Source organism: Cololabis saira, chromosome 21 (genome assembly GCF_033807715.1).
Source record: "Cololabis saira isolate AMF1-May2022 chromosome 21, fColSai1.1, whole genome shotgun sequence".
Classification (NCBI taxonomy): domain Eukaryota; kingdom Metazoa; phylum Chordata; class Actinopteri; order Beloniformes; family Belonidae; genus Cololabis; species Cololabis saira.
In genome coordinates, this window is record NC_084607.1 from 37173226 (window position 1) to 37224288 (window position 51063).

The 51063-nt window shown below is 41.7% G+C and overlaps 1 protein-coding gene across 3 annotated transcripts; it reads right to left on the minus strand.

Annotated features, from left to right (window-relative positions):
* Positions 1-389: 389 nt before the first annotated feature.
* LOC133421977 (uncharacterized) lies at positions 390-50734 on the minus strand. 3 transcript variants are annotated; one of them, XM_061711806.1, is made up of 12 exons: positions 50671-50734; positions 50117-50218; positions 45968-46069; positions 33945-34046; positions 31963-32064; positions 25783-25884; positions 18489-18590; positions 8759-8860; positions 2221-2264; positions 1996-2104; positions 1580-1806; positions 390-1015 (listed from the first exon to the last, which is right to left on the minus strand). In XM_061711806.1, the coding sequence occupies exons 1-12, from the start codon at positions 50675-50677 to the stop codon at positions 770-772; spliced, it is 1347 nt and encodes a 448-aa protein (XP_061567790.1). In that variant the 5' UTR covers positions 50678-50734; the 3' UTR covers positions 390-769. The 3 variants fall into 3 exon arrangements, with proteins under 3 accessions (XP_061567790.1, XP_061567791.1, XP_061567792.1); XM_061711807.1 differs by lacking the exon at positions 45968-46069; XM_061711808.1 differs by lacking the exons at positions 390-1015; positions 1580-1806; positions 1996-2104; positions 2221-2264; positions 8759-8860 and adding exons at positions 16244-16941; positions 17499-17725; positions 17915-18023; positions 18140-18183.
* Positions 50735-51063: the final 329 nt, after the last annotated feature.

A 51063-nucleotide genomic window follows, 5' to 3' on the forward strand; every position in this document is an offset into this window, starting at 1 on the left:
CGAACACCTGCGGATCCCTGTCTCAGAACTGTACCGAGCCGCCTGATAACATCAAGGACATTTGGTTGAGAGCAGCTCTGGGCGGAGGTTCACGGACGGACTCATCACACACACCACCGCACACACACTCACTGATAACCCCCCGCCCCTCCCCCCATTCTTCTTCAACGCCTTCCCTGGCTCCCCTCTTATCAGCCCCCCTGACATGGACGTCGGGTTTGAGCGCCACGCTGCCCTCACTTGGATGAACTGTGCCGGGATCCCCCCCTGACTTGTGCACCCCCCATACCCACAAGCTATGATGTTGTTTTGTTGTGTGCATGTTGCTTTTCTGTGCTGAGGTGTTTTTTTGCACCTTGACACTAGGTATTAATACACAGTGTGAACAGCACAACAAACTACAGGATCAATGGAGACCAATGATCTTGAATCTTCAGATTCAGGAATCAGAGTTAATCAGGACTGAAATACATGGAAACATATTTAATGTCATGATAAAGAAATCCAGCATCAATGAACATCTAAAGGTCTGTAAACACTAAGTTGAAGTACTTTCATGAAACAAAACAAAAAAACAAACGATTCCTTTTTAAATGTATGAATGTTATTATTGATTCATATGATCAGCCTCAATCATATTTGTGTTTACATCATATGAAATATTTGATTTCTTTGACATAAACATCATGCTCCTCAGTTGAAGAGAAAAACATTATTGATTAACTTGTCTGAACTGGCACCTTCATTTCTGAAGTTAGGTCATGTGGATTCAGCGATAGTTTATCATCTTTTGATGTGCAAGTAACTCTTTCTTATTTTTAGATTTCCTACTGTGCTTAATTGCTGCCTTCGTGACTAATACTGCTCCTACTGCTGCTGCTACTGGTCCTCCTACTACTACTGCTGCTTCTGCTGCTTCTGGTCCTCCTCCTGCTAGTACTGCTCCTGCTACTTTTACTAATCCTATTCCTACTAATTTTAGTACTCCGTTTCCTCTTGCTCCTGCGGCGTTCACCTGCAGGAGGAACAAGAACATGTTTTACACAAAATAAGATGATTCATGTCCTTCAGAAACAATCCACAACTCTGAACATTTATGTGCAACACATTTTCTCTTCATGTGAAGATGAGAGGCAGCAGACCAGAGTGGTGCTGGAACCACGTCTGCTGATCTAAATCTCTGGATCTTTATGAGTGTGACACCGTCATGGAGGAGCGACGGCTGAGAGGACGAGGAGGAGCTCAGTCCTGTTAAAGGTCCAGGGTTTCACCCGGACCCTCACTAACACAAACCACCAGGAGAAACATGTTTTAACGCAGTGGTCTCCAACCCCTGGGCCGCGGCCCGGTACCGGGCCGTGGGGCATTTGGTACCGGGCCGCACAGAGAGGAAAAAATTATTTCTGTAGTCCCGACTGATGATGGTTGACTCTAAAAACTGATGGTTCACAATGTTTTTATTCCTTGGATGTAAATACACTGCAAACACACCGTAAGAGCTATTAAGGAATAAAATATAATAGAGTTAGTCTTTCGGTCCGTGGTACAGAAAAGGTTGGAGATCAGTGTTTTAACGTACCTGCCGTTTCCCAGACCAGCCGTAGCGCATGTCATGGGCGAAGTGTTCAGAGTTGTATGTCACCTTGCTGTACTTTAGTTCTGTATCCACCATGGAACAGGCGTGCTCCACGATAACATAAACTGGACGAGGTGTGTATTTATCATCCAGGGGATTTTTGACTTTCCACTTGTTCCACTTCAGCAGCAGTTTCTCTTTCAACACTTTGCCCTTACTGGCCCACGTCCCTAAAAGGATGAACCATGGAGAAAAGTGTTTGAGCTGCAGTTCACTGAGATGACGCTGACACCTAAAGATGCTGACATGGTTCTACGTCTGCTCTGTTGCTGATTCACACCGTTGAGCAGCTGAGAACAACCTGAAATGTTGTTTAGTTTTGTTTCAGTCTGACATGTCGGAGGAACGAGGAAACTCACCGGCTTTTTGGAGGTGAACGACGTCTCCATCACCAACATAAACAGCCCAGTGGTGAGAACCATCACGGGAGATCCGGATCAGGTCTCCAGCTTGGACCTCCCTTTGATTCTTCAATTAGGATCAAAACAATCAATCAATCATTAAAGTGATTTTGTGACTACAACTGAAAGAATGATAAAAACAAACCAGGAAACCAGGAAAAAAGAAAAATTTAATTTACAAACCTTGTCCGTGATTGGAGCGGCTGGGCTGCTGCGAACTGGAAGATCTAAAAAAGACACCAAAAGTGAGTTCAGAACATCAAAAAATATCTTTTAAGTTTGTGATCTCCAAAAATGGGCAGCATGGTGGCTTTGTGGTTAGCATTGTTGCTTCACAGCAAGAAGCTCAATTCAATTCAATTCAATTCAATTTTTATTTATATAGCGTCTAATACAACAGAGTTGTCTCTAGACGCTTTACAGAGACCCATACCCAGAACATGAACAAGCTCCCCGGTTCGCCTCCCAGGCCCAGCAGGGTCTTTCTGTATGGAGTTTGCATATCAGACATGACACCAAAAGTTATAGCAGAAAATAGGGCCAACCAATCAGAAGAAGGGTCGGGACTAATTCAGGCCAAAGAAGGTCAAGGACTCAATACAGCGTCCGATGACACCACCCACAAATCTGTATGTCAAACCATTCAAAAGTTATAGCAGAAAATAGGGACAACCAATCAGAAGAAGGGGCGGGGCTAATTCAGTCCAATTATGGTCAAGGACTCAATACCGAGTCCGATAACACCACCCACGACTCTTTATGTCAAACCATTCAAAAGTTATGGCAGAAAATAGGGAGAACCAATCAGAATAAGGGGCGGGGCTAATTTTCACTAATTATGGTCAAGGACTCAATACCGAGTCCGATGACACCACCCACGACTCTTTATGTCAAACCATTCAAAAGTTATGGCAGAGAAAAGTTTTCCGGGGGGCGCTGTTGAGCCATTTTGCCACGCCCATTAATGCAAACCAAGAAATATCAAATTTATCACCAGGCCTGGCTTGCATGCAAAATTTGGTGACTTTTGGGTAACTATCAAATATGGACCAATCAGATGAAGGGGGGGCGGACTTTTTGGCGTCTAGCGTTGCCACGGTAACGCTTTTGAAAGAGAAAAGTAATGCACGTAGTCGCAGTATGGAGACGCATATTTTGATGTATAACACACCTGGGTGCACGTTACGGTTCGGGCCGTATTAACTGTCGAAGGAATGGCATAAATTGCTCCAAAATTACGCGATTAATTCAGAATGTTAAAAATGGCCGACTTCCAGTTCGGTTTCGGCCATGGCGCCAAGAGACTTTTCTTTAAGTTTCGACATGATACAGGTGTGTACCGATTTTCGTTCATGTACGTCAAACCGTATTATGGGGCTTGAGGCACAAAGTTTTTTCTGTCTGAACCAATCAGATGAAGGGTGGTCGCGCTTTTTGGAGTCTAGCGTTACCACGGTAACGCTTTTGAAAGAGAAAAGTAATGCGTGTTGTCGCAGGATGGAGCCGCACATTTTGATGTATAACACACCTGGGTGCACGTTACGGTTCGGGCCGTATTAACTGCCGAAGGAATGGCATACATTTCGGCAAAATTACAAGATTAATTCAAAATGGCCGACTTCCTGTTCATATTTGACAGCGCCCCTATTTGGTTCCCAATGGTGACCAAACCCACATGACAGCTGAGGTCAAGAGCTTTCTATAACAGCTGGTCCTATAGTCCCTTCTGTTGCTGAATGAAAAAGTTTTCAAACGTGCCCCAGGTTCAACATTCAGAGGTCAATATTTCCAAGCATGAGCCATGTATCATCTTCAGACTGGCATGATGTTGTTCTCCTGATCAAGGCCTTTGCAACGATGTAGCATATTTGGTTCTTTGATATGACAAAGTTTAAATTTTCACATGGACACAGCTGGTATAGCTTCACGACTTATAAACCTAACCCTAATCCACTCAGAAAACATTTACACATAATTTAATGAACACAGATTATATTAAAAGTACATTTACTTAAGTATACTTACTTATGTACAGTTTGAGGTATTTGCACTTCTTTTAACAGGAACCCGCAAGCATGATCACATCACCCCCGTTCTGGCCTCCCTTCACTGGCTCCCTGTCTCTTTTAGAATTAATTTAAAAATACTATTGTTTGTTTTTAAGTCACTAAATGGGTTGGCACCAAAGTACATCTCAGACCTCCTACAGGTTTACACTCCCTTGAGGTCTTTGAGGTATTCTACTCAGTCGCGTCTTGTCGTTCCTAAAACCAGGCAAAAAACCAGGGGCGACCGTGCTTCTTCAGCAATAGCCCCTAAACTTTGGAACGAGCTTCCTCCCCACATCAAAATGGCCCCCACACTAGAAATTTTTAAATCTCGTCTTAAAACTCATTTTTATTCTTTGGCTTTTAATCCAGCATGAGAGTTGTGTGGTCTCTGTCCTGTCTTTTATGTTTATGAATCACTGGTTGTTTCTGTTTGGTGTGTTTTTATTTCGTGCTTTTATGTGCTCTTATCTATTTTACTCTGTTTTTATTTTTTACTATTTTGTTATGTCTTGCTTTACTCATTGTGCAGCACTTTGGTAACCTTGTTGTTTTTAAAATGTGCTATATAAATAAAGTGGATGGGATTGGATACTTCGCTTCATTAATCAGTATTTTGTTAAAGTTTATACTTCACTATATTCATTAACCTGTTAATCACTAAAGCTCCCTGTTGGGGAAAGTTTAGGGTTAGGGTTACTATAAATCCTTCATTTATGCAATATTATGATATCAAGATTATACATATAGACCTTGTAGTGGCATGTCATTTAGGGCTATCCAGAAGCCTAGGGATTAAGAGGTTAAAGAGCTGTAGTTACTTTGCACTTTAATCCCAAACCTTCTCTTACCCACAGTATAAAGTATAGAAGGTATAGAAAAAGGAGCTCTGATTCAAGCATTTACAAAATGAAAATGCTGCTTATACATTAGTGGATCTGAAATCTCAATGAAATTATATAATTTCAATTACAGTTTTTCACAATTGTTTAAACACATTTCCTGATAGACTACCTCACTTTCTCAAAACTCTAAACAAAAATTACAAAACTCACACACAAAATGCAAAATCCTACACTTCTCTTGCAAAAGCACACTCTACCCTCAAAACAGTGTTAACTCTTCACTGAATGGTATTTCCTTCTCGAATGCCAAACACATACATCATTTGAGTAGACATTTCTAAGCACCCACTGAACACTGATGTGCAGAATGGAAGACACTATAGTATGAATGGAAATCACGATATGAATGCCTCAGTGTTACACCTTCAGCTGTTGGTTGTAACATATCACCATATAGTATTCTTATGTATAGGCTACTCAAATAGAAAACAACATACAATTCTTTACTGTAACAACAAATAATATTTTACAGTATTTGGACTCAAAATGTGCAGTCCACTGGACATCACAGCAAGCTGTGGATGAAAACTTGACAGAAAATAGAAACAGAACAAAAGTATTAGGCTGCATCCTGCCTTTCATCCCTGGCTGGCCACTGGACCTCATCCACGTCGCAGGCGATGTTCTCCCTGGCCAAGCAGCGGGGGAACAATCTCCTACAATGCCGCATGAAGCCTTGACAGGCCTCAGCAGTGACATCGCCACATGTGTCCTCCGTGGCCTGCAGCAGTGGGATCCGTGTCTGAGGATTTCTCTCGTGTACCTTCCATCTCCAGGCAGAGAAAAACTCCTCAATTGGGTCGAGGAAGGGAGAGTATGGAGGGAGATATAGGACATCAACTTCTGGATCGACCCTGAACCAGTCACGGACCAGAGCAGGCCGGTGGAAACGGACATTGTCCCAGATAACAAGGAACCTGACCAGCTCTGTGTCCTCCATCTGGTCTGGCTGGACAATGATGTTGTAGAGCTGGTCCAGGAATGCTAGAAGAAGTGCAGAGTTGTAGGGGCCAAGGGTGGCATGGTGATGGAGGACGCCGTGGTGATTGATGGCAGCACACATTGTTATGTTCCCTCCACGTTGGCCGGGGACCTCTGTGACGGCACGCTGGCCGATGATATTCCTCCCTCGGCGCCTTCTTTTTACAAGGTTGAACCCGCTTCATCAATGAATAAGAATTCAATGGCAAATTACTGATTGCATATTGCACAACAGCCTTTGGAGTTTAGAAATGTGATTGACTGTGATTTCTGTGTGAACAGCAAGAGAGGGAATTCAGGAAGAGTGTGCAGGGTATTGGGAATTGTGTGTAGTGTTGTGAGAAATGTGTGGTATGGAATGGGAATTTGAGACTAGAGCAGTAAATGTGCTTGGAGTTCAGCAGGATTGGTTCAGCCACCCGAAACATGAGTTTCAGGTTGTGCACATTGTGTCTGATGTTCCAATAAATGTGTTTAAACAATTGTGAAAAACTGTAACATTGTTATTTAATAACATAACAATTAGAGTTGGGCTGTTTTTCCAATATGTTCATTTGTTTAAATAAATCATCTGAGTACTCCATCAATCAATGTCAATGTGTCTGGTTGCTAAGTGCTGTGCAGATACGTATACGTATAAGTATGATATTAAGTATAATAATAGTATTATATAATATTAATATTATAATATTCGTATTTAATAATATTATATAATGTCATCTTGTTTCGGCCAGAATAAACGGGAAAGAGCGGAGCGGAGCGCTGCTGTGACACGTTACCATGGTAACAACCCCCCACTAGCCTATACTTATGGGACTAAATAACGCTCATTCAATGGGCTGATAACAGTCAACGGCAAACGATCGGGGCATCTGTCACGTGTCCAGGATCCCCCTCGTCACTATGACGTAGAGGGGGTTCCCAGGGGAATCCCCGATTCAAACGTTCCCCATAAATAATAATAATAATGTAATAATCCTAGCTGCTCCCGGTTGTCAGGCCAGCGCCGTTGTTCTAGCAGCTACAGTCTACAGTGTAAAGCGTTTGCGGCTGTAGGAGTACAGCTGGAAAGCGCTATATAAGTGTGAGCCATTTACCATAATAATGTAATAATCCATTTTTATATATCACGACCACGTATCCTAGCACCAAAATGTTGCAATTTCACATTATTGAAACGTTGCGATTTCACATTATTCTGGTGATATCTGAAACAACTTCCCAACGAGGAAGCGTGTGATTTGTTTTTTGGTGTGACGGCCAGAATCTTGAAAGTCAGTGACTTGGTCGCAAAAGGAATAGTGAGAAAAATGTAACAGTTATACAATTCAAGGCTATTATTGTAACCCCTCTACGTTTTTGCACTTTGGAACAACGTAGGCAGGGTATGTTTTTATGTGAGAGGAGTCGGGAGTGAAAACTGTGTTGCAAGAGAATGACGCTCGTGGCTTAGTCTTTGGTTGTCATGGTGATGCCTTGCCCTGGGCGTCAAGTAATGCCGCAGAGGGGATTATGTCGGAAGAAAACGCGAAGGGGGCTTTGAGCGTCAGTCATGAACGCAAATGGGTCCTGCCAAAGCGTCTTTGGTAGACGCATCGGGGTAGCGGAAAGGTGGTGGGGGGGGGGCGGTTGTCACAGAATATATGGGAATTATAATTTCAATTCAATTCAATTTTATTTATATAGCGTCTAATACAACAGAGTTGTCTCTAGACGCTTTCCAGAGACCATACCCAGAACATGACCCCCGAGCAGTTATTACATAAACAATGGCAGGTAAAACTCCATAGTGGGAGAAAAGCCTTAAGCCAAACAGTGGCAAGGAAAAACTCCCTTTAGGAGGGAAGAAACCTTGAGCAGGACCAGGCTCGTAAGGGGGGACCCTCATGCCGAGGGCCAGACTGGTGGGTCAGGGACGGCAACAGCACAGCAGGCAGGTGGAAGCAGCAACGGGATGACCAGGGGTGGGGACTGCAGGCCAGCACGCAGCTCCCGAAGCTCCGGCCCAATCATCAAGTCCCAGGTTGGGGTGCAGGGTCGGGGAAGGGTTGAAAAGGGGCAGGGCAGGGAGAGGAGTCTTGAGGGACGAACCTTCTCCCCCGCCCAAAAGGGGCCGTTACCCTGCCCCCTCACTCCACACTGCAGGTTCCGGTGTCGGCAAAGGATGCTGCAACATGGACAAAAGAGAGAAAAGGGAGGAGAAGGGGGGGCCAGCACAAGAAACTACAGGAGCGCATGCATGCATAAACGCATGCATGCAATGCATTAAACTAAAACTATATTTTTCAAAAAGGCTGCTGTCGTTTGTTGGTGCCCAATTCCATCCCATTTCACTCTGGCCAAATCCGAAGTGGAAAAATGCTTGCATGATACTCACTGAACAGAGATTGTGGGAAAAAAATGCATATTTCTATATATCATATATCAACCACACTTTTAAATTGAAGTACTGCTCTGAGCGTCACATATAGCCGCAGACGGGATTACATTGGAGATGTCATACAATTTGGTGTCTAATTCTATTTCTCGCTAGAAATGTCATCAAACCACACTTTTAAATTGAAGTATATGCATTTAAAAAGAGGAATGAGGAAATCGCTGGCGGGCTCTGAGCGTCAAATATAGCCGCAGACAGAATTACATTGGAGTCAATAGGAGCCTATTGCGTCTGAAAGAGACGCAGAAGGGTACCTTTTGCGTCAGTAGGTGTCGCCAAAGATTTGTGACCATTTGGACGCATTCGGAGTGAGACTGTGTTGGAGTGTGAGTGTGTCTGGTTGTCTGTACCGGTATATGGGTCCCTGTGATGGTCTGGTGACCTGTCCAGGGGGTAATCGAAGCCTCTCGCCTGAGGGTAGCTGGGATAGGCTCCAGCAGACCCCCGTGACCCTGCAAAGGATAAAGCGGGTATAGATAATGGATGGATGGGATCTCCAAAAACTTCTTCTTTGCTATTAAAATATCAGATATATTTTTTTGAGTTTGTAAAGTTAATTAAAGCAAATAAATAAATTACGGAAACTGTTAAAAATTTAGTTTTTCCTAAATATAGTTTTATAAATCCTAATATAGTAAAGCATGAATATTGACTTTGATCACCATTATTGTTGGTGTACATATATGTATACGTACACAAATATAGGTGTCTGTCTGTCTGTCTGTCTGTCTGTCTGTCTGTCTGTCTATCTATCTAGACAGCAGAAGTGACTTCAGAACATCAAACAAATCTTTTAAGTTTGTGACCTCCAAAAACGGTCAGCATCGGTGGCTTAGTGGTTAGCATTGTTGCTTCACAGCAAGAAGCTCCCCGGTTCAACTCCCAGGCCCAGCAGGGTCTTTCTGTGTGGAGTTTGCATGTTCTCCCCGTGCTTGCGTGGGTTTCCTCCGGGTACTCCGCTTTCCTCCACAGTCCAAAAACATGCATACTAGGTAATTGGTGATTTTAAATTCCCATAGGTGTGAGTGTGAGTGTGTCTGGTTGTCTGTACCAGATATCTATCTATCTATCTATCTATCTATCTATCCATCTATCTAACGACTGTGTCATTAACAGACTTGTTCACACCTTGTTTACTGGCTAATGATGAATGAATTAGAATCAGGTGTTTGAGTCTAAAACATGCAGGACAGCAGCCGAGGACCAGGTTGGGACCGCTGGTCTGGATCACTCAGGGAACATTTATTCCCAAATAAAAACAGAACGCAGTCCCTTTTAACAAATGATCAACAAAACCCTAAAAAATAACGATACAGAATGAGTAAAGAATAAATATTTGTTAGACTTACAAGCCATGATGAAGCGGAGGATTCAGGACGGCTGCAGCTGCTGGACTGACTGACCTCGAAGTAAGATTGTGCTCTTTATGACTCAACTATGATAACAACATTCTTCCTTTTCATTACGGAAAATCATAAAAACCCCTCAATGCTCAGCCACATCCACACCCACGTGTAACGTGTAACGTGTGTGTGTGGTGTGTGTGTGTGGGGGGGGGGGGGGGGGGGGCATTAATAAGTTTTATGTTTTTTAACGTTTTATGTAAAGCACTTTGTGTTGCATTTTATACATGAATGAAATGCGCTATATAAATAAAGATTGATTTGATTTGATTTGATTAAAACTAAGAGACAACTCATCCTGTAGGTTTCATAATGATCATAATGATCATAATGATCATAACTACATCCTTATTGAGCTGGTGTGAAATTAAACTGACATGGTAATGTCTTATAAACCACAATTTAAATTAGAATCCAATAAAGCTGACTTTATTGTCTCTGTCATGATATTTTTCATGGACTATATTTACAAAAAAACTTATCAACTCAGAGAAGATAAGAATGACTAAACATAAAAATACAACATTAGATTAAATTAAATTCAATTCAATTCAATTCAATTTTATTATATAGCGTCTAATACAACAAAGTTGTCTCTAGCAGCTTTCCAGAGACCCAGAACATAAACCCCGAGCAATTATTACATAAACAAGATTAGATTCAACTTTATTGTCATTGCACTTGTCAAACGTACAAGGAAACGAAATGCAGTTAGTGGTCTTCCCAGAAGTGTATATGTATGTACACAGTGCAGATTAATAACTATTTTTACAAGGTGCAGGTCAGATATGGCATTAATGACATATATATCACGAACAGATAGAAATAGAAAAATAGAAAGCCTTTATTAGGGCCCGAGCACTTGCAGTGCGAAGGCCCTATTGTATCTGTAGGAATTTTTCTTTTTTCTTTCTTTATTTCTTCTGACGAAAGGAGGGCCTTTTTGCCCCCCTAAACGTCCCCAAAAAGTCACCAAATTTTGCATGCAAGTCAGGCCTGGCGAAAAATTTGATATTTAATGTTTGCATTAATGGGCGTGGCAAAATGGCTCAACAGCGCCCCCTTGAAAACTTTGTGCCTCAAGCCCCACAATACGGTTTGTCGTACATGCACGAAAATCGGTACACACCTGTATCATGGCGCAACTTAAAGAAAAGTCTCTGGGCGTCATGTCGAGAAACCGAACAGGAAGTCGGCCATTTTGAATTAATCGTGTCATTTTGGTGAAATTTATGCCTTCCTTCGGCAGTTAATTCAGCCCGAACCGTAACGTTCCCCCAAGTGTGTTATACATCAAAATGTGCGTCTCCATCCTCCGACCCCACGCATTACTTTTCTCTTTCGAAAGCGTTACCGTGGCGACGCTAGACGCCAAAAAGCGTGCCCACCCTTCATCTGATTGGTTCAGACAGAAAAAACTTTGCGCCTCAAGCCCCATAATACGCTTTGACGTACATGAACGAAAATCGGTACACACCTGTATCATGTCGCAACTAAAAGAAAAGTCTCTTGGCGCCATGGCCGAAACCGAACAGGAAGTCGGCCATTTTGAACATTCTGCATTAATCGCGTAATTTTGGAGCAATATATGCCATTCCTTCGAGAATTAATTCAGCCCGAACCGTATCGTGAACCCAGATGTGTTATACATCAAAATGTGCGTCTCCATCCTGCGACTACTCGCATTACTTTTCTCTTTCCAAAGTGTTACCGTGGCGATGCTAGACGCCAACAAGCGCACCCCCCCTTCATGTGATTGGTCCATATTTGATAGTTCCCCAAAAGGCACCAAATTTTGCACCCAAGCCAGGCCTGGCGAAAAATTTGGTATTTAATGGTTTGCATTAATGGCCGTGGCAAAATGGCTCAACAGCGCCCCCTTGAAAACTTTGTGCCTCAAGCCCCACAATACTGTTAGACGTACATGCACGGAAATCGGTACACACCTGTATCATGGCGCAACTTAAACAAAAGTCTCTTGGGGTCATGCCCGAAACCGAACAGGATGTCGGCCATTTTGAATTAATCGTGTCATTTTGGCGAAATTTATGCCATTCATTCGGCAGTTAATTCAGCCCGAACCGTAACGTGTCCCCAAGTGTGTTATACATTAAAATGTGCGTCTCCATCCTGCGACTACGCGCATTACTTTTCTCTTTCAAAAGTGTTACCATGGCGACGCTAGACGCCAAAAGGCGCGCCCCCCCTTCATCTGATTGGTCCACATTTGATAGTTCTCCAAAAGTCACCAAATTTTGCATGCAAGCCAGGCTTGGCCCAAATTTTGCATGCAAGCCAGGCTTGGCGATAAATTTGATATTTCATGGTTTGCATTAATGGGCGTGGCCTAACGGCTCAACAGCGCCCCCTAGAATACTTTTCTCTGCCATAACTTTTGAATGGTTTGACATAGGAAGTCGTGGGTGGTGTCATTTCTGATATGCTTATGGTGGGCGGTGGCCGTGAGTGCGAGGGCCCGTTCATCGCTGCTTGCAGCTTTAATTATCATTATACTTGTACAATGAAATTAGGCAGCAGCTCCGTCAAAGTGCACACATGCAAAGACTATATAAACAAGTACTGTAAACAACAAAATGAAAAAAAGGAAACATAAATATATATATATATATATATATATAATATATATATATATTATATATATATATATATATATATATATATATATATATACACTATAAAAAAGAGTGAATGGGAGGATAAAAATGTACATGAATGGGTGGAGGAATATTGCATGAGATGAGATGTGATTATATGATTTACACAGATTTGAATGACAGTATATACATGGGTTATTGCAGCATTCACATGAGTGTGGAAGTATTTACAGCAGCAAACTAATAAAGTAGTATTGGATATGTTTTTATCTTTTGAACTCCTTTTAAGGGATTTTCGATGCCGTAATACATTATAACTATCACAGCTTAACAAGACTTGGAGTATAATAATAATATAATAACTAATGTAATAATGATGAAACCTTTCATCTTTACGTAAAGTCTGCCGTTCTTTTGACTTCAAGGTCATGTAAAGTTCACGTCTTAACACCATGAATATTCAAGATAATAAACGTGGCTCCGAGACGCGTTCAAGCAATGCTGGTTTCAAGATTAATCAATTAATAAGCGACACCATAAACTTCTGCAGGGACTTTATTTAACTTTGAACTTGATTTAGTAAATGTTTAACTGTAAATAAATCCTGCAGCAGCGAGGAGCTGCAGAAGTTGTTTACATTATTTACAACCATTTTAAAGTTTATGTATTCCAGTTACACATCACACGTCCATCCGTCTGGAAAACACACATTTATCATAAACAGACCAATGAACTTATTTTGCAGCCTTTTTGTCAGATGTAAATGAAAGAATTAAGAATGGGATTTAAGGAATAATACCAAACATATTTTTAATGTATAAACACAGATTTATGTTTATTCTGACTAAACTGAATTTGTTTAAGAAAAGTTGCTGTTAACTTTGACTCGGCCAGTTTTTGAGTTGGATCGTAGTAAAACAACTTTGTGGTGCTTCATGAATCTGATTTGGGATCAGAATTGAATAATTTGGGAGCTTTGACGTATTCTTTAAAGGCAGTAATGAGTGAAGCTTCAGTGAAGCCGGTCCTCCCATCCTGACTCCTCATCCACACACATCTGGGCTGACTGACTCCTCATCCACACACATCTGGGCTGACTGTGACTCCTCATCCACACACATCTGGGCTGACTGATTCCTCATCCACTCACATCTGGGCTGACTGTGATTCCTCATCCACACACATCTGGGCTGACTGTGACTCCTCATCCACACACATCTGGGCTGACTGTGACTCCTCATCCACACACATCTGGGCTGACTGTGACTCCTCATCCACACACATCTGGGCTGACTGTGACTCATCCACTCACATCTGGGCTGAGCACCCTCACAGACTACAGAGGGAGAGCCAGAGGGGTATTTATTCCAGGAAGCGGGTTTTGTGAAAACTCTGAGTTTGTTAAGCCTGAGATGAGGGAAACCCGGAGTTTTCAGTTCCAGTAAGCGACGTAACTCAAACTCTGAGTCAGTTACTATGGCAACTGAGCCTGTGAACCTAACCTGCTCGCTAGCAGGTTTACTTCAATAAACCCTGAGTTTCTCTCTGTCTCCTCCCTCAGTGGCGTCAATTCAGCCACTGGGCCCTTAATACACATCCGTTTTCTGCACCACGGACAGCAAGCAGCAGAGTTAGAGAGCAGAAAAGGCGTATCTGACAAACGCAACGTATTTTATTCATTATGTCAGTGCAACAATATCACAGGGACATCCCAGTTTAACTTCAAACAGTTAAAGTCAATTCAATTCTCAATTCAATTTTATTTATATAGCGTCTAATACAACAGATGTTGTCTCTAGACGCTTTCCAGAGACCCGGAACATAAACATAAACATAAACATAAACATAAACATAAACCCCCGAGCAATTATTATATAAACAATGGCAGGTAAAAACTCCCATAGTGGGAGAAAAGCCTTAAGCCAAACAGTGGCAAGAAAAACTCCCCTTTAGGAGGGAAGAAACCTTGAGCAGGACCAGGCTCGTAAGGGGGGACCCTCCTGCCGAAGGCCAGACTGGGGGAGTCGGGGACGTCAGCAGCACACAGCAGGCAGGTGGAAGCAGCAGCGGGATGACCAGAGGTGGGTGGGGGGGTGCAGGCAGGCGGAAGCAGCAACAGCAGACATCCACGTGGGCAGGTGGAAGCAGCAACGGGATGACCGGGGAGGGGGGCCGGAAACACAGGCCAGAACGCAGCTCCCGAGGCTCCAGCCTGCAAACATGCACAAAAGAGAAAAAAGGGGGGCCGGCACAAGAAACTACAGGTACGATGGACAAAAATGATAGCTATGAGATATTTATAATAGATAAAAATGGTAATGGAGAAGAGAGGCAGGGAAAAGGAGAGGAGAAGAAGGGTGAGAGGCACCGCCCAGTGGATCATGTCGGTCCCCCCTGCAGCATAAGCCTATAGCAGCATATCTACCGCGAAGCTATATTTGAGACTAACTATTATAGTCTTGTTCTATAGCTGCAACTATGACTACTGACTCTAACACACTAGAGTTTACACTACCTAGAGATTTACCAACACCAGCTAGAGGTTTACTAAACACTAACTATAGGCTTTACTAAACAGAAAGGTTTTAAGTTTAGTTTTAAAGGTGGAGGTGGTGTCAGCCTCCTTAACCCAGATTGGAAGTTGGTTCCATAGTAATGGTGCCTGATAGCAGAACGCCCGCCCTCCAAATCTACATTTAGATACTCTAGGAACTACGAGTAAACCTGCACCCTGGGAGCGGAGAGCTCTGCCAGGAACATAAGGCACTATCAAATCTTGTAAATACTGCAGAGCTAAGCCGTTTTGGGCTTTATATGCAAGTAATAAAATTTTAAATTGAATTCTGAATTTTACAGGTAGCCAATGGAGCGACGCTAACACTGGAGAGACGTGGTCTCTCCTGCTGATTCCTGTCAGCACTCGTGCTGCTGCATTCTGGATCAGCTGGAGCCTATTCAGCAAATTACTTGGACATCCTGCTAACAACACATTACAGTAATCTAGTCTAGAAGATACAAACGCATGAACTAGTTTTTCTGCATCCCTCTGCGAGAGGATTTTCCTAATTTTTGCAATATTACGGACATGGAAAAACGCTATTTTACAAACCTGATTGACATATGGTTTAAACGACAAATCCTGATCGAAAACAACACCAAGGTTTCTCACAGTTGCACTGGAAGCCATCGCAACACCATCTAATCCCTTCCTAAGATGCTCTGGACCAAGAATGATAACCTCTGTTTTATCTGAATTTAGAAGCAAGAAATTTCTGGACATCCAGTCCTTGATGTCCCTAAGACATGCCTGAAGTTTAACTAACGGTTCTGTTTCATCCGGCTTCATAGACAAGTAGAGCTGCGTATCATCAGCATAACAATGAAAGTGTATGCCGTGATTCTGGATTATACTTCCCAACGGCTGCATGTATAAACTGAACAAGATTGGCCCTAGCACTGAACCCTGCGGAACACCATAACAGACCCTCGACTGTTCTGAAGAAACCTCATGTACATGAACAAACTGGAACCTGTCAGATAGATATGATTTAAACCAACGTAGAGCTGTCCCTTTAATCCCAACAACATGCTCTAACCTGTGCAGTAAAATGCCATGATCAACAGTGTCAAAAGCAGCACTGAGGTCCAGTAGAACCAGTATGGACACTAATCCCTTATCTGAGGTCCAGTAGAACCAGTGTGGACACTAGTCCCTTATCTGAGGTCCAGTAGAACCAGTATGGAAACTAATCCCTTATCTGAGGTCCAGTAGAACCAGTATGAGGTCCAGTAGAACCAGTATGGACACTAATCCCTTATCTAAGGTCCAGTAGAACCAGTATGTACACTAATCCCTTATCTGAGGTCCAGTAGAACCAGTATGGACACTAATCCCTTATCTGAGGTCCAGTAGAACCAGTATGGAAACTAATCAGATTCAGGAATCAGAGGTAATCAGGACTGAAATACATAGAAACATATTTAATGTCATGATAAAGAAATCCAGCATCAATGAACATCTAAAGGTCTGTAAACACTAAGTTGAAGTACTTTCATGAAACAAAACATAAAAACAAACGATTCCTTTTTAAATGTATGAATGTTATTATTGATTCATATGATCAGCCTCAATCATATTTGTGTTTACATCATATGAAATATTTGATTTCTTTGACATAAACATCATGCTCCTCCTCAGTTGAAGAGAAAAACATTATTGATTAACTTGTCTGAACTGGCACCTTCATTTCTGAAGTTAGGTCATGTGGATTCAGCGATAGTTTATCATTTTTGATGTGCAAGTAACTCTTTCTTATTTTTAGATTTCCTACATTGCTTAAATGCTGCCTTCACGCCTAATACTGCTCCTCCTACTACTAATGCTATTGGTCCTCCTACTGCTACTACTGCTGCTGCTGCTCCTGGTCCTCCTACTGCTGCTGCTACTTTTACTATTCCTAATCCTTTTCCTGCAAATTTTTGTACTGCGTTTCCTCTTGCTCCTGCGGCTTTCACCTGCAGGAGGAACAAGAACATGTTTTACACAAAATAAGATGATTCATGTCCTTCAGAAACAATCCACAACATTTATGTGCAACACATTTTCTCTTCATGTGAAGATGAGAGGCAGCAGACCAGAGTGGTGCTGGAACCACGTCTGCTGATCTAAATCTCTGGATCTTTATGAGTGTGACACCGTCATGGAGGAGCGACGGCTGAGAGGACGAGGAGGAGCTCAGTCCTGTTAAAGGTCCAGGGTTTCACCCGGACCCTCACTAACACAAACCACCAGGAGAAACATGTTTTAACGCAGTGGTCTCCAACCCCTGGGCCGCGGCCCGGTACCGGGCCGTGGGGCATTTGGTACCGGGCCGCACAGAGAGGAAAAAATTATTTCTGTAGTCCCGACTGATGATGGTTGACTCTAAAAACTGATGGTTCACAATGTTTTTATTCCTTGGATGTAAATACACTGCAAACACACCGTAAGAGCTATTAAGGAATAAAATATAATAGAGTTAGTCTTTCGGTCCGTGGTACAGAAAAGGTTGGAGATCAGTGTTTTAACGTACCTGCCGTTTCCCAGACCAGCCGTAGCGCATGTCATGGGCGAAGTGTTCAGAGTTGTATGTCACCTTGCTGTACTTTAGTTCTGTATCCACCATGGAACAGGCGTGCTCCACGATAACATAAACTGGACGAGGTGTGTATTTATCATCCAGGGGATTTTTGACTTTCCACTTGTTCCACTTCAGCAGCAGTTTCTCTTTCAACACTTTGCCCTTACTGGCCCACGTCCCTAAAAGGATGAACCATGGAGAAAAGTGTTTCAGCTGCAGTTCACTGAGATGACGCTGACACCTAAAGATGCTGACATGGTTCTACGTCTGCTCTGTTGATGATTCACACCGTTGAGCAGCTGAGAACAACCTGAAACGTTGTTTGGTTTTGTTTCAGTCTGACATGTCGGAGGAACGAGGAAACTCACCGGCTTTTTGGAGGTGAACGACGTCTCCATCACCAACATAAACAGCCCAGTGGCGAGAACCATCACGGGAGATCCGGATCAGGTCTCCAGCTTGGACCTCCCTTTGATTCTTCAATTAGGATCAAAACAATCAATCAATCATTAAAGACATTGTGTGACTACAACTGAAAGAATGATAAAAACAAACCAGGAAACCAGGAAAAAAGAAAAATGTAATTTACAAACCTTGTCCGTGATTGGAGCGGCCGGGCTGCTGCGAACTGGAAGATCTAAAAAAGACACCAAAAGTGAGTTCAGAACATCAAACAAATCTTTTAAGTTTGTGACCTCCAAAAACGGGCAGCACGGTGGCTTAGTGGTTAGCATTGTTGCTTCACAGCAAGAAGGTCCCCGGTTCGACTCCCAGGCCCAGCAGGGTCTTTCTGTGTGGAGTTTGCATGTTCTCCCCGTGCTTAAGTGGGTTTCCTCCGGGTACTCCGGCTTCCTCCCACAGTCCAAAAACACGCATACTAGGTTAATTGGTGATTCTAAATTGCCCGTAGGTGTGAGTGTGAGTGTGTCTGGTTGTCTGTACCGGTATATGGGTCCCTGTGATGGTCTGGTGACCTGTCCAGGGGGTAATCGAAGCCTCTCGCCTGAGGGTAGCTGGGATAGGCTCCAGCAGACCCCCGTGACCCTGCAAAGGATAAAGCGGGTATAGATAATGGATGGATGGGATCTCCAAAAACTCCAAAATCCAAAATATAGTTTTATAAATCCTAATAAAGCATGAATATTCACTTTGATCAACCAAGGCATTATTGTTGGTGTACATATATGTAAACGTACACAAATATAGGTGGGTGTGTGTCTGTCTGTCTGTCTGTCTGTCTGTCTGTCTGTCTGTCTGTCTGTCTGTCTGTCTGTCTGTCTATCTATCTATCTAGACAGCAGAAGTGAGTTCAGAACATCAAACACATTTTTTAAGTTTGTGATCTCCAAAAACGGGCAGCACGGTGGCGTTGTGGTTAGCATTGTTGCTTCACAGCAAGAAGGTCCCCGGTTCAACTCCCAGGCCTAGCATGGTCTTTCTGTGTGGAGTTTGCATGTTCTCCCCCAACCCAGTCTCATATAAAAACGTACCCTGGCTACGTTGGTCCAAAGTGCAAAAACGTAGAGGGGTTACAATATTAGCCCTTGAAATGTATAACTGTTACATTTTTCTAGCGCTTGAAATGTATAACTGTTACATTTTTCTGCCTATTCGTTTTGCGTCCAAGTCACATGACTTTAAAGATTCTGGCCGTGATACCAACAAACACGGTGGACATTTTTCATTTTTGAGTGAAAAAAATCTATATTTTGAGTTAACAAACACGGTGGACATTTTTCATTTTTGAGTGAAAAAAATCTATATTTTGAGTTAGTTTCTGCATAGAAATGCGTTTTGATTACATTTCTAGCAATATATAAATGTAGATAATCTCTTGCTTGCTCGTGGTTGCAAAGTTTTTTTCAGATCTCATCAGAATAATGTAAAACTGGAACGTTTTAATAACGTGAAAAGGTTACATTTTTGGTTGCTGGACAGTGCTGTGGAAAAAAAAATCAATATCTTGAGTTAGTTTCTGCATATTAATGCGTTTTGATTACATTTCTAGCAATACATATTTCAATTTCATAATATTCACTCAATAAATGTACATAATCGCTTGCTTGCTCTGGTTGCAAGGTTTTTTCAGATTTCGTCAGAATACCCTGGCTACGGTGGTCCAAAGTGCAAAAACGTAGAGGGGTTACAATATTCAACCCAGTCTCACAGGAAAACGTGGTACAGGCTACATTTGTCCACATTGCAAAACGTGGCCAATGTTACGATTTGCCCTCCTAAAACGTGAGATGTGAACGCGTTCCGTGGCTCATTCATTTTAATAGGTTTCGTTAGGTTTCGTTTCTGTCACGTGACTTTCAAGTTTTCGGCTGTGGAGGAAAAATAAAATTGCTGCCATTTCTTTGATTCTCGGTCTAAATTGCAATATTTTAAGATAGTTTCGCCATGAAAAGCAGATTTTATCATATTCATAGCAAGAAATATATTTTGGTTATTTTACCCTCATTTAATGGATCTTATTGACGGAAATGTATGAACCATGTGCTTGTTTTACTTCCTTTGAGTAATAAAACCACCAATTCTCTTGCATGGCCCCGTTATTAAAATATATGCCAGGCCCAGTGCTTAATTTCTTAAGTGGGAGGTCCCGGAGTGCAGACGATGAGTGGCTCCGGTGCGAGAGAAAAAAAACACACACACACACACACACTGTTGAACTGTCCGTTTTGACGTTAACGGCGATTTTCACAATGATATCTGCAACATTTCTTAAGGCAGAAACACCACTGTATCATTGTTAATTACACAACATTAGTGGGTTAATTTCCTGCACATCAATTTTCATGTTTTTCCCTTCGATTGTGAGAAAAAAAAGAGTTGTTTCACGCTGAGAGCATCATGCCAGCCAATCAGAATCCTGGAAAAAACATCAACAAATGACACGTGTAACTTCCAGGCTGATTTATGGTTCCGCGTTACACCAACGCAGAGCCTACGGCGCAGGGTACGCGGCGACGCACACCGTAAAGGCGCACATCGCCGCGTACCCTACCCCGTAGGCTCTGCGTCGATTTAACGCGGGACCATAATTCAGGCTTTACTTCCAAAACGGGACGAGAGTTTTTCATTTGGAGTGACAGGGAAGTGGAGTTACTTTTAAGTGTGACTTTAGAATATTAAACAGGTAAAATACAAGAAAATATTGACGGTGGCCAAACTAATTGTAAACACAGGTCGCACACATGACGCTGGTGAAGTTTCTGTTGCATAATGTGACGTCTGAAGCCTAAAGAGCATCATGCCAGCCAATCAGAATCCTGGAAAAAACATCAACAAATGACACGTGTAACTTCCAGGCTGATTTATGGTTCCGCGTTACACCAACGCAGAGCCTACGGCGGAAGTGATACTAGTAGCTGATTGGCCGATATGTGATCATCATCATAATCATCATCACCACCACCATCATCACCATCTTTATCATCATCTTTATCACCACCACCACCACCACCACCACCACCACCATCATCATCACCTTGATCACCTTCATCACCTTCATCACATCATCATCATCATCATCATCATCATCATCATCACCACCTCCATCACCACCTTCATCATCATCACCACCATCACCTTCATCATCATCATCTTCATCATCATCTTCATCATCACCTTCATCATCATCATCATCCTCATCATCATCACCATCATCATCATCAACCCCATCATCATCATCATCGCCACCACCACCATCATCATCATCATCACCATCATCATCTTCAAAGTCAAATTGCACGCGCGAGGTCCCGTTCATCGCTGCTTGCAGCTTTAATTAGGACCCGAGCACTTGCAGTGCGAAGGCCCTATGTATGTATCTGTAGGAATTTTTTTTTTCTTTTTCTTTCTTCTGACGAAAGGAGGGCCTTTTTGCCCCCCTAAACGTCCCCAAAAAGTCACCAAATTTTGCATGCAAGTCAGGCCTGGCGAAAAATTTGATATTTAATGGTTCGCATTAATGGGCGTGGCAAAATGGCTCAACAGCGCCCCCTTGAAAACTTTGTGCCTCAAGCCCCACGTTACGGTTTGACGTACATGCACGAAAATCGGTACACACCTGTATCATGGGACAACTTAAAGAAAAGTCTCTTGGCGTCATGCCCGAAACCGAACAGGAAGTCGGCCATTTTGAATTAGTCGCGTCATTTTGGCGAAATTTATGCCATTCCTTCGAAAGTTAATTCAGCCGAACCGTAACGTGCACCCAGGTGTGTTATACATCAAAATGTGCGTCTCCCTCCTACGACCACCCGCATTACTTTTCTCTTTCAAAAGCGTTACCGTGGCGACGCTAGACGCCAAAAAGCGCGCCCACCCTTGATCTGGTTGGTTCAGACAGAAAAAACTTTGCGTCTCAAGCCCCATAATACGGTTTGACGTACATGAACGAAAGTTGGCACACCCATGTATCATGTCGCAACTAAAAGAAAAGTCTCTTGGCGCAATGGCCGAAACCGAACAGGAAGTCGGCCATTATGAACATTCTGAATTAATTGTGTAATTTTGGAGCAATATATGCCATTCCTTCGAGAGTTAATTCAGCTCGAACCGTATCGTGAACCCAGATGTGTTATACATCAAAATGTGCGTCTCCACCCTGCGACTACACGCATTACTTTTCTCTTTCAAAAGTGTTACCGTGGCGACGCTAGACGCCAACAAGTACACCCCCCCCCTTCATCTGATTGGTCCATATTTGATAGTTCCCCAAAAGGCACCAAATTTGGCATGCAAGTCAGGCCTGGCGATAAATTTGATATTTCATGGTTTGCATTAATGGGCGTGGCAAAATGGCTCAACAGCGCCCCCCGGAAAACTTTGTGCCTCAAGCCCCACAATACGGTTTGACGTACATGCACGAAAATCGCTACACACCTGTATCATGGCGCAACTTAAAGAAAAGTCTCTTGGAGCCATGGCCGAAACCGAACAGGATGTCGGCCATTTTGAATAAATTGTGTCATTTTGGCGAAATTTATGCTATTCCTTCGGCAGTTAATTCAGCCCGAACCGTAACGTGCATCCAGGTGGGTTATACATCTAAATGTGCGTCTCCATCATGCAACTACACGCATTACTTTTCTCTTTCAAAAGTGTTACCGTGGCGACGCTAGACGCCAAAAGGCGCGCCTCCCCTTCATGTGATTGGTCCATATTTGATAGTTCTCCAAAAGTCACCAAATTTTGCATGGAAGCCAGACTTGGCGATAAATTTAATATTTCATGGTTTGCATTAATGGGCGTGGCCTAACGGCTCAACAGCGCCCCCTAGAATACTTTTATCTGCCATAACTTTTGAATGGTTTGACATAGGAAGTCATGGGTGGTGTCATGGGACTCTGTAATGAGTCCTTAAGCTTCGTTGGCCTTAATTAGCCCCGCCCCTTCTTCTGATTGGTTGTCCCGATTTTCTGCTATAACATTGGAATGGTTTGACATAGAGAGTCGTGGGTGGTGTCATCAGATTCTTTATGGAGTCCTTGATCTTCATTGGCCAGAATTAGCCCCGCCTCTTCTTCTGATTGGTTGTCCCTTTTTTCTGCTATAACTTTTTAATGGTTTGACATAGGAAGTCGTGGGTGGTGTCATGGGACTTTGTACTGAGTTCTTAAGCTTCGTTGGCCTTAATTAGCCCCGCTCCTTCTTCTGATTGGTTGTCCCGATTTTCTGCTATAACTTTGGAATGGTTTAACATAGAGAGTCGTGGGTGGTGTCATCAGATTCTGTATGGAGTCCTTGACCTTCATTGGCCTGAATTAGCCCCGCCCCTTCTTCTGATTGGTTGTCCCTTTTTTCGGCTATCACTTTTGAATGGTTTGACATAGGAAGTCGTGGGTGGTGTCATCTGATTCTGTATGGAGTCCTTGACCTTCCTTGGCCTGAATTAGCCCCGCCCCTTCTCCTGATTGGTTGTCCCTTTTTTCTGCTATAACTTTTGAATGGTTTGACATAGGAAGTCGTGGGTGGTGTCTTTTCTGATATGCTTATGGGGGGCGGTGGCTGTGAGTGCGAGGGCCCGTTCATCGCTGCTTGCAGCTTTAATTTATATTTATATTTATATATAACTATTTTAACATTTCTAAACATAAAAACACGAAAGTGTCCTTGATAATTCAATAATACAATAGGTTCATGTTAAGGACATCCGTTTTAATTAGTTCTCCTTCGATTATGAGATGTTATTAATGCTCAGTAGGCACAGGAAGTTTGTTATGTATTGTTATGAGGCCTATTTCGTGTCTATTTTTGAACAGTTCACTTTGAGCTAGGAAGCTGAAATTCTAGACTCTGTATCAGGAGGTGACTTTCATCCACTGTGCGGATTTTCAGATCTGTGTGACCTTCGGAAGTGTCAAAGGTCAGCGCGTCTGTTGCTTTTCGGCCTGCTAAGACTATTTCGTGTCTTTTTTTGCATAGTTCACTAACGCTTTGAGCTAGGAAGCTGAAATTCTAGACTCTGTATCAGGAGGTGACTTTCATCCACTGTGCCCAGGTCCAGACCCATGCGACCTTCGTAAGTGCCAAAGGTCACCGTGTGTGGTGCCTTTTTCGTGCCTTTTTTGTGTGTTTTTTGAATAATTCACTAACGCTTTGAGCTGGGAGACTGATTTTTGACTATGTTGCAATGCAGAAGGCCCTTTGCTAGGATCTTTTGGTCTTGTCGCTGTACGACTTCCACAGAGCTAGTTGGCATTGCAGAGGGTTTACAGAGTTGAGACTTGGCAAGCCCAATTTAAGCCCCATATGGAGGCCACAGGTCGAGTTTTACTTGGTTTGGTCAAATATTGTGGCAACGGTGTCCGTTCGAATGTTGGAAAAGGTGACGTTTCAAAGCACCGCCCATCGAAAAGTACAGGTCTGATCTGCACCAAACTAATGTCTGTCTGATCAGGGGATGCCCCCAAACAACATATATGATGATGGTGATGATGATGAGGATGATGATGATGATGATGATGAAGATGAGGATGATGAAGGTGATGGTGGTGATGATGATGAAGGTGGTGATGGAGGTGGTGATGATGATGATGATGATGATGATGATGGTGATGAAAGTGATCAAGGTGATGATGATGATGATGATGATGATGATGATGATGATGATGATGATGATGATGGTGGTGATGGTGATGATGATGATGGTGGTGATGGTGATGATGATGATGATGATGATGATGATGGTGGTGATGATGATGATCACATATCGGCCAATCAGCTACTAGTATCACTTCCGCCGTAGGCTCTGCGTTGGTGTAACGCGGAACCATAAATCAGCCTGGAAGTTACACGTGTCATTTGTTGATGTTTTTTCCAGGATTCTGATTGGCTGGCATGATGCTCTCAGCGTGAAACAACTCTTTTTTTTCTCACAATCGAAGGGAAAAACATGAAAATTGGTGCACTTTGGACCACCGTAGCCAGGGTATTCTGACGAGATCTGAAAAAACCTTGCAACCAGAGCAAGCAAGAGATTATGTACATTTATTGAGTGAATATTATGAAATTTAAATATGTATTGCTAGAAATGTAATCAAAACGCATTTCTATGCAGAAACTAACTCACAATATTGATTTTATTCCCAGCGTGTCCAGCAACCAAAAATGTAACCATTACACGTTATTAAAACGTTCCAGTTTTACATTATTCTGACGAGATCTGAAAAAACCTTGCAACCACGAGCAAGCAAGAGATTATATACATTTACTGAGTGAATATTATGAAAGTGAAATATGTATTGCTAGAAATGTAATCAAAACGCATTTCTATGCAGAAACTAACTCAAAATATTGATTTTTTTCACTCAAAAATGAAAAATGTCCACCGTGTTTGTTAACTCAAAATATAGATTTTTTTCACTCAAAAATGAAAAATGTCCACCGTGTTTGTTGGTATCACGGCCAGAATCTTAAAAGTCACGTGACTTGGACGCAAAACGAATAGGCAGAAATATGTAACAGTTATACATTTCAAGCGCTAGAAAAATGTAACAGTTATACATTTCAAGGGCTAATATTGTAACCTCTCTACGTTTTTGCACTTTGGACCAACGTAGCCAGGGTACGTTTTTATATGAGACTGGGTTGTATCCCCGTGCTTAAGTGGGTTTCCTCCGGGTACTCTGGTTTCCTCCCACAGTCCAAAAACATGCATACTAGGTTAATTGGTGATTCTAAATTGCCCGTAGGTGTGAGTGTGAGTGTGTCTGGTTGTCTGTACCGGTATATGGGTCCCTGTGATGGTCTGGTGACCTGTCCAGGGGGTAATCGAAGCCTCTCGCCTGAGGGTAGCTGGGATAGGCTCCAGCAGACCCCCGTGACCCTGCAAAGGATAAATCGGGTATAGATAATGGATGGATGGGATCTCCAAAAACTTCTTCTTTGCTATTAAAATATCAGATATCTTTTTTTGAGTTTGTAAAGTTAATTAAAGCAAATAAATAAATTAATCGAAGCCTCTCGCCTGAGGGTAGCTGGGATAGGCTCCAGCCAAGGGCGAAACTTTAGTCTCAGAGGTCGGGGGGACACAGGTAGGAATGGCAAATTTGCACGTGTAGCTGTAGCGTGGATGTGCAGTGTGGCTTTGTAAGACTATGTGTGTGTGAATGCCAACAATCAAACAATTTTAGTATGCATTTACTTTTTTAGACACTTTTTAACTTTTTTTTTTTGCCCGTTTTGGGAAAATGCTGGATCTGCATTCTTGGCCAGGCTTGATTTTTCATTTTCAAAAGCTTGGGCACTGAAAAAACATAGGATTCCATTGACTGCTTGTTTATAATGGAGCCAAGGAAATTCACAGTACCACTTCTCTTGATCTTAAGGTTTTGTTGCTGAGATGCTGTTCTACAATTCAATTCAATTCAATTCAATTTTATTTATATAGCGTCTAATACAACAGAGTTGTCTCTAGACGCTTTCCAGAGACCCATACCCAGAACATGACCCCCGAGCAGTTATTACATAAACAATGGCAGGTAAAAACTCCCCTAGTCACAATCACTTTTGGGCTAACATGGTTGGGTTCCTGCCTGCACTTCTTCACTTGGACCTGTCTCCACATATTTCTCCTATGAAATATGAAAATAAATCATGTTCATTCCTTCCTTTCCTTATAAACAAACCAAAATCACCTAACCATTTACAACATATTAACCTACCTGCCTGAGGTGTAAGTCCAACATTACAGTTAGTGAAGTAACAGCAGAGGGAAAATGTGCTTTCCATACTCTATACAACACACATAACCAGAGGTGGGTAGTACTCTCTTACATTTGCTTGAGTGAGGTTTTGGATAAATTGTGCTTTTAATAGTAGTTTTAATGCAAAGTTATTTTTACTTTTACTGGAGTAATATTGTTCTAAAGTAACAATACTCATCTCTGCACAGCCTACCTGCAACACAGCAGTGCTGCTGCTTTTTTGTCCCGCTGCAAAACTGGATTTTAAACTGAGCAGCCGGCTCCTCTTCATTTTTGCTGCTGCCGCGTCCTGGCTGTCTGTCTGGCTGATTTATGGTTCTGCGTTAAATCGACGAAGAACCTACGGCGTAGGGTTACGGCGTAGGGCAGGGGTTCTTAACCTTTCTGACCTTGGGGCCCAATTTTTTCAGTACAGAGTGGCCCGGGGCCCGTTAAATATTAACACTGTATAGCAGGGGTATTGAACTTTAAGAGGTCCATTTAGAGAAAATTTACTCAAGCGAAGGTCCAGAACATCATAATAAATAAATAAATATATATATATATATATATATATATATATATATATATATATATATATATATATTCAAGTAGCCTCATAGTTGTATCAACATCTGCATCTTACTGTTATATTAAAAAAGTACATATTTGCCCATAACATGTGTAACTTCAATTACACATATTTTTTTCTTTTAAAAATAAAATAGATTTTATTTTATTTTTCAAATGCTATCTTATTTTATTTCTTTACCAGCAGTTTGCATTTCCCCTTTTCTTTGTTAATTGTCTCAACACATTTTTATAATAAATTAATATAAACACATCTTAACAATTGAACAGTTTTGCAGTTTTTCTTTCTTCCCCTTAATCTTAGGCCCCCACTTTCTGTCGTTCAGTGAGAGAACTGAGCTGTAATTTCTCCTGCCAAGACTTTAAATCTGGGCTGGATGGTGTCAGAATCTCATGCACATGTGAAGGTGCTCATTGGTGAGCCCGAGCGGCACCGACCTCCCCGCCCGCGGGGACCCGCCGGGATAAATGAGCACGCCGCGCTCGCTCGCTCTGGGCGCAGACCCAAGTAATCGATCCCTGATCCTGGCGGATCTAAACGTACTCTGTGCAAAATGAAGGATTTTCTCTATAAATACACACCATTTCTCTTACTATTACACGTACAGCTAGCTGAGTGTCTTCTTCTCCTCATTTGGTTGGGAGTTGCTATGCAGTCCCGCGGCCTTCGCGGCCCACACGTACAAAACTGATTTTCTTTCACGGCCCACTAGATGGCGCTCGCGGCCCAAGTGTGGGCCGCGGGCCTATGGTTAAGAATCACTGGCGTAGGGTATGCGGCGACGCGCGCTGTGCGTTGCGCTCTCCGCGCACCCCTACGCCGTATGCTCTGCGTCAATTTAACGCGGAAGCATAAATCAGCCTTGAGCCGCACTGAGGGGAGGGGAGGAGGAAGGAGGGGGAGCGGGGCTGTCGTGCCGTCAGTACCTTCGCACAGGGTGTCTTGATGATTCGCAATTACAGGCTGAGCCTACGGTTAGTTTTTAAACTATAAAAAGTAGGGGGGACAAAAACGTGATTTTGAAAAGTGGGGGGGACATGTCCCCAGTGGAAATTGCGCCCATGGCTCGAGCAGACCCCCGTGACGCTGCAAAGGATAAATCGGGTATAGATAATGGATGGATGGGATCTCCAAAAACTTCTTCTTTGCTATTAAAATATCAGATATATTTTTTTGAGTTTGTAAAGTTGATTAAAGCAAATAAATAAATAAAATCTGCAAGCAGCGATGAACGGGCCCTCGCACTCATGGCCACCGTCCTCCATAGGCATATCAGACATGACACCAAAAGTTATAGCATAAAATAGGGCCAACCAATCAGAAGAAGGGGCGGGACTAATTCAGGCCAACGAAGGTCAAGGACTCAATACAGCGTCCGATGACACCACCCACAAATCTCTATGTCAAACCATTCAAAAGTTATAGCAGAAAATAGGGACAACCAATCAGAAGAAGGGGCGGGGCTAATTCAGTCCAATTATGGTCAAGGACTCAATACCGAGTCCGATAACACCACCCACGACTCTTTATGTCAAACCATTCAAAAGTTATGGCAGAAAATAGGGAAAACCAATCAGAAGAAGGGTCGGGGCTAATTTTCACTAATTATGGTCAAGGACTCAATACCGAGTCCGATGACACCACCCACGACTCAAACCATTCAAAAGTTATGGAAGAGAAAAGTTTTCTAGGGGGCGCTGTTGAGCCGTTAGGTCACGCCCATTAATGCAAACCATGAAATATCAAATTTATCGCCAGGCCTGGCTTGCATGCAAAATTTGGTGACTTTTGGGGAACTATCAAATATGGACCAATCAGATGAAGGGGGGGCGCACTTTTTGGCGTCTAGCGTTGCCACGGTAACGCTTTTGAAAGAGAAAAGTAATGCGCGTAGTCGCAGTATGGAGACGCATATTTTGATGTATAATACACCTGGGTGCACGTTACGGTTCGGGCCGTATTAACTGTCGAAGGAATGGCATAAATTGCTCCAAAATTACGCGATTAATTCAGAATGTTCAAAATGGCCGACTTCCAGTTCGGTTTCGGCCATGGCGCCAAGAGACTTTTCTTTAAGTTTCGACATGATACAGGTGTGTACCGATTTTCGTTCATGTACGTCACACCGTATTATGGGGCTTGAGGCACAAAGTTTTTTCTGTCTGAACCAATCAGATGAAGGGCGGTCGCGCTTTTTGGCGTCTAGCGTTACCATGGTAACGCTTTTGAAAGAGAAAAGTAATGCGTGTTGTCGCAGGATGGAGCCGCACATTTTGATGTTTAACACACCTGGGTGCACGTTACGGTTCGGGCCGTATTAACTGCCGAAGGAATGGCATAAATTTCGGCAAAATGACAAGATTAATTCAAAATGGCCGACTTCCTGTTCAGTTTCGGCCATGGCGCCAAGAGACTTTTCTTTAAAGAGCATATTGCAGGTTAGAATTTTTTCAAAAATGATGCCTGACCTTATGTGAAAATGACTATGTGAGAAGTTAATGTAGGATTTAATATGTTTTACAAGACGTAAGGGCACTTATTCAGAGGAAAAAGTGGCTGATTTTAGCCAAGCTCCTACAAAGGCTTTTTTTTTCGAACACCGCGTCATATGACGCAGCAGGAGGGAGACGTCTCCACAGCTCTGCCCCATCTGACTGTGCAGACCCCGTACACACGTAGCCGGTATCTGCAAAACCCAACATATTTTCCTACGTTTGGACCTGTCATCCACATGAAAACGCAAATAAACGAATGTTTAAAAAAACTCCAGGCAAAGGGAAGATTTTTGAAAACTCTGTTTATGTAGATGCGTGTAGACAGAGACAGAGAGCAGTTTTGCGTTTTCGAACGTCACATTATGCTCCAAAACAACAACAAATCTGCTCTGAGTCTGACGTCTAACGTGCGACCCAGAACTACAGATGATCCACCATCTGTCCTCCAAGCTATTTATTAAATAAATGGTCTCTGCTCTTGACACCGTTACACCGACGCAGAGCCTACGCCGTAGGGTACGCAGCGACACGCAGCCCGGCTGCAGCAGGGCTGCGTCGATTAACACGGCGGACACGGGGAAACTCCAGCTCGTTACCCGAGGAGGAGGCGCGGATCCCGGGGAAGCGGCGCAGCAGAGGCGGCCCGGAGGCTGGAAGACCAGATGATCTACAGGTTTGCTTATGAATGTGGTCGAAAACGCAGATCTTCGGTTCTGTGTGGAAGGTTTTTTTTTTTTTAACAACGATGTAATGTGGATAAACGAAGGGGGGGAAGTATTCGGTTTTAAAAATACCCGGCTATTTCGGATGCTTTTAATCAGAAAAAAGAGAAGATAATAAGCCTGTTTTCTGTTTAGAAAGTACAAACGTAGACAGATTACAAGTACTCACCCATTTTTAAGGAGTTTCGGAGTTTCGGAGTTTCTTTCAGGAGCACGGGGTGCTGCAGTGAATAAAGGCGGATTTATGGTTCCGCGTAAAATCGACGGCGTAGCCTACGGTGTAGGGTACGCGGCGCACGCAGCGTTCTGTGCGTCGCCGCGTACCCTACGCCGTAGGGTCTGCGTTGGTGCAACGCGGACCCATAAATCAGCCTTTTAAAAAGCGAGTTTTAGCTGTCAATCAAAAGAACGTGGGGGACTAACGGGTTGGTAATTATAAGGCTGTGGCCCGTCATATTGGTGTGAATACACATTCACAACCTCTTCAGTGTCACAACTAACATTAAGATCCATTATTTTTCCTATTGTTGAATTCACTGCGCTCCCTCCCGACACGTCACTTCCGGTTCAACTTTTTCAGATGCGGAAGTAAAATACTCTCACAAAAACAACTCCGGAGGTCACTGTAGTATATATTTATGCGTATTTCAATGAAAATTCAGTTCCTACATTATTTTCCTACACATTGATTCACAGGGGTCTCCAGCCTGCAATATGCTCTTTAAGTTGCGCCATGATACAGGTGTGTACCGATTTTCGTGCATGTACGTCAAATCGTATTGTGGGGCTTGAGGCACAAAGTTTTCTAGGGGGTGCTGTGGAGCCATTTTGCCACGCTCATTAATGCAAACCATTAAATATCAAATTTTTCACCAGACCTGGCTTGCGTGCAAAATTTGGTGACTTTTCGGGCAGGTTTAGGGGGGCAAAAAGGCCCTCCTTTCATCAGAAGAAAGAATAAAGAATAAAGAATAAAAAATTCCTACAGATACAATAGGGCCTTCGCACTGTAAGTGCTCGGGCCCTAATTATGGAAACTGTTAAAAAATTTTGTTTTTCCTAAATATAGTTTTATAAATCCTAATATAGTAAAGCATGAATATAGGTGTCTGTCTGTCTGTCTGTCTGTCTGTCTGTCTGTCTGTCTGTCTATCTAGACAGCAGAAACAAATCTTTTAAGTTTGTGATCTCCAAAAACGGGCAGCACGGTGGCTTTGTGGTTAGCATTGTTGCTTCACGGCAAGAAGGTCCCCGGTTTCTGTGTGGAGTTTGCATGTTCTCCCCGTGCTTGCGTGGGTTTCCTCCGGGTACTCCGGCTTCCTCCCACAGTCCAAAAACACGCATACTAGGTTAATTGGTGATTCTAAATTGCCCGTAGGTGTGAGTGTGAGTGTGTCTGGTTGTCTGTACCGGTATATGGGTCCCTGTGATGGTCTGGTGACCTGTCCAGGGGGTAATCGAAGCCTCTCGCCTGAGGGTAGCTGGGATAGGCTCCAGCAGACCCCCGTGACCCTGCAAAGGATAAAGCGGGTATAGATAATGGATGGATGGGATCTCCAAAAACTTCTTCTTTGCTATTAAAATATCAGATATATTTTTTTGAGTTTGTAAAGTAATTAAAGCAAATAAATAAATTATGGAAACTGTTCAAAAATTTAGTTTTTCCTAAATATAGTTTTATAATCCTAAAATAGTAAAGCATGAATATTGACTTTGATCAACCAAGTCATTATTGTTGGTGTACATATGTACACAAATATAGGTGTGTATCTGTCTGTCTGTCTGTCTGTCTGTCTGTCTGTCTGTCTGTCTGTCTGTCTGTCTTAGGGTTGCCACCCGTCCCGGAAAAAAATTGAATTGTCCTTTATTTGAGAAAAAAATGTTGCGTCCCGTATTGAACTAATACGGGACGCGATTTGTCCCGTATTTTCATTAACGCCCCATACACACGTCTGTCACACAAACATCAACACTAAATTTATCAATAATGAACAAAATAAAACACAGGAAACATTAAGGCCAGCTAAATCTTTGTGGCGGGACAACAGCACCTGCTGCGTCTGTGCCCAGATCTTTCTATGTGCCAGACAGCGGGGAGGACTCGGGCTTCACCTCCAGGTAGGAGTTGGGAATTGGGAATTAAAAGTTCCGTATTGAACCAATACGGACATATATTATGCCAGGTCCGGTTCTACGATGGTGCATAAGCAAGCATTGCACCCTCAGTTTGTGTTTTGCGTTGAAAAGACGAAAAGAAAACTGACAATGCGCCCGCGTTAAGCCTGATTTATGGTTCCGCGTTAAATCGACGGCATGGCTACGGCGATAGGTACGCGTGCGACGCGCACCGTACGTTCGCGTCCCCACGTATCCTACCCCGTAAACTCTGCGTTGGTGCAACGCGGAACCATAAATCAGCCAGTGTCCGTCACTCATATCCGTGCAGCAGTTTCCTGCACCAGCAAGACGCTGCTCTCTGATTATGGCTAACAGTTTGAAAACCCCAAATAAAAAATAAATTAGAGAATATTTAATGAAATCAATAAACAATTCCATCATCAAAATTATAACAAATAAAGGTTCAAAATATCATGCTTTGCATGTAATAAGACTAGGTAATATATTAGTTTCACCTTTTAAGTTGAATTATTGAAATTGATTAACTTTTACACCAAATTCTAGTTGAATTATTGAAATAAGTTAACTTTTACACCATATTCTAGTTGAATTATTGAAATAAGTTAACTTTTACACCATATTCTTCACCTGAAGCAATATTCTACACCTTGGCTGATGTGGACATACAGAGCATAGGAGGCTATTTCAGCTGCTACATGGTTGGCTGTCTGTACAGTCATGCAAGTTCAATGCTATTAGAGAACAGGTTTTTTCATATAAAATAAACACATTTTTATGCAGTTTAGAAGTTTTGGGGCTTTTTTTTGGCTCCTGCGCTGCTGAAATTGGGGCGTCCTTTATTTCTATTTCTGAAAGGTGGCAACCCTAGTCTGTCTGTCTGTCTGTCTGTCTGTCTGTCTGTCTGTCTGTCTGTCTGTCTGTCTGTCTGTCTGTCTATCTATCTATCTATCTATCTAGACAGCAGAAATGAGTTCAGAACATCAAACACATTTTTTAAGTTTGTGACCTCCAAAAACGGGCAGCACGGTGGCTTAATGGTTAGCATTGTTGCTTCACAGCAAGAAGGTCCCCGGTTCAACTCCCAGGCCCAGCAGGGTCTTTCTGTGTGGAGTTTGCATGTTCTCCCCGTGCTTAAGTGGATTTCCTCTTGGTACTCCGCTTTCCTCCCACAGTCCAAAAACATGCATACTAGGTTAATTGGTGATTCTAAATTGCCCGTAGGTGTGAGTGTGAGTGTGTCTGGTTGTCTGTACCGGTATATGGGTCCCTGTGATGGTCTGGTGACCTGTCCAGGGGGTAATCGAAGCCTCTCGCCTGAGGGTAGCTGGGATAGGCTCCAGCAGACCCCCGTGACCCTGCAAAGGATAAATCGGGTATAGATAATGGATGGATGGGATCTCCAAAAACTTCTTCTTTGCTATTAAAATATCAGATATCTTTTTTTGAGTTTGTAAAGTTAATTAAAGCAAATAAATAAATTATGGAAACTGTTAAAAAATTTAGTTTTTCCTAAATATAGTTTTATAAATCCTAATATAGTAAAGCATGAATATTCACTTTGATCAACCAAGGCATTATTGTTGGTGTACATATATGTATACGTACACAAATATAGGTGTCTGTCTGTCTGTCTGTCTGTCTGTCTGTCTGTCTGTCTGTCTGTCTGTCTGTCTGTCGAGAAAAACGTATCTATCTATCGAAAAACGTAGAGGGTTTACAATAATAGCCCTTGAATTGTATAACTGTTACATTTTTCTCACTATTCCTTTTGCGACCAAGTCACTGACTTTCAAGATTCTGGCCGTCACACCAAAAAACCAAATCACACGCTTCCTCGTTGGGAAGTTGTTTCAGATATCACCAGAATAATGTGAAATCGCAACGTTTCAATAATGTGAAATTGCAACATTTTGGTACTAGGATACGTGGTCGTGATATATAAAAATGGATTATTACATTATTATGGTAAATGGCTCACACTTATATAGCGCTTTCCAGCTGTACTCCTACAGCCGCAAAGTGCTTTACATTGTAGACTGTTATTACCCACACAACGGCGCTGGCCTGACAACCGGGAGCAGCTAGGATTATTACATTATTATTATTATTTATGGGGAACGTTTGACACGGGGAATTCCCCTGGGAACCCCCTCTACGTCATAGTGACGAGGGGGATCCTGGACACGTGACAGATGTCCCAATCGTTTGCCGTTGACTGTTATCAGCCCATTGAATGAGGCGTTATTTAGTCCCATAAGTACAGGCTAGTGGGGGGCTAGTAACCTGCTAGTAGTTACCAGCCATTTGTTTGAGTTATCCCTTGTTTGTGTAGCCGAGGAATGATGTGTACGCTTGGTAAGTCTCAGCAAATCAGGTTGTTAGTATGTAGGGACCCGGATGTGTGGTCATGGTTACTGTTGCTAGGGACGTGGAAGTAAACGGTTAATATTTAAAGATAGTTAAGTTTAGAGTAATGTAACATGTCAGAAGTTAACATACATTTTATTTTTCTTGGAAAATGCAATATTTTTCTAGATAGTTTCGGCATTAAAATGCATTTTATTAAGGTTTATAGCGAGAAATGTGTATTTTATATACTCTATCTTGTTATTTTAAGATATGGTGCGTCCAAAATGCCATACTAAAACGTATATACTAAAAAGTATACCAATTGAGAAAGTATTTTGATTTAGGGGTGGGGGAGCTAAACCGTGCAATATCTTATAAAGTAAACAAACTTTGGCATAAACAAAACAAAAAAAGTCAGAAGCTCAAAAAGTTAGATTTTTCTACAATACTGCAATAGTTCGGCTTTTTGTCCAGCGCTTTAAAAGCTGGTCTATTAGCATATGTAGCAGTGCGGCCGTTGACCAAGTAGAGGCAGAGTGGTCGAGTAATGCGTGAAAAACGCTGACAATAGCAAACCTGGCAACCACTCATATTGAGTTTTTTTAGCCATTTACCCAAAAACACGGGTCTGATTAATTTTCCATGGATTATTGCAATTACTGTAGAAACAGTATATAATTAATCTAGACTTTAGGTCTTGAATGTGTTAACAAACCACATTTATAGTGACATATCACATCGAGTAACCTAACTATACTTTTGAATCTAAACTATTCATCAGTCCGACCATCTATTCTTCTTCTATCAAACCAGAAAAACAATATACTGTTTTTGTATTGAAATGTAGAAAATACCCTATCAAGAAAATGTGTTTATTAAGTAGAGCCAACCTCAGAGATATCTATAAGCTATTTATAAACCTGTAAGCTAATTACAACCCTACTCTTTAAACCGGAAGAACTACAAATATGCTGGCTGATTTATGCTTCCTAACAAATTTTATGACACTTTTCTAATGGGAATTGTAGTTTAATAAATTGATCTATTCCCCTTAAAAAGAAGTTGACAGTATTAAATTGTAGGTATACCTGGGGGGTTTTAGGAGTGAGAAACACATTGGTGTTATCTGATTTTAAAAATCAAATTGTTAAATGTGTGAAAATGTTTTTTTTTTCCATAATTGACAGCGCCCCTATTTGGTTCCCAATGGTGACCAAACATGACAGCTGAGGTCAAGAGCTTTCTATAACAGCTGGTCCTATAGTATGAGGTGCCGTGAGGGACATAATTCTGAATTAGCGTTCATAAACACATATGAAATCCAACTCTTTTACACACTATACTGAAAACCTCTCACACTCACTTGTGAAATCTCTCATACACACAGGTGAAATGCTCTTATACATACAACTGGAAATGTATCCACTCACATATACAACTGAAATGTGCTCACAGATACTACTGAAACGCTCTTACACAAACTAGTGAAATCTGCTTATATATACAGTTGAAACTTTTTCCCCTTCACACACACTAGTCAAATCCTCTCACACACACTAGTGAAATCCTCTCATACACACTAGTGAAATCCTCTCATACACACTAGTGAAATCCTCTCACACACACTAGTGAAATCCTCTCACACACACTAGTGAAATCCTCTCACACACACTAGTGAAATCCTCTCATACACACTAGTGAAATCCTCTCACACACAGTGGTGAAATCCTCTCACAAACACAACTGAAATTCCTCTCATACACACTACTGAAAATCCTCTCATACACACTACTGAAAATTTCAGTAGAAACGGAAGTCATTCCAGTAGAAACGGACGTCATTTCAGTAGAAAGGGGAGTGTGTTGGTTAGCGCGATTTTTTTTTTTCCCGAGAGTTATTTTGATTGCTTGATAGAGCAATCAAAATAACTGCAGCAGCCAAAAACAACTGACTGAAGCAACAACTTTACTCAATAATATATTAGTTTCAGCAGAGACTACAACCCCCCCGGTGACTGCTGGATGAGCCTCACGTCACTTTTACCATCACGGTGTTATGTTTGATGCTACCCGTTGAGAAATGCTACTTTGTGGTTCTGCGCCATGATTGATTCACATGAGCAAGATTAAGTCTAATAAAGTTCCTAAATGTCGGTTTCCATTATTTTTATATTAATTGTCCAGCCATAGTGCTTTGTATTGTATTATTAATTTAAATTAATGTATATCTTTAATTTGTTTGTAGGTGCAGTGCAAGTCCTGCAGTAGGTGGGCACATTTTGAATGTATCCACTATGACAAAGTCTCACATAAGTGCCAGAAATGTGGCTGAACTACTCTGTTTGGCATTTTGTTGTTGTTTGTGTTCATTAACTTTTATTTATTATTGTTATTAAGTTATTAAATTTAGGCTAATTTTCTGAAATTAACAGACTCTTCTTTTGAAACGAGAAATTGAGACTGTTTGTGTGCCTTTACTTTTATTTCTTATTATTTTATACTTATTATCAATCCAAAAATAGTGATCACAAAATGGATTAATTTGGGTGGTGTAAGTATGCTGACATTCATCCTGCAGTGGCAGTGAGGTGATTAGTATCTTACCTGAATGCATTTAGTGACGGGAGCATTATTTGATAGGATGTTACTGGACTATCAAATTATGCTACCATTGAATAGATTTAACATGGATGATATGGGATGTTGAGTATTTGATCCTTCAAAATACACTACCCATGACATGAATTGCATTACACTTTGTTAAAATTATATGATAAAGAGAAAACTATGTTATCACTTTATTTGATATCCATTCCGTTATTGGCCTTTATTTAACCAGGCAGGTCATTAAGAACACATTTTTATTTACAATGACGGCCTGGCAAGAGACAAGGACCACTTGGGGGAAAAGGACGTGGGCTAGGGAGTAAAACACAATAAAAGTGTAGCTCTACAAAGGTAGAAAACCATTAGGTAGCATTTTTTTTTTTAGGTAGCAAAAATAGATAGACAGGCGCTTTCGGTTTATGCGGTGGTAGCATTTTTCGACGAAGCAGCAGAAATCGACAGAACAGCGGCAGCGGCAGCTTTCTGCCAGTATTCCATGTGCGAAAGCACTTTTGGGTTTGATAACGTGGTGTGTATCCACTCAAAACTATAGTTGTTGCCGTTGCTAACGGGATGCTCTGACGCAGCTGCCGGGATGGGAAAAGTGACGTGAGGCTCATCCAGCACACCTGTACTCGGAGTCACCGGGGAGGGGGGGGGGCTGTAGCCCCGCAGTAAAAACACCTGACAGGGTCCTTATAGTCTCTGCTGAAGCTAATATATTATTCAGTAAAGTTGTTGCTTCAGTCAGTTGTTTTTGGCTGCTGCAGTTATTTTGATTGCTCTATCAAGCAATCAAAATAACTCCCGGGAAAAAAAAAATCGCGCTAACCAACCCACTCCCCTTTCTACTGAAATGACGTCCGTTTCTACTGAAATGACTTCCGTTTCTACTGAAATTTTCAGTAGTGTACGAGAGGATTTTCAGTAGTGTGTATAAGAGGATTTCACTAGTGTGTATGAAAGGATTTCACTATTGTGTATGAAAGTATTTCACTAGTGAGTATGAAAGGATTTCACTAGTGTGTATGAAAGGATTTCACTAGTGTGTATGAAAGGATTTCACTAGTGAGTATGAAAGGATTTCACTAGTGAGTATGAAAGGATTTCACTAGTGAGTATGAAAGGATTTCACTAGTGTGTATGAAAGGATTTCACTAGTGAGTATGAAAGGATTTCACTAGTGAGTATGAAAGGATTTCACTAGTTTGTGTAAGAGCGTTTCAGTAGTATCTGTGAGCACATTTCAGTTATGTGAGTGGATACATTTTCAGTTGTATGTATAAGAGCATTTCACCTGTGTGTATGAGAGATTTCACAAGTGAGTGTGAGAGGTTTTCAGTATAGTGTGTAAAAGATTTTGGATTTCATATGTGTTTATGAACATTTCCAGTTGTATGTGTAAGAGCATTTCACCTGTGTGTATAAAAGGTTTTGGATTTCATATGTGTTTATGAACACTAATTCAGAATTATGTCCCTCACGGCACCTCATACTATAGTCCCTTCTGTTGCTGAATGAAAAAGTTTTCAAACGTGCCCCATGTTCAACATTCAGAGGTCAATATTTCCAAGCATGAGCCATGTATCATTTTCAGACTGGCATGATGTTATTCTCCTGATCAAGGCCTTTGCAACGATGTAGCCTATTTGGTTCTTTGATATGACAAAGTTTTAATTTTCACATGGACACAGCTGGTATAGCTTCACGACTTATAAACCTAACCCTAATCCACTCAGAAAACATTTACACATAATTTAATGAACACAGATTATATTAAAAGTACATTTACTTAAGTATACTTACTTATGTAAAGTTTGAGGTATTTTCTCTTCTTTTAACAGGAACCCGCAAGCATGATCACATCACCCCCGTTCTGGCCTCCCTTCACTGGCTTCCTGTCTCTTTTAGAATTAATTTAAAAATACTATTGTTTGTTTTTAAGTCACTAAATGGGTTGGCACCAAAGTACATCTCAGACCTCCTACAGGTTTACACTCCCTTGAGGTCTTTGAGGTTTCTATTCAGTCACGTCTTGTCGTTCCTAAAACCAGGCAAAAAACCAGGGGCGACCGTGCTTCTTCAGCAATAGCCCCTAAACTTTGGAACGAGCTTCCTCCCCACATCAAAATGGCCCCCACACTAGAAATTTTTAAATCTCGTCTTAAAACTCATTTTTATTCTTTGGCTTTTAATCCAGCATGAGAGTTGTGTGGTCTCTGTCCTGTCTTTTATGTTTATGAATCACTGGTTGTTTCTGTTTGGTGTGTTTTTATTTCGTGCTTTTATGTGCTCTTATCTATTTTACTCTTTTTTTATTTTTTACTATTTTATTATGTCTTGCTTTACTCATTGTGCAGCACTTTGGTAACCTTGTTGTTTTTAAAATGTGCTATATAAATAAAGTGGATTGGATTGGATACTTCGCTTCATTAATCAGTATTTTGTTAAAGTTTATACTTCACTATATTCATTAACCTGTTAATCACTAAAGCTCCCTGTTGGGGAAAGTTTAGGGTTAGGGTTACTATAAATCCTTCATTTATGCAATATTATGATATCAAGATTATACATATAGACCTTGTAGTGGCATGTCATTTAGGGCTATCCAGAAGCCTAGGGATTAAGAGGTTAAAGAGCTGTAGTTACTTTGCACTTTAATCCCAAACCTATGAGCATCTTATTAATGGTGATGCATTATTCTCTTACCCACAGTATAAAGTATAGAAGGTATAGAAAAAGTAGCTCTGATTCAAGCATTTACAAAATGGAAATGCTGCTTATACATTAGTGGATCTGAAATCTCAATGAAATTATTGTTTTCATTGTTATTTAATAACATAACAATTAGAGTTGGGCTGTTTTTCCAATATGTTCTTTTGTTTAAATAAATCATCTGAGTACTCCATCAATCAATGTCAATGTGTTTGGTTGCTAAGTGCTGTGCAGATACGTATACGTATAAGTATGATATTAAGTATAATAATAGTATTATATAATATTAATATTATAATATTCGTATTTAATAATATTATATAATGTCATCTTGTTTCGGCCAGAATAAACGGGAAAGAGCGGAGCGGAGCGCTGCTGTGACACGTTACCATGGTAACAACCCCCCACTAGCCTATACTTATGGGACTAAATAACGCCTCATTCAATGGGCTGATAACAGTCAACGGCAAACGATCGGGGCATCTGTCACGTGTCCAGGATCCCCCTCGTCACTATGACGTAGAGGGGGTTCCCAGGGGAATTCCCCGTGTCAAACGTTCCCCATAAATAATAATAATAATGCTAGCTGCTCCCGGTTGTCAGGCCAGCGCCGTTGTTCTAGCAGCTACAGTCTACTACACTGTAGTAGACCACTGTAGTGGTCGGCAACTGGCGGCCCGCGGGCCAAAATTGGCCCGTCTCCAATAATATCTGGCCCGCCAGATGACATTGAAAATTTGATAACATTTTTTTTATTTTTTTTATATATATATATATATATTCATTCATTCATTATCTTACCCGCTTTATCCCTTGCGGGGTCACGGGGGTCTGCTGGAGCCTATCCCAGCTTATTTTAGGTGAGAGGCAGGGGTTACACCCTGGACAGGTCACCAGTCCATCACAGGGCCACATATAGACACACAAACCATGCTCACAACCACACTCACGCTCACACCTACGGGCAATTTAGAATCACCGATTAACCTAAATATGCATGTTTTTTGGACTGTGGGAGGAAGCCGGAGTACCCGGAGGAAACCCACGCAAGCACGGGGAGAACATGCAAACTCCACACAGAAAGGCCCCTGCCGGGCCTGGGAGTCGAACCGGGGACCTTCTTGCTGTGAGGCAACAGTGCTAACCACTAAGCCACCGTGCTGCCTATATATATATATATATATATAAATATATATATATATTAAAAAAAAAAAAAAAAAAAAAAAAAAAAAAAAAAAAAAAAATATATATATATATATATTTTTTTTTTTATTATTATTTACTATCACAAAAACGAGAATTTCATAGGGAATTCAAAGCCTTTATTTAGAAAAGATAAAATAAAATAAAAGTAGGATCTTCATGATTCCGGTGTTGTGCCGAAAAGTGATTGCCTGCCAGAATCTGATTTCTGGCCACGGGAGCGCGCACAGTGATAGCGCTAAAACGTCAGATTTTCAGATTATGAAGCTCAAGAATGAGATCAATTCATATTTAGGCAGAAACAACTTTTCATTAACTGTATTTGGCCTTCAATCAATTTTTGGCAGGTAAAAAGACCCATTTTCAGGGGAGAAATCAGATTCTGGCAGGCAATCACTTTTTGGCACAACACCGGACGCACACAATTCTGTATAGTTCCCTGTCACCTGTAGCATAGGGGGGCCTTAATTAGAGGTGCACACAAATATTCAGGAGTAACGCGGGCACAGACTCCCGGCAAAACTCCTGAAGCTGTTGAAATGGTAAGACATAACTTACCTTGAGTTTTGCTGTTGGTCTTTTAAATGGTAAAACGTCCATTATATGTGTAAAAATACGTCGGAAAATCTGCCTCATTTGCATATCCTCTCACTTGCTTCAGCAGACAGAGAGCTGCTGCTCCGTGTGCACGTACTACTGTTCATAGGTGCGTCATGGGTTTTTCATGTGTTTAATGTTGTTCTGTGTATTTTAAAGAAGGACTGCATTTGTTAGTAGCTTGACAGAAAATAATATTATTATCACCAAGTTACTTATAAGCGGTTTCATAACGCAGCCACAGAGTAGCTAAAGCAGTAATAACACACTAATAACAGTCTGTAGCAAATTCAAGTTACTTTATTTAAACTAATGACTTTCTTAAATAACTTTTTTGTACAAGATATAATAGTATAATAATACTAGTAGCCTATAGATAAGGGGGAAAAAGTTTTGTTTAGTAGAAAAAAAAACATGTTTCGCCTGATTTATGTGATGTTCTGGCCCACCATTCAGTTGCTCCAAAAAAATTTGGCCCGAGGCCAAACTTACTTGCCGACCCCTGGTCTACAGTGTAAAGCGCTTTGCGGCTGTAGGAGTACAGCTGGAAAGCGCTATATAAGTGTGAGCCATTTACCATAATAATGTAATAATCCATTTTTATATATCACGACCACGTATCCTAGCACCAAAATGTTGCAATGTCACATTATTGAAACGTTGCGATTTCACATTATTCTGGTGATATCTGAAACAACTTCCCAACGAGGAAGCGTGTGATTTGGTTTTTTGGTGTGACGGCCAGAATCTTGAAAGTCAGTGACTTGGTCGCAAAAGGAATAGTGAGAAAAATGTAACAGTTATACAATTCAATGGCTATTATTGTAACCCCTCTACGTTTTTGCACTTTGGAACAACGTAGACAGGGTACGTTTTTATGTGAGAGGAGTCGGGAGTGAAAACTGTGTTGCAAGAGAATGACGCTCGTGGCGTAGTCTTTGGTTGTCATGGTGATGCCTTGCCCTGGGCGTCAAGTAATGCCGCAGAGGGGATTATGTCGGAAGAAAACGCGAAGGGGGCTTTGAGCGTCAGTCATGAACGGAAATGGGTCCTGCCAAAGCGTCTTTGGTAGACACATCGGGGTAGCGGAAAGGTGGTGGGGGGGGTGTCACAGAATATATGGGAATTATAAACGCATGCATGCAATGCATTAAACTAAAACTATATTTTTCAAAAAGGCTGCTGTCGTTTGTTGGTGCCCAATTCCATCCCCATTTCACTCTGGCCAAATCCGAAGTGGAAAAATGCTTGCATGATACTCACTGAACAGAGATTGTGGGAAAAAAAATGCATATTTCTCGCTAGAAATGTCATCAAACCACACTTTTAAATTGAAGTACTGCTCTGAGCGTCACATATAGCCGCAGACGGGATTACATTGGAGATGTCATACAATTTGGTGTCTAATTCTATTTCTCGCTAGAAATGTCATCAAACCACACTTTTAAATTGAAGTATATTCATTTTTTAAAAAAGAGGAATGAGGAAATCGCTGGCGGGCTCTGAGCGTCAAATATAGCCGCAGACAGAATTACATTGGAGTCAATAGGAGCCTATTGCGTCTGAAAGAGACGCAGAAGGGTACCTTTTTATGGGGGTATTATTGTTCCAATATTATTTGTGTGTGCGTATCTCAATCTGTGTGTGCGTAAAACGATTTGTGTGTCCGTATTCACATTTGTGTGTGCGTAAAAAGATTTGTGTGTCCGTATTCACATTTGTGTGTGTGTAAAAAGATGTGTGTGTCTGTATTAAGATCTGTGTGTGCGTAAAAAGATTCGTGTGTCTGTATTCAGATTTGTGTGTGCGCAAAAATGAGCCGGTAGCTCTCGATTGGCTGTCTTTGCACACGTGGATTTTGACACAGTTCTGCCGCGGCAAATCTGTAAAAAGATCTGTGTGTAAAACGATTTGTCCGTATCTTTTGCAAGGCCCTGAGCTCGGACTCACAGGCTCACGCCAGGCTAAAGTAGCAATGCAGCCTTCACACCACTAGTCGGCGCGTAGCTCTCAGTCAGTACGTTTACCTGCAGCAGTTCCATCGGGGTTTTGAACATATTATTTGGACTTTTATACTGCATGCAAACACCTGAACCCCATCTACTTCGGACCTATGTCGGACATTTAGTAATCGGGTTGCATATGGAGTAAGATAACTTCCAAAAAGATGTGTTCATGTTATAACTATTCGTATTCGTAATGATAAACATTTGTATGTAAATAAAGAAGTTGTACTCAAAATGCTGCTGTCACGCACATGAGTCTGATCAATTATTAGGGTAAGAGTAAGAAATTAGGTAAGAAATTGACCTTTTACGTCTCATTTATTCATTCACACACACACTAATATATTTGGGAAACAGTTAGGCACCAAATATAATATATTTAATTTTCTCAGAGGGCAAAAATAAGAACTTTATTGATCCCACATAGGAGTAATTCATTTTATATCAGCTATAAAGAACAAGGTAGTGCTGAAAAAAAAAAACAATAGTCTATCCCCCCTCACAAAAATAAGAATAGAGAAACATATTTTCTCATCAACAAAACAAATTTAAATTTTTTCAAATAACAAAATAACACATTTGAACCATTTTTCAGACAATAAAAGAACTGAAAAAATCTGAAGAATTGTTCAAATATGTTATTTTGTTACTTGAAAATTTTTTAATATGTTTATGTAAAATATGCTTTGTTGATGAGAAAATATATTTTTCTTATTTTTGTGAGGGGGGAGAGGCTATATATTGTTTTTTCGGCACTACCTTGTTCTCTAATATGACATGAATTACTCCTATGTGGGATCAATAAAGTTCTTATTTTTGCCATCTGAGAAAATTAAATATATTATATTTGGTGCCTAACTGTTTCCCAAATATATTAGTGCGTGTGTGAATGAATAAATGAGACGTAAAAGGTCAATTTCTTACCTAATTTCTTACTCTTACCCTAATAATTGATCAGACTCATGTGCGTGACAGCAGCATTTTGAGTACAACTTCTTTATTTACATACAAATGTTTATCATTACGAATACGAATAGTTATAACATGAACACATCTTTTTGGAAGTTATCTTACTCCATATGCAACCCGATTACTAAATGTCCGACATAGGTCCGAAGTAGATGGGGTTCAAGTGTTTGCATGCAGTATAAAAGTCCAAACGATGTCCAATAATATGTTCAAAACCCCGATGGAACTGCTGCAGGTAAACGTACTGACTGAGAGCTACGCGCCGACTAGTGGTGTGAAGGCTGCATTGCTACTTTAGCCTGGCGTGAGCCTGTGAGTCCGAGCTCAGGGCCTTGCAAAAGATACGGACAAATCGTTTTACACACAGATCTTTTTACAGATTTGCCGCGGCAGAACTGTGTCAAAATCCACGTGTGCAAAGACAGCCAATCGAGAGCTACCGGCTCATTTTTGCGCACACACAAATCTGAATACAGACACACGAATCTTTTTACGCACACACAGATCTTAATACAGACACACACATCTTTTTACACACACACAAATGTGAATACGGACACAAAAATCTTTTTTTATGCACACACAAATCTGAATACAGACACACAAATCTTTTTACACACACACAAATCTTTTTACGCACACACAGATCTGAATACAGACAGACGAATCTTTTTACGCACACACAGATTGAGATACGCACACACAAATAATATTGGAACAATAATACCCCCATACCTTTTGCGTCAGTAGGTGTCGCCAAAGGTTCGTGACCATTTGGACGCATTCGGAGTGAGACTGTGTTGGAGTGTGAGTGTGTCTGGTTGTCTGTACCGGTATATGGGTCCCTGTGATGGTCTGGTGACCTGTCCAGGGTGTAATCGAAGCCTCTCGCCTGAGGGTAGCTGGGATAGGCTCCAGCAGACCCCCGTGACCCTGCAAAGGATAAATCGGGTATAGATAATGGATGGATGGGATCTCCAAAAACTTCTTCTTTGCTATTAAAATATCAGATATATTTTTTTGAGTTTGTAAAGTTAATTAAAGCAAATAAATAAATTATGGAAACTGTTAAAAAATTTAGTTTTTCCTAAATATAGTTTTATAAATCCTAATATAGTAAAGCATGAATATTCACTTTGATCAACCAAGGCATTATTGTTGGTGTACATATATGTATACGTACACAAATATAGGTGGGTGTGTGTCTGTCTGTCTGTCTGTCTGTCTGTCTGTCTGTCTGTCTGTCTGTCTGTCTGTCTGTCTGTCTGTCTGTCTGTCTGTCTGTCTGTCTGTCTGTCTGTCTGTCTGTCTATCTATCTAGACAGCAGAAGTGAGTTCAGAACATCAAACAAATCTTTTAAGTTTGTGACCTCCAAAAACGGGCAGCACAGTGGCTTAGTGGTTAGCATTGTTGCTTCACAGCAAGAAGCTCCCCGGTTCAACTCCCAGGCCCAGCAGGGTCTTTCTGTGTGGAGTTTGCATGTTCTCCCCGTGCTTAAGTGGATTTCCTCTGGGTACTCCGCTTTCCTCCCACAGTCCAAAAACATGCATATTAGCAGGGCTGCACATAATTATTTTGGTCTGGTGCTCAGAGGAGCCCCTGGATATGTGACTTGGGGCTCCAAAAACGCGGTGACCCGTCTCGCCGGATCGATAAAAGAGGGATGCAGGAATAAGTTATAGGCAAAACGATATTTATTCACTTATAAAGATGAATTAACAAATTATGGTGCGTGTTAGTCTGTAGAGTCAGTATAAAAGTTACAGTTTTTATCGGCCAGATTGGGATGCTCACGGCATATTTTGCACCTAGGGTTGCCAACTTTCAGAAATAGAAATAAAGGACGCCCCAATTTCAGCAGCGCAGGAGCCAAAAAAAAGCCCCAAAACTTCTAAACTGCATAAAAATGTGTTTATTTTATATGAAAAAACCTGTTCTCTAATAGCATTGAACTTGCATGACTGTACAGACAGCCAACCATGTAGCAGCTGAAATAGCCTCCTATGCTCTGTATGTCCACATCAGCCAAGGTGTAGAATATTGCTTCAGGTGAAGAATTTGGTGTAAAAGTTAACTTATTTCAATAATTCAACTAGAATATGGTGTAAAAGTTAATTTATTTCAATAATTCAACTAGAATATGGTGTAAAAGTTAATTTATTTCAATAATTCAACTAGAATATGGTGTAAAAGTTAATCTATTTCAATAATTCAATTAGAATATGGTGTAAAAGTTAATTTATTTCAATAATTCAACTAGAATATGGTGTAAAAGTTAATCTATTTCAATAATTCAACTTAAAAGGTGAAACTAATATATTACCTAGTCTTATTACATGCAAAGCAAGATATGTTGAACCTTTTATTTGTTTTAATTTTGATGATGGAATTGTTTATTGATTTCATAAAATATTCTCTAATTTATTTTTTATTTGGGGTTTTCATAAACTGTGAGCCATAATCAGAGAGCAGCGTCTTGCTGGTGCAGGAAACTGCTGCACGCAGTGACGGACACTGGCTGATTTATGGTTTCGCATTGCACCAACGCAGAGTTTACGGGGTAGGATACGCGGGGACGCGAACGTACGGTGCGCGTCGCACGCGTACCCATCGCCGTAGCTACGCCGTCGATTTAACGCGGAACCATAAATCAGGCTTAAAGAGCATATTGCAGGTTAGAATTTTTTCAAAAATTATACCTGACCTTATGTGAAAATGACTATGTGAGAAGTTAATGTAGGATTTAATATGTTTTACAAGACATAAGGGCATGTATTCAGAGGAAAAAGTGGCTGATTTTAGCCAAGCTCGTACAAACGCTTTTTTTTTTGACCACCGCGTCATATGACGCCACACCAGGGAGCATCTCCACAGCTCTGCCCCATCTGACTGCCCAGACCCCGTACACACGTAGCCGGTATCTGCTAAACCCAAGATATTTTCCTACGTTTGGACCTGTCATCCACATGAAAACACAAATAAACCAATGTTTAAAAAAACTCCGGGCAAAGGGAAGATTTTTGAAAACTCCGTTTATGTAGATGCGTGTAGACCTGGTGTAAACAGAGACAACCGGAGTTTTGCGTTTTCGAACGTCACATTATGCTCCAAACAACAACAAATCTGCTCTGATTCTGACGTCTAACGTGCGACCTTTGTTTACTACAGTTCTACAGATGATCCACCATCTGTTCTCCAAGCTATTTATTAAATAAATGGTCTCTGCTCTTGACACCGTTACACCGACGCGGAGCCTACGCCGTAGGGTACGCGGCGACGCGCAGCAGCTGCAGCCCTGCTGTGTCGGTTTAACGCAGCAGCTCCGCGGTGGGACCATGGATCTGACACGGGGAGTCGAGCTCGTACCCGAGAATGAGACGCGGCTCCCGGACCCGGGAAAGCTGCCCAGCCCAGCTGCAGCAGGGCTGCAGCTGGGCTGCAGCCGGGCTGGGTCGATTAACGCGGCAGCTCCGCGGCGGACACCGGGGGAAACTCGAGCTCGTTGCCCGAGGAGGAGGCGCTGATCCCGGGGTAACTGCGCCGCGGAGGCGGCCCGGAGGCTGGAAGACCAGATGATCTACAGGTCTGTGCTTATGAATGTGGTCGAAAACGCAGATCTTCTGTTCTGTGTGGAAGGTTTTTTTTTTTTTTAACAACGATGTAATGTGGATACAAATTATTTTATAAACGAAGGAGGGGAAATATTCGGTTTTAAAAATAGGCTACCCGGCTATTTCGGATGCTTTTAAAAAAAAAGAGAAGATAATAACCCTGTTTTCTGTTTAGAAAGTACAAACGTAGACAGATTACAAGTACTCACCCGTACTCAACAAGGAGTTAGTTTCGGAGTTTCTTTCAGGAGCGCACGGGCGGGTGCTGCAGTGAATAAAGGCGGATTTATGGTTCCGCGTAAAATCGACGGCGTAGCCTACGGTGTAGGGTACGCAGCGTTCGGTGCGTCGCCGCGTACCCTACGCCGTGTGGTCTGCGTTGGTGTAACGTGGACCCATAAATCAGCCTTTTAAAAAGCGAGTTTCAGCTGTCAATCAAAAGAACGTGGGGGGACTAACGGGTTCTTAGTCATATTGGTGTGAATACACATTCACAACCTCTTCAGTGTCACAACTAACATTAAGATCCATTATTTTTCCTATTGTTGAATTCACCGCGCTCCCCAGTGTGACGTCACTCCCGGTTCAGCTTTTTCAGATGCGGAAGTAAAATACTCTCACAAAAACAACTCTGGAGGTCACTGTAGTATATATTTATGCGTATTTCAATGAAAATTCAGTTCCTACATTATTTTCCTACACATTGATTCACAGGGGTCTCCAACCTGCAATATGCTCTTTAACGCTAGCGCATTGTCAGTTTTCTTTTCGTCTTTTCAACTGAGCACGCAAACACAAACTGAGGGTGCAATTCTTGCTTATGCACCCTCGTAGAACCGGGCCTGGAATAATATATGTCCGTATTGGTTCAATACGGAACTTTTAATTCCCAATTTCCAACTCCTACCTGGAGGTGAAGCCCGAGTCCTCCCCGCTGTCTGGCACACACATAGAAAGATCTGGGCACAGACGCAGCAGGTCCTGTTGTCCCGCCACAAAGATTTAGCTGGCCTTAATGTTTCCTGTGTTTTATTTTGTTATTATTGATCAATTTAGTGTTGATGTATGTGTGAGGGGGAGTAAGAACGCGCTGTGATTGGCCAGTAGCAACTTTGAGTGGCAGTTCTGGGGAGAAACTCTCCCAATAGATGTTTTAATATTAGTATTCTGGTCTGGCCACAACCAATAATATGAGCTCCAGCTGTTGGTACGCAAAAGCGCTTCGCAGCACAAGATTGACAGCGCACTGTGGATTTTGACGGCGCATGCGCTCTGGCGGCCCACTTATGTGCAGCCCTGCATATTAGGTTAATTGGTGATTCTAAATTGCCCGTAGGTGTGAGTGTGAGTGTGTCTGGTTGTCTGTACCGGTATATGGGTCCCTGTGATGGTCTGGTGACCTGTCCAGGGGGTAATCGAAGCCTCTCGCCTGAGGGTAGCTGGGATAGGCTCCAGCAGACCCCCGTGACCCTGCAAAGGATAAAGCGGGTATAGATGATGGATGGATGGGATCTCCAAAAACTTCTTCTTTGCTATTAAAATATCAGATTTATTTTTTTTCAACCAAGGCATTATTGTTGGTGTACATATATGTATGTACACAAATATAGGTGTCTGTCTGTCTGTCTGTCTGTCCATCTATCTATCTACCTGTATCTATCTATATAACGACTGTGTCATTAACAGACTTGTTCACACCTTGTTTACTGGCTAATGATGAATGAATTAGAATCAGGTGTTTGAGTCTAAAACATGCAGGACAGCAGCCGAGGACCAGGTTGGGACCGCTGGTCTGGATCACTCAGGGAACATTTATTCCCCAAATAAAAACAGAACGCAGTCCCTTTTAACAAATGATCAACAAAACCCTAAAAAATAACGATACAGGAATGAAGTAAAGAATAAATATTTGTTAGACTTACAAGCCATGATGAAGCGGAGGATTCAGGACGGCTGCAGCTGCTGGACTGACTGACCTCGAAGTAAGATTGTGCTCTTTATGACTCAACTATGATAACAACATTCTTCCTTTTCATTACGGAAAATCATAAAAACCCCTCAATGCTCAGCCACATCTACACCCACGTGTAACGTGTGTGTGTGTGTGTGTGTGTGTGTGTGTGTGTGTGTGTGTGTGTGTGTGTGTGGGGGGGGGGGGGGGGCATTAATAAGTTTTATGTTTTTTAACGTTTTATGTAAAGCACTTTGTGTTGCATTTTATACATGAATGAAATGCGCTATATAAATAAAGATTGATTTGATTTGATTTGATTAAAACTAAGAGACAACTCATCCCTGTAGGTTTCATAATGATC

Coding starts and splice junctions, on each gene's coding strand:
- LOC133421977 (XM_061711806.1), bottom strand. Junction 2,265..8,758: donor TCACAGGGACCCATATACCG/GTACAGACAACC, acceptor TGTCTTTTTTAG/ATCTTCCAGTTCGCAGCAGC. Junction 1,807..1,995: donor CGTTCACCTCCAAAAAGCCG/GTGAGTTTCCTC, acceptor TCATCCTTTTAG/GGACGTGGGCCAGTAAGGGC.